This window comes from Aegilops tauschii, chromosome 6 (genome assembly GCF_002575655.3).
Source record: "Aegilops tauschii subsp. strangulata cultivar AL8/78 chromosome 6, Aet v6.0, whole genome shotgun sequence".
Taxonomy (NCBI): Eukaryota; Viridiplantae; Streptophyta; class Magnoliopsida; order Poales; family Poaceae; genus Aegilops; species Aegilops tauschii.
In genome coordinates this window covers 34,928,694-35,000,782 of record NC_053040.3, presented here as the reverse complement: position 1 = coordinate 35,000,782, position 72,089 = coordinate 34,928,694, and the positions used below count along the sequence as shown (strand labels likewise).

Below are 72,089 nucleotides of genomic sequence, written 5' to 3'. Positions count from 1 at the left end.
ATTGAAGAATATTATAGTTTTATTTTAGTTCATCATAACAGAATATTTTAATTGATTTTAGTTTTTTAGTTGATCATAACAAATATTATAGTTTAATGCATTTTATTATTTTTCATGCATTTACTGCTTTTTTGAGCTATAAGACCCGAAAATTGAAAAGCATTTCAAATGAACTCCGAAAAGGTTGAAAATTGGCATGGTATCATAATTTCACCCACATAGCATGTGCAAGAAAGTTGAGAGGGTTACGGCAAAAACTAGATGCACTTCGTATATAAAACGGACAATCTCTTTCGAAGTATCAGTGTTTCGGACGAAAGCTCATCTGTTACAAAGGGATTTCATTTTTTTGAACTTATTTGAACTCCAGACTTCTTGTGTGTTCAAAATGCACCATTCAAAGCAACATCATCAATTTTCAACCCTTTCTGACTTCATTTGTTATTTTTCATGCATTTACTGCTTTTTTGAGCTAGAAGACCCGGAAATTGAAAAGCATTTCAAATGAACTCCGAAAAGGTTGAAAATTGGCACGGTATCATCATTTCACCCACATAGCATGTGCAAGAAAGTTGAGAGGGTTACGGCGAAAACTAGATGCACTTCGTGTACAAAACGGACAATCTGTTTCGAAGTATCAGGATTTCATACGGAAACTCGTCTGTTACAATAGACATTTCAAATGAACTACGAAAAGGTTGAAAGTTGGCATGGATAATCTTCATCGTTTATCAGGATGCTTGGGTCAGCCTTGACTTTGAAGGGAGGAATTTCATGAAACTTTTCATAGTCTTCAGACATGTCTGTCTTGCCCTCCACTCCCACGATGTCCCTTTTCCCTGAAAGAACTATGTGGCGCTTTGGCTCATCGTATGATGTATTCTCTTCCTTATCTTTTCTTTTTCTCGGTTTGGTAGACATGTCCTTCAGATAGATAACATGTGCCACATCATTGGCTAGGACGAACGGTTCGTCAGTGTACCCAAGATTGTTCAGATCCACTGTTGTCATTCCGTACTGTGGGTCTACCTGTACCCTGCCTCCTGACAGATTGACCCATTTGCACTTAAACAAAGGGACCTTAAAATCATGTCCGTAGTCAAGTTCCCATATGTCCATTATGTAACCATAATATGTGTCCTTTCCCCTCTCGGTTGCTGCATCAAAGCGGACACCGCTGTTTTGGTTGGTGCTCTTTTGATCTTGGGCGATCGTGTAAAATGTATTCCCATTTATCTCGTATCCTTTGTAAGTCAATACAGTCGAAGATGGCCCCCTGGACAACGAGTACAACTCATCACAAACAGTGTTGTCACCTCTGAGACGTGTTTCGAACCAACTGCTGAAAGTCCTGATGTGTTCACATGTAATCCAGTCGTCACACTGCTCCGGGTGTTTGGAGCACAGACTGTTCTTGTGTTCATCGACATACGGGGTCACCAAGGTAGAGTTCTGTAGAACTCTGTAGTGTGCTTGAGACCAAGAATGCCCGTCCCTGCATATTATTGAGTCCGCTCCTAGCGTGCCTTTTCCAGTCAGTCTCCCATCATACGCGATTTAGGGAGACCTATCTTCTTAAGGCCAGGAATGAAGTCAACACAAAACCCAATGACATCCTCTGTTTGATGGCCCATGGAGATGCTTCCTTCTGGCCTAGCACGGTTACAGACATATTTCTTTAGGACTCCCATGAACCTCTCAAAGGGGAACATATTATGTAGAAATACGGGGCCCAGAATGACAATCTCGTGGACTAGATGAACTAGGACGTGCGTCATGATATTGAAGAAGGATGGTGGGAACACCAGCTCGAAACTAGCAAGACATTGCGCCACATCACTCCTTAGCCTTGGTATGATTTCTGGATCGATCACCTTCTGAGAGATTGCATTGAAGAATGCACATAGCTTCACAATGGCTAATCAGACGTTTTCCGGTAGAAGCCCCCTCAATGCAACCGGAAACAGTTGCGTCATAATCACGTGGCAGTCATGAGACTTTAGGTTCTAGAACTTTTTCTCTGGAATATTTTTTATTCCCTTTATATTCGACGAGAAGCCAGTCGGGACCTTCATACTGAGCAGGCATTCAGAAAAGATTTCCTTCTCTTCTTTGGTAAGAGCGTAGCTGGCAGGACCTTCATACTGCTTTGGAGGCATGCTGTCTTTTTCGTGCAAACGTTGCAGGTCCTCCCGTGCCTCAGGTGTATCTTTTGTCTTCCCATACACGCCCAAGAAGCCTAACAGGTTCACGCAAAGGTTCTTCGTCACGTGCATCACGTCGATTGAAGAGCATACCTCTAGCTCTTTCCAGTAGGGTAGGTCCCAAAATATAGATTTGTTCTTCCACATGGGTGCGCGTCCCTCAGCGTCATTCGGAACAGCTTGTCCGCCGGGACCCTTTCTAAATATTACGTGTAAATCAGAGACCATAGAAAGTACGTGATCACCGGTACGCATGGTGGGCTTCTTCCGGTGATCTGCCTCGCCTTTGAAATGCTTGCCTTTCTTTCGACATTGATGGTTGGTCGGGAGAAATCGACGATGGCCCAGGTACACATTCTTCCTGCATCTGTGCAGGTATATACATTCGGTGTCAGCTAAACAGTGCGTGCATGCGTGGTATCCCTTGTTTGTCTGTCCTGAAAGGTTACTGAGAGCGGGCCAATCATTGTGGTCACGAACAGCAACGCCTTTAGGTCAAATTCTTCCCCCATGTGCTCATCCCACGCACTTACACCTGTTCCATTCCACAGCTGTAAGAGTTCTTCAACTAATGGCCTTAGGTACACATCAATGTCGTTGCCGGGTTGCTTAGGGCCTTGGATGAGAATTGGCATCATAATGAACTTCCGCTTCATGCACATCCAAGGAGGAAGGTTATACATACATAGAGTCACGGGCCAGGTGTTGTGATTGCTGTTCTGCTCCCTGAAAGGTTAATGCCATCCGCGCTTAAAGCAAACCATACGTTCCTTGGGTCACTTGCAAACTGAGCCCAGTACTTTCTCTCGATTTTTCTCCATTGCGACCCGTCAGCGGGTGCTCTCAACTTCCCGTCTTTCCTACGGTCCTCACCGTGCCATCGCATCAACTTGGCATGCTCTTTGTTTCTGAACAGTCGTTTCAACCGTGGTATTATAGGAGCATACCACATCACCTTCGCAGGAACCCTCCTCTTCCTGCGGGGCTCGCCATCAACATCACCAGGGTCATCTCGTCTGATCTTATACCGTAATGCACCGCATACCGGGCATGTGTTCAAATCCTTGTATGCACCGCGGTAGAGGATGCAGTCATTAGGGCATGCATGTATCTTCTCCACCTCCAATCCTAGAGGGCATACGACCTTCTTTGCTGCGTACGTACTGTCGGACAATTCGTTATCCTTTGGAAGCTTCTTCTTCAATATTTTCAGTAGCTTCTCAAATCCTTTGTCAGGCACAACATTCTCTGCCTTCCACTGCAACAATTCCAGTACGGTACCGAGCTTTGTGTTGCCATCTTCGCAATTGGGGTACAACCCTTTTTTGTGATCCTCTAACATGCGATCGAACTTCAGCTTCTCCTTTTCACTTTCGCACTTTTCCCTTGCATCCACAATGACCCGACGTAGATCATCATCGGGCACATCGTCTGGTTCCTCTTGATCTTCAGCTTCCTCTTGATCTTCAGCTTCCCCCGTTGCAGCATCACCGTATTCAGGGGGCACATAGTTGTCATCGTCCTCTTCTTCTTCGCTGTCTTCCATCATAACCCCTATTTCTCCGTGCTTCGTCCAAACATTATAGTGTGGCATGAAACCCTTATAAAGCAGGTGGGTGTGAAGGATTTTCTTGTCAGAGTAAGACCTCGTATTCCCACAATTAGGGCATGGACAACACATAAAACCATTCTGCTTGTTTGCCTCAGCCACTTCGAGAAAATTATGCACGCCCTTAATGTACTCGGAGGTGTGTCTGTCACCGTACATCCATTGCCGGTTCATCTGCGTGCATTATATATAATTATGTGTGTCAAAAGTAAGAAAATTAGACAAGTATCTATCTAAAGTAAGATTATTTTTCTTTCAGAAAGAAGATAAGAACAAGAGGCTCACCACGGTGGTGCCGGCGACGAGATCGGCGCGGGCGATCGATGGCGGTGAAGACGAGGACGGGGCGTGACGGACCGCTAAACCTAGACAAATCTCGGAAAAAATGGAGCTCGGAGGTCGAGCTTCGAGAGGAGAAAGCTTAACTAGTGTGGCTCGGGCATTTCATCGAACACCTCACATGCATAAGAGGTGAGCTAGAGCACCCAAATGCCCTTCCTCACGGGCTAGCAAAAAACAGAGCACTGTGGAGTGCTCTGCTCGCCGGCGATGGGGTATATATTGGCAACTCATTTGTCCTGGTTCGTGGCTGGAACCGGGACTAAAGGCCATCCTTCTGTCTCGGTTCCTGCCACGAACCGGGACCAATGGTTGTGGGCCAGGAGCGAGGCCCATTGGTCCCGGTTCGTGCCAAGAGCCGGGACAAATGGGCCCAGACGAACCGGGACCAATGCCCACGAGGCCCCGGCCGGCCCCCTGGGCTCACGAACCGGGACAAATGCCTCCATTGGTCCCGGTTCGTGGCAGAACCGGGACTAATGGGCTGGCCAGGCCCGAACGAAAGCCCCCTTTTCTACTAGTGGTGGCGGATTTTATCGATGACAACGGTGCTTGGCGTGTGGATCGCCACCGGGAATTCTTTTGGCCTATGGACGTGGATTACATACTAATCAGAACATCTCCCCGCAATCGCGATGACTTCGTCTCTTGGTTCCCGGAGAAGTGTGGTGCCTTCACGGTAAGGAGCGCGTACAAGTTGGCCACATGCGATCATAACGTCGCTTTTGCTAATGGATCATCTAGTTCCAACCCGGAGGGTAACCGCTCAGTGTGGAACCGTATTTGGTCGGCCAATGTGCCTCGGAAGATGAAAATCAATGCCTGGAGAGTGGCAACCGGCACATTGGCAACTCAACAGTGCAAAAATCATAGGCACTTGGCTACACGTTCTCTCTGCCCTCTCTGTGGGGTAGAGGAGGAGACTACTTTTCATGCTCTGATTGCATGCACGCAGGCGTGGACCTTGTGGGTTAATATGCGTAGGAGATGGCCGCTACCTAATGATGATGTTCTCATTGATAATGGGAAGGAATGGCTCATGTTCCTTCTCAGCTCCTGTTCTGAGGCGGTTGCAGACATGGTGATTTTGCTGATTTGGAGGATATGGCAGATCCGTAATGACATATACCATGGCAAGGAAGCCCTCCTGTGCTGGCCTCGGTAGAGTTCTTGGATAGCTACTATAAATCTATTAACCTGGTGGGCAAGTTCACAGTGGAGGAGATTGTTAAAGGCAAAATGCCCTCGGTGGCCCTGGTGTCGCCGCGCCAAAAAGCTTCAGCGGCTGTCATGCCGTGGCCGGCACCACCGCAAGGTTCCGTGGCCCTGTCCGTCGATGGTTCTTTCCATCCGGAGGACGGCACTACGGCGGTTGGGATGATCCTAAGGAACTACGAAGGGGTGATTCTTTTTGCAGCATACAAATATGTCTTTCACTGCAATGATTCTCTGGAGGTGGAACTACATGCGATGATGCAAGGTATGGCGCTGGCTATTGAACATTCCGATGCTCAGGTGATACTACAATCGGACTCTTCTGAAGCGTTGTCATGCCTGTCTACGGATGCTCTCCAGCGTTCAACTTATGACCATTTAGTATTGGAGATCAAGTACTTAGCTGGTAGTAGGGAGTATGTTCCTCAGAAATTTAGTCGTTCTCAAAATAGAGTTGCCGGTCGTCTGGCAAACTATGGCCGTACGGAGCGAGCCACCGCTGTCTGGCTACGCTCAGTTCCTCCTTGTATTGAGGATGTGTGGCCTCTCGACTGTAACTCTATGAATTTACAATAAAACTCCCTTTACCCTCGAAAAAAAAGATACTGGGATGAAAAAAATGCTCGGGCACGATCGTGTCCGCAAGGATTTCACGGGACCTACCGCCACCACGAATCTTCGTCTAGATGTATATGTGTCACGAGAGGCAAGAGATCCGGAGGGGTGGGATGCAGGGAGGGGCTGACCTCAAGCGATAGTGGTCGTGATGGCGGTGGCGGTGCATGGTTTCGCTGGAGCAGTTCTGCTCAAATGAGCAGCCCTGGCATAGGTCAGAATTACCTGTGGCGGGACCCCCTTCCCGAGCGCATCGATCGACCGGTCTCGAGACGACTGACGAATCCCATCTCAACGCAACGACCGAAGGGAACCGAGCCTTCCGGCCTTTCTAGCTAGTTGGGCTGAGCGAAAAGGCCCAATCAACGAGAGAATTCAGATTTTTCCTCTGGAGCAGCAGCCCCTTAGACAGCGCATCTAACGTCCAGAAACGACCCTAATATGGGATCTAACGATCAAAACGGCCGACAGCGTGAGAGAACTCGGTTTAGCATTAGTTTTACTGTCCTAAAATGATCCTTTTTAAAAAGTATGTAAACATCATATAGCTCACTTTATAATATCAGATAAATCAAGAAGCAAGATAAAATTCATCATTCTTCATACGGCTTTTCAAAGAACAACCTTGTTGCTACACAATTTATAATCTCGTTACGTTATTCAGTTGAACATGACATCCGATCCTAGCTAAATAGTATCCATTTTAACACAATCCAGGCACTTGCACCCCTCCGCAACACACTCGCCATGTCCGCCGCTCCACATCAGGTGGTCGATGCATGCCTTATTGCAGCTTTTATTATCACATGGCTTTGGTGATGGGATAATGCCTTTGTTACCGCATCTGCAAAATCCCACCATGAGGAAAAGGAAAGATCAAAACTTGGCCATTATTTGTTGGGCAAGATTTTGAAGGAACATATTACATGAATAAATGGGTACCTGATGCTAGGACAAGGAAGGCCGCGATCAAGAGCAACATCTGGCTAGTCCTCATCTTAGATAGTTGTTGTATTGAAGGAAAGACTTGTCAAATGGTTGCCTTGCTTTGTGAGTTCTGAAGGAGAACATCACGACATGCCATTTTATACTGGATTTATGGTATCAAAGTACAAGATTTATGATATTATAATCAATTTTATTAATTATTAGTATCCAGATATTATTGTCCCGTAGTAATACTATCCAATATTATTCGCTTATGTATATCTTCTTTCTGGTTAAACTAGTAAATGCGCATGTGCAACGCACATATATTTAGGCAATATATTAATTGCACGTGGATATTTGGTATGCTATTATTTTTGTGTTCATTCTGTGTTAGTGTAATATTTGGTATGATATTAATTGCATATTAAACACGTTGAACGCTCGCCTTTGGAGCAGTCTAGGTCGTTGGATTGACTTAGTTTGATGGCCGAGATCAGTTGGATCTGCCCCTTTGGGACTTTTTATATTGGTGTAGATGTAGATATGTGTTTCCTTTTACTCCCTCGGTTCCTTTATATAAGGTGTATTTGTTTTTTGATAAATTTTCACAATGTAAGATGCATTTCTTCTAATTTCTCATAGCCCCTTTTATATCCCTATAGAAAAGAGGAAAGTATCTTTCTCCTGATTGTCTGTATCTCTCTTTATAGAAAAAGAAGGAAAATATATCTCCCCTGATTGAATGTAAGGCTTTCTGTCAAAGCCTAACTGATTTACTTGCCAGTAATCAACAAATTTGACAACGGTAATTTTGTACTAATGTATCTACAATTTGTTGCCTTGGTCATCGTGCCAAAAAATATACACCTTAGATAAAGGAACCGAGGGAGTATATGCTAAGAGGAATTATGAGGAATTAGAAGAAATGCACCTTACATTCTGGAATTTTATCAAAAAAGAAATACACCTTATATAAAGGAATGGTGGGAGTATATGATAAGAGTATTTACACTATAATTACAAAAACGAGTAAAAAAACATCTATCCATTTCCAGTCCGAGGCAACATTAAGAGTATGGGAGTGATTACACTGTGACTACAAAAATCAAGGGATTTTGTCAATCCAACTCTTGAGATCTGCCGCATCCTTTCTTTTAATTCTTTTTTTGAATTTTCTTTTCTTTTAATTCTGCGTTCAAGCAGTTGAAGGTCATTCTTGAACCTGTGCTTCCAGGATTGAAGGTCATTCTGAAAAAAAAATACATTCCTCTGCATCCAAATGTTCCAGCACCCTGAAATGATGATGTCCATGGCAACTGGAGAGGGAAGTTGATTTTATGCCAACATGATCTCATCATACACTGAGATACGTACCCCTTCTATTGTTTGGTATGATCATTTGCCAGCATCCCAGAGAAAAAAAATACAGTCCCAGAATAGGTGAAGTGGGGATTCCCCCACATGTTCAGTACAAAGAGCACAAGTGTAGTCAGGAATGATGAAACCTTTGTGTTTTAGGCTTTTAGCATCCTTCTTGAGTTGAGCCTGCTGTGCAAGATTAGCCAGAGAAAAACCTGGTGCTTTACTCTGCTAGCTCCCTTCCAAATCCAGTGAAAAAGAGAGTGTGCTTCAGGTCCATTTATCACATGCTTGTACATAAGCATAGATGAGTAACCATTGTCACCCCATTTCTAGGTCCAGAGATCATTATCAGAAGTTGGTGAGGAAGAAACAACTGGATCTCTGAAAAGAAGAAATTGTTGATGGGCTTGGATTGACAGAGCTGAGGGATATGTTGCTGTGATTTGCAAAGGAAAATAACTCAGGGAACTGGTTACCCAGGGGGGCGCCATTCCACTTGTCCTTCCAGAACAGAGTTGTGTTTCCTTGGCCCACTTAACTAAAATTTTGGAAGTGTTACTGCAATGTGAGTTGCCCACCTTTGTCCATGCTCTAGCTACAACCAACCAACAAAGATAGTGACCAAAAGAGGCGCGCCAATGTTCATATACACATGAGAAGAAGAAAAAAACAGCAATGTTATTAGTAAATAAACATCAGCAATTATTAATCTGTCACCACGCACGCAAGCGCAAAATACAGTGAGACTTTCAGCAGCACAAACGACACAGGCCAACTTGCGAAACCACAACGCAAAAAAAAGAAAAAAAAACTGGCACAGAAAAAGGTTCGGTCCAGACTCGAGAAGGCCCCAGGGCTGAGGATCGATCAATATCTTGGATCATCATCGCCAGGCACCATGCATCATCTGCACATCCCCCTTTGCCTCAAACAAAACAAAAATCTGCACGTCCCCAACTGCCCAGCATTTTCAAGAGCGCCAAAGCATCACATGCCAGATCAAAAACAGTTCTTCTAGGCTTTGATTTTGTTTATGAAATGTTTAAAAGACCTACGTGCAAATTACTAGGTCTTGCGTCTGAAGTCTGAACGCTATGCTAAGGGTCACTCTCTGGGGGTATCATAGACTGATTTGGCATCAGGCTACACAAGTACACATGCACACTTGGCCACTTGACCACGAGGACGAGATCCAGTGACACACACAAAAAAAGATTACACACTTGGCCACTTGGCCACGTTTGAGATTGGAAGTATCATATATGGACTGGACTGTGCGTCGGGAGACGCCAACAAATCACTAGGTAGTACTATATCTATCAGCAGTTAACCGATCGACCGCGGTTCCAGATCTGAGATCCCTGATGCAGCATCTCATAAGCCACACCGCTAAATGCATGCTTCCGTTGTCATTTATTTACGCTAATCAACTTGGTAGTACTAACACGGGAGCATCATGCATGTTAGTTCGGTCTGACGTAAGAGCATCCATTAAGGCCGACGTCAGAGTCGCTCTACAACCAAGTAGCTGGTAAGTAATACTCCCTATAGTTGTAATAACATTTTATATTATAGGATGAAGGGAGTAGCTGTCTCACTCCACTCCATGAGCTTCGCTAGGAGTCCTGGTCCAGGTCGATCAACTACTGTAGCTCCAACTGGCCACAAACGACAAAGCCAAACTTGCGAAACCACGACGCAAAATACTCCCTCCAAGTTGCCACAAAAAAGCCTTCAACGATTGGTCGATAAGGTAGCTTGCATCATCATCATCGTCACATTTCATGATGATGCATGGTTTCAGACTTTCAGTGACTCGCGCCAGCCACCCTTGCTTCTGACGAACAAAACCTGCCCAGTATTTTCAAGAGCGCGCAAGCATCACATGCCATCACAGATCAGAAGTGGTTCTACCTAGACTTTTGTCTTGTGAAATATTTAGAAGACCTACGCGCAAATTTCTACTCCCTCCGTCCGAAAATACTTGTCATCAAAATGGATAAAAGGGGATGTATCTAGAAGGTTGCGTCTGCAATCTGAGTCTGAACGCTAGGCCAAGGGTCACTTTGTGTGGTACCATAGACTAATTTGACACCCACGAGGACGAGATCTAGTCACACACAGAAAAAATTATACACTTGGCCACGTTTATTATGGACTATACGTCGGGAGATTCAAACAAATTACACAACTATCAGCAGCCGACCGACCGTGGTTCCAGATCCAATGTGGAGAAAACGCTATTGGATACTCCCCGTTGTCTTTTTACGCTAATCAAACGGGAGGATCAGGTCGGCCGACGTGAGGAGCATCCATTAGGCCAACTTCAGGATCGCTCTTCACAACGATAGCTAGCTGGTAGTAGTATATAATGAAGCTGGTGGTACTCCAAGCTGATCAAGAACTGAAGCTCCATTGATACATGGAGCTGCTGACCGATGCCCCAGCGCACCACTTCGTGCCGGACAAGTACGTCTTCCCGCCCGAGAAGCGCCCTGACCTGTTCCCCGATGACGACAGCCCCAGTGTTGCCTTCCCCGTCATCGACATCCACCCCGACACCCTATCTGATGAACGCCGCCGCTGCTCGGTTGCAGCGGAGATCATCCAGGCCGGCAAGGAGTTCGGCTTCTTACAGGTAAGGAGCTCAGTTTCTTATATGTACATGTAGATATAGTAAGGTGCCTGGTGCGCTTGTCATCAACTTCGGCCACCAGATGGAGATCATCACCAACGGGTTGCTGGCCAGTGTCGAGCACTGTGTGGTAACCAACACCACAGCAGCGAGGCTGTCGGTGGCAACCCTCATCACTCCCAAGATGGAGTGCCGCATCGGCCTGGCGCCGGAGATGGTGGACGAGGTGACGAATCCAGCCAAGTACAGGGAGTTCATGGAGGCATACGCTGCCGCTGACGCCAGCAGGGAGAGAGTCCTGGAGTCCTTCAAGATCCACCACTAGCTCTATTTCTATGGATTTGGATTGTCTATCGCCCTCTGGGCTGCGGTTTCCTCTCCTTCGGTTTTGATCGCTTAGGTTCTGCCTTTGCTAAGATCTGCAAATGCAATCTCTCACCAGATTTGTAAGCCCGACTAAGCTGCACCCCATATGTTTTATCCGTGTCATGGTGCGCGATAGTGCCAATTCTTTTAGTTCACGCCAAAGTGCCAGAGTACTTACTGTACCAAGAACTGAATGCCGCTACAATTTATCGGATAGTAAATTAATATCTTACAGCAAAAGAAAATGCTTATTTGTAAACCATATCTTTGGATTTTGATTATCACCCCAAAAAGCATCAGCAGTTGTAGTGACCTTGCCTAAGGCAAACAATGTGCGGGCTAAGTATATAATTTCAGTTTTCTGTTTATAAGAACGGCGCTCATTGTGATGTAAAGCTGAGAAAACACAACTCACCTCAAGTGTGCATAGTTGGCCTGACACGTCCACTGAAACACCCACTTCGTCACTCGAAAAAATGACAGAAAATTGCAGAATGTTATACAGAAAGAGAAGGCAGTCACAACTGGAATAATAGAAAATACAGTTCATAAGGCAGATGTCAATGTGATAGAGGCTATAAATATAAGATACCTGTAAAGTGTTCTTGTGAGTCTAGAGTGTGCCAAGCAGGGCTTTTACAGTCATGAGTTGATCCATGGCTAGTTTTGACACTGCTAGAGAAAATAAAGTAGGGTATGAACATATTAGGTACTACTTTGAGGTGCAGGGCATATGAAATGTGAGATGGCACACTGAGACTGTTTTATATACCTGGACAATTGTCCGGCAGGTGTGTGCAGATGGAAGTTACCATCCAACACAGGCATTAGAAAATAGGTGCGGGGATCTGAAACTCGGAACACAACAACCCAGTCTCAGGATGGAAGGATCATCTGTTTCCTGTCACTAGTAGAAAAAAGCCCATTTGTCCCGGTTCATAAGGCCCATCTGTCCCGGTTGGGAAACCGGAACTAAAGGGTCGTTACTAATGCCCTAGGCCTTTAGTCCTGGTTCTTATATAAACCGGAACAGATGGGCCTCCACGTGGCCGCTCCGGCGAGTCCAGGTAGGAGGGCCTTTGGTACCGGTTGGTAGCACCAACCGGGACCAATAAGCTTCCACGCGTCAGCATTTTAGCGGCTGGTTTTTTTTTGAAAGGAGGTGGTTTAGGGGTTTTGAGGGTTAATTTAGGTTGGTATAGGTAGCTAATAGAGAGAGTGTCCTCTCTTGTCTCCGTGCTACTGCTACTGCTATGCCTAAACATGACTTCGATTGAAGTGAGGCAGCATGTGGTGCATGTCGAAAGTAATACTAATCCTAACTTGATCAAGTTTGGATTGTACTACTTTCGACATGCACCACATGCATGTTGCCTTCACTTCAATCCAATCCATGTTCATTTCATCCACAGATATATAATAACTCTTCATGCTCGCATCATGCATCATCATAATAACAAGTCCTACTAATCATCATCATACAACTTCTACTCGTTATTAATAACAAGTCATACGATCATCATCCTGATAGTCATCGAACCAACCCTACTTTGTTCTTAGCACATGATCATCAGTATTAGGTAGGACCTAAATACCCTTTTTAAGGTAAAATAGCATAAAACAATATAGACCCTGACTCTCCATTATGGAGAATGGAGATCATCCTGTCTCCAATTCTTGCGCTTCGCTTCCTTTTGCTTACAAAAACCTCCTTACGACTGTCCATACATTTTTTCCATTTATTGATTAGCATGTCTCCACTTCTTTGAGAAATCCGGTATGGACAGTTGAGATTCGTAGGATGACCTGGATATATTGGGAAGGCTTCCATTCTGATACATCAAATGAGGCACACAATCCTCTGGGATTCTCTGTTGAAAAACATAGTAATAACTTCATAGTTAGCAATGATGTACTAGTTTTAGAAGTATGCAAAAGATGCACGGATGTCATAATAGTAAAATATCTTACCAGGGTATCTCCAGGGTAGTTACCGTAGTTCAACACGTGCACTAGTGGCACGTATTGACCATAATGTTGAGGAGTTTGATTGTAGATATTGTAATTCTCAATATTAGTACAAAATCCGACCAGATGATTTTTCTCCTGATAAGTTAATTTGGAGCCATCGGTGTAGTGGGTTTTGTCTACCATGTTCCGCACATTGTTTAAACAATCAAAATAAGCTGTCAATGGAAATAAGGTGTCAACTATTTTGAAATAAACAATATAAATTAGCTAATAACTATGTTTGAGAAACTCACATAGCGGTAGAACTGGAGGCGTATCAACAAGGACCCAAATGTCCATATTGTCTTGCTCGATTTTAGGATCACCAAGATCCATGGTGACAAGCATACCCTCATCAAAACCATACATCTTGCAAAATGCTTCCCAATTTTTGCAACCAAAATGGGTTACGCTCTCAGCATTATACAGATTTACTTCAAAATCCACATCATGATGGGTCCTTAGGTGAATTTTCTTCGTTTCAAAATTTTCATGGTCTTCAAAATCCATCCTCTCCAAGACATAGCGTCTTGCATGGCATGGGATAAGCTATACTCGAATTGTAAAAGATGAAAATTACACGTTGAAATAGTTGAAGTCATGCTTAATTACGAAAAAAACACTTGTCGCCGTTGCGTACCGTTTCAACATCGAAGGTCTCCTCGAGCTTAATGCTGAAGCGCCGATCATCATCCAGGTGAGGTCTGTCGCACAAACCTCGATCATCGTGGCACCACCCGCACTCCCCCGGGAGACTTTCGTCGTCCGATGATGACATTTCCTACGTTCATAATTCAAAGATTAAACTTGTACAATTAAATATATGTACTACAAAAACTAAATTAGATCATTATTATTCATCACGGGTTGACTATCGGTTTGTCGAATCTTTTCTTGAAAACTCTCAGCTCACGTGGTGTATACATTCGACCGTTGGTGATGGTCGCTCCTCCATTTGTCCCCGAGTGCATTACACCAAAATGTCTAGCACACGGAAACGAAGGAGAAGCGACCCCCACGACAACAGTCGGGATTCTTCGTCCTCTCATATATATATGGTGGAACTCTCCCTCACTGATTCCTCTCTGACATTTCCGACCGTCGGTGATGGTAGCTCCTCCTTTCGTTCCCGAGTGCATTACACCAAATTGTCTAGCACACGGGAACGAAGGAGAAGCTACCCCCACGACAACAGTCGGGATTCTTCGTCCTCTCATATATGGTGGAGACTCGACAGACTTAAAGCCAACCCGAAATATCGTTTAATTATCTTTCTAAAAGAGGATTTGGCTGGTCTCACCTCGATGTCGGAGGGGGTCGGTGACGGGGATGACGACGGGGATGATGGAGGGGCCGGGGGCTCCTAGATTTCTGTGAAAAAAACCCTATAAGCTATCAACTAATCATATGCATATGCCTTGCATAGTGCTCTCCAATTTTAGCATTCAAAGTAGGAGTAGTTTTCCAATTTGAGCATTCAATAAGCAAAATCAAATCGCAAAATAAAGTAGTATTCAAATTAGGATGCATTCAATTATAAGCAAAACTACATCATCTCCATGCGTCCGTACATCGTCGAATATTATCACTAATACACCTCGAATACTATCATACATATAGCATCGCCAGTACAGCTAGAACCGTAGCGCCCGACAGGTATCGGCGCGGGCGGTGGACACCCAAAGGGAAGGAACCATCACAAGATCATAGCTCCAGTGAGATCCTTGAAGAACCTGCCAGGTATTGTCGAACCTGCCCTCCAACGCAACCATGTAGCGACGGACGTGCTGGTCCTCCTCGCTGACACGGTGACGTACCACCTCCGCGGTGTCCGGAAGCCTCGGCACCGTCACTGGCCCACGCGGCCGCCACCAAACAAGGATCGGGTCAACGACGGGCTGGCTCCTCACCAACCTACGCCCCCGGAAGGTAGCACCTCCCAAAACCAGCCTGGCGGAGCCCAGTCCCGGACATGGCCCCTCTGATCAAGCCGGCCTCCTCCGCCGAGTCGACGACGAGGATGCGGGATAGGCATCGTCGACGTTGATGCGGGAATAATTGCTCTAACTAAAAAAATAAACTAGTTCTATTATTTTCCTTACTATAAATAGAATAAAGTAGTACTTACTAAAAATAAACTAGCTAGTTTAACTAGTTCTATTATTTTTCTAACTAATTCTATTAAACACTTTCTAAGTAGTACTTACTAAAAGTTATCGGGGAGGGGGGTACGTATATCGACAACGACATACCCGATAAAAAAAATAAGAAGAGGAAGAAGAAGAAAAAAAAAGAGGAGAAGAAGAAAGGAATAGAGGAGGAGATCGAAGAAAAAAAAGAAAAAAAGAGGAGAAGAAGAAGGAATAGAGGAGAAGAAGAAAAAATAGAATAATATATTATTCTATTTCTTCTTCTCCTCTATTCCTTCTTCTTCTACTCTTTTTTTCTTCTTTTTCATCTTCTTATTTATTTCTCCTCTTCTTCCTCTCCTCTTCTTATTCTTCTTCTCCTTCTTCCTCTTCTTATTTTCCTTTTTTCTCTCCTTCTTTTTCTTCTAAATATGAACATACATAAATGACTTTGATCATACACAATTTTCATATTCCTACACAATATGAACATATACATAAATTGACAAAGAAAATTCTATGAACAAAAAAAATCATAAAAATTCTACGAACAAAATTACAACAGAAAAAAATCATAAAAATTCTATGAAAAAATTGATATATTCTTTGCATATGAACATACAAACATTTGCATATTCAATAATAATATCACCAAAAAAAATCTAAACTACACATCTAAATTACAACAACTAAATTAACTACACATCTAACTACACATCGAAATTAATACAACTAAATTACAAATCTAAACTACACATATATAATAGCTAGGGGGCGCAGTGGCGGCCATTACAGGGAGGAGGAGGAGGGGATCGGGGCGGCGCTCACAGGGTGCGCGGCAACGGCGGCGAGGAGGCAGCGTCAGGGCAGGGGCGGCGATGGCGTCGGGGCGTGGTGCAGGGGCGTGGCCGGAGCTGGCGTGGGCTCGAGGGCGGCGGACGGCGTGGGCTCGGGGGCACGGGCGACGGCGACGGTGGCGGGGCAGCCTGGCGGCGTCGAGGAGGTCGGCGTCGTCGGGCGGCAACTGGCGATGAAATCTGAAAAAATGCTAAGTGCTGGCTTATATAGAAAAGGCTTTAGTCCCGGTTCGTGGCACGAACCGGTACCAAAGCCCACCTTCAGTCCCGGTTGGTGCCACCAACCGGGACCAAAGGCCTCTTTTCAGCAGCCCAAAGGGCGGGAAGCAGAGGCGAGGCCTTTGGTCCCGGTTGGTGGCACAAACCGGGACTAAAGGGGGGGCATTGGTACCGGTTGATGCCACGAACCGGTACCAATGTATGCCTTTAGTACCGGTTGGTGGCACCAACCGGCACTAAAGGCCTTGTGCTGCCCGCATCGCGGCACGAAAGTTTAGTCCCACCTCGCTAGCTGAGGGAGCTCGAGAGTGGTTTATAAGCCCCACTCCCGCTGCCCTCTCGAGCTCCTCTCAAATGCAGGCTTTCGGGCCTAAACACACTGTATCTGTCTGTGGGCCTATTGGGCCTTCTACGGGCCTGAATCCTGGCCCATGGGTGGGTTTCTAGTCGTATTCAGGCCGTGGTGGCCCAGTAGGTGGCTTTTCTTTCCGAGTTTATTTCTTTTCTTTTTTGCTTTATTTATTTTATTTTGTTTCTACTTACGACAAAATACTTATTTATTTTATTTTATTTTGCTTCTAATTACTTATTTATTTTATTTTATGATAATTCTTTTTGCTATTAAAGTTTCTAACAAAAAAGTTCTTTATGAAAATTCTTTTTGCTTTTAATGATTTTGAACAGAAAAAACTTTGATAATTTTAGTTGCATCAATTTTATATAATTTTAGTTTCAGTAATACTAGAGGTTGCTTATAATGTTTCGAACAGAAAATACGTTGATAATTTTAGTTTCATAAATTTTATTATTAAAGTTTATTTTATTCTGTTTCTAATTACTTATTTATTTTTTATGATATTTGTTATTTTCCATGCATTTACTGTTTATTTTGAGCTATAAGACCCTGAAATTGAAAAGCACTAGAAATGAACTCTGAAAAGGTTGAAAGTTGGCATGGTATCATCATTTCACCCACATAGCATGTGCAAGAAAGTAGAGAGGGTTACGACAAAAACTGGATGCACTTCGTGTACAAAACGGACAATCTGTTTCGAAGTATCAGGATTTCATACGGAAACTCGTCTGTTACAACAGGCATTTCAAATGAACTACGAAAAGTTTGAAAGTTGGCATGGTATCATCATAATAGTTGTGGAGAGAAAGTCTTCACTTTTTTTCCGCTTGTGTGCTTTGCTTATTGCGCCGTAACCATGGATAATCTTCATCGTTTATCAAGATGCTTGGGTCAGCCTTAACTTTGAAGGGAGGAATTTCATGAAACTTTTCATAATCTTCAGACATGTCTGTCTTGCCCTCCACTCCCACAATGTCCCTTTTTCCTGAAAGAACTATGTGGCGCTTTGGCTCATCGTATGATGTATTCGCTTCCTTATCTTTTCTTTTTCTCGGTCTGGTAGACATGTCCTTCACATAGATAACCTGTGGCACATCATTGGCTACGACGAATGGTTCGTCAGTGTACCCAAGATTGTTCAGATCCACTGTTGTCATTCCGTACTGTGGGTCTACCTGTACCCGCCTCCTGACAGATTGACCTATTTGCACTTAAACAAAGGGACCTTAAAATCATGTCCGTAGTCAAGTTTCCATATGTCCATTATGTAACCATAATATGTGTCCTTTCCCCTCTCGGTTGTTGCATCAAAGCGGACACCGCTGTTTTGGTTGGTGCTCTTTTGATCTTGGGCGATCGTCTAAAATGTATTCCCATTTATATCGTATCCTTTGTAAGTCAATACAGTCGAAGATGGTCCCCTGGACAACGAGTACAACTCATCACAAACAGTGGTGTCACCTCTGAGACGTGTTTCCAACCAATTGCTGAAAGTTGGCATGGATAATCTTCATCGTTTATCAGGATGCTTGGGTCAGCCTTGACTTTGAAGGGAGGAATTTCATGAAACTTTTCATAGTCTTCAGACATGTCTGTCTTGCCCTCCACTCCCACGATGTCCCTTTTCCCTGAAAGAACTATGTGGCGCTTTGGCTCATCGTATGATGTATTCTCTTCCTTATCTTTTCTTTTTCTCGGTTTGGTAGACATGTCCTTCAGATAGATAACATGTGCCACATCATTGGCTAGGACGAACGGTTCGTCAGTGTACCCAAGATTGTTCAGATCCACTGTTGTCATTCCGTACTGTGGGTCTACCTGTACCCTGCCTCCTGACAGATTGACCCATTTGCACTTAAACAAAGGGACCTTAAAATCATGTCCGTAGTCAAGTTCCCATATGTCCATTATGTAACCATAATATGTGTCCTTTCCCCTCTCGGTTGCTGCATCAAAGCGGACACCGCTGTTTTGGTTGGTGCTCTTTTGATCTTGGGCGATCGTGTAAAATGTATTCCCATTTATCTCGTATCCTTTGTAAGTCAATACAGTCGAAGATGGCCCCCTGGACAACGAGTACAACTCATCACAAACAGTGTTGTCACCTCTGAGACGTGTTTCGAACCAACTGCTGAAAGTCCTGATGTGTTCACATGTAATCCAGTCGTCACACTGCTCCGGGTGTTTGGAGCACAGACTGTTCTTGTGTTCATCGACATACGGGGTCACCAAGGTAGAGTTCTGTAGAACTGTGTAGTGTGCTTGAGACCAAGAATGTCCGTCCCTGCATATTATTGAGTCCGCTCCTAGCGTGCCTTTTCCAGTCAGTCTCCCATCATACCGCGATTTAGGGAGACCTATCTTCTTAAGGCCGGGAATGAAGTCAACACAAAACCCAATGACATCCTCTGTTTGATGGCCCATGGAGATGCTTCCTTCTGGACTAGCACATTTACGGACATATTTCTTTAGGACTCCCATGAACCTCTCAAAGGGGAACATATTGTGTAGAAATATGGGGCCCAGAATGACAATCTCGTCGACTAGATGAACTAGGACGTGCGTCATGATATTGAAGAAGGATGGTGGGAACACCAGCTCAAAACTGACAAGACATTGCGCCACATCACTCCTTAGCCTTGGTATGATTTCTGGATCGACCACCTTCTGAGAGATTGCATTGAGGAATGCACATAGCTTCACAATGGCTAATCGGACGTTTTCCGGTAGAAGGCCCCTCAATGCAACCGGAAGCAGTTGCGTCATAATCACGTGGCAGTCATGAGACTTTAGGTTCTGGAACTTTTTCTCTGGAATATTTATTATTCCCTTTATATTCGACGAGAAGCCAGTTGGGACCTTCATACTGAGCAGGCATTCAAAAAAGATTTCCTTCTCTTCTTTGGTAAGAGCGTAGCTGGCAGGACCTTCATACTGCTTTGGAGGCATGCCGTCTTTTTCGTGCAAATGTTGCAGGTCCTCCCATGCCTCAGGTGTATCTTTTGTCTTCCCATACACGCCCAAGAAGCCTAACAGGTTCACGCAAAGGTTCTTCGTCACGTGAATCACGTCGATCGAAGAGCGTACCTCTAGCTCTTTCCAGTAGGGTAGGTCCCAAAATATAGATGTCTTCTTCCACATGGGTGCGCGTCCCTCAGCGTCATTCGGAACAGCTAGTCCGTCGGGACCCTTTCCAAATATTACGTGTAAATGAGAGACCATAGCAAGTACGTGATCACCGGTACGCATGGCGGGCTTCTTCCGGTGATCTGCCTTGCCTTTGAAATGCTTGCCTTTCTTTCGACATTGATGGTTGGTCGGGAGAAATCGACAATGGCCCAGGTACACATTCTTCTTGCATCTGTCCAGGTATATACTTTCGGTGTCAGCTAAACAGTGCATGCATGCGTGGTATCCCTTGTTTGTCTGTCCTGAAAGGTTACTGAGAGCGGGCCAATCATTGATGGTCACGAACAGCAACGCCTTTAGGTCAAATTCTTCCCCCATGTGCTCATCCCACGCATGTACACCTGTTCCATTCCACAGCTGTAAGAGTTCTTCAACTAATGGCCTTAGGTACACATCAATGTCGTTGCCGGGTTGCTTAGGGCCTTGTATGAGAATTGGCATCATAATGAACTTCCGCTTCATGCACATCCAAGGAGGAAGGTTATACATACATAGAGTCACGGGCCAAGTGCTGTGATTTCTGCTCTGCTCCCCGAAAGGATTAATGTCATCCGCACTTAAAGCAAACCATACGTTCCTTGGGTCACTTGCAAACTCAGCCCAGAACTTTCTCTCGATTTTTCTCCACTGCGACCCGTCAGCAGGTGCTCTCAACTTCCCGTCTTTCTTACGGTCCTCACTGTGCCATCGCATCAACTTGGCATGCTCTTTGTTTCTGAACAGTCGTTTCAACCGTGGTATTATAGGAGCATACCACATCACCTTCGCAGGAACCCTCTTCCTGCGGGGCTCGCCCTCAACATCACCAGGGTCATCTCGTCTGATCTTATACCGCAATGCACCGCATACCGGGCATGCGTTCAAATCCTTGTACTCACCGCGGTAGAGGATGCAGTCATTAGGGCATGCATGTATCTTCTCCACCTCCAATCCTAGAGGGCATACGACCTTCTTTGCTGCGTACGTACTATCGGGCAATTCGTTATCCTTTGGAAGCTTCTTCTTCAATATCATTATGCACGCCCTTGATAACCCACAAGTATAGGGGATCAATTGTAGCCTCTTTTGATAAGTAAGAGTGTCGAACCCAACGAGGAGCTAAATGTAGAACAAATATTCCCTCAAGTTCTATCGACCACCGATACAACTCTACGCACGCTTAACGTTCGCTTTACCTAGAACAAGTATGAAACGAGAAGTACTTTGTAGGTGTTTTCAGATAGGTTTGCAAGAATATAAAGATAGCGTAAATAAAAACTAGGGGCTGTTTAGATAAGGAAGCAATAAAGTAAATATGGCGAGTGTGGAAAAGTGGTGGTAGGAGTTGCGAAATTGTCCCTAAGCAATTGACTACTTTACTAGACCGATAGCAAGTTTTATGTGGGAGAGGCCACTGCTAGCATGTCATCCCTTACTTGGAATTCTATGCACTTATGATTGGAACTATTAGCAAGCATCCGCAACTACTAACTGTTGGAAATATGCCCTAAAGGCAATAATAAAATGGTTATTATTGTATTTCCTTGTTCATGATAATTGTCTGTTGTTCATGATATAATTGTATTAACTGGAAACCGTAATAATGTGTGAATACATAGACCACAACATGTCCCTAGTAAGCCTCTAGTTGACTAGCTCGTTGATCAATAGATGGTTATGGTTTCCTGACCATGGACATTGGATGTCATTGATAACGGGATCACATCATTAGGAGAATGATGTGATGGACAAGACCCAATCCTAAGCATAGCACAAGATCGTGTAGTTCGTTTGCTAGAGCTTTTCTAATGTCAAGTATCATTTCCTTAGACCATGAGATTGTGCAACTCCCGGATACCGTAGGAATGCTTTGGGTGTACCAAACGTCACAACGTAACTGGGTGTCTATAAAGGTGCACTACAGGTATCTCCGAAAGTGTCTGTTGGGTTGGCACGAATCGAGACTGGGATTTGTCACTCCGTATGACGGAGAGGTATCTCTGGGCCCACTCGGTAATGCATCATCATAATGAGCTCAATGTGACCAAGTGTTTGGTCACGGGATCATGCATTACGGTATGAGTAAAGTGACTTGCCGGTAACGAGATTGAACAAGGTATTGGGATACCGACGATCGAATCTCGGGCAAGTAACGTACCGATTGACATCGTGGTTCATCCGATGAGATCATCGTGGAACATGTGGGAGCCAACATGGGTATCCAGATCCCGTTGTTGGTTATTGACCGGAGAGTCGTCTCGGTCATGTCTACATGTCTCCCAAACCCGTAGGGTCTACACACTTAAGGTTCGGTGACGCTAGGGTTGTAGAGATATTAGTATGCGGAAATCCGAAAGTCGTTCGGAGTCCCGGATGAGATCCCGGACGTCACGAGGAGTTCCGGAATGGTCCGGAGGTAAAGATTTATATATGGGAAGTCCTATTTTGGCCACCGGAAAATGTTCGGGATTTTTCGGTATTGTACCAGGAAGGTTCTAGAAGGTTCCGAAGTGGGGCCCACCTGCATGGGGGGACCCACATGAACGTGGGTAGTGGGGGCAAGGCCCCACACCCCTGGTCAAGGCGCACCAAGATCCCACCTTAGAAGGAATAAGATCATATCCCGAAGGGATAAGATCAAGATCCCTAAAAAAGGGGGATAACAATCGGTGGGGAAGGGAAATGATGGGATTTCTTTTCCCCACCTTTTCCAACGCCCCAATGGACTTGGAGGGCAAGAAACCAGCCCCCTCCACCCCTATATATAGTGGGGAGGCGCATGGGAGCAGCACCCCAAGCCCTGGCGCCTCCCTCCCTCCCGTGACACCTCTTCCTCCCCGCTTGCGCTTGGCGAAGCCCTGCCGGGATCCCGCTACTTCCACCACCACGCCGTCGTGCTGCTGGATCTCCATCAACTTCTCCTCCCCCCTTGCTGTTGGGAATCGTAGCATAATTTAAAATTTTCCTACGCTCACCAAGATGCATCTATGGAGTCTACTAGCAACGAGGGGAAGGGAGTGCATCTACATACCCTTGTAGATCGAGAGCGGAAGCGTTCCAATGAACGTGGATGACGGAGTCGTACTCGCCGTGATCCAAATCACCGATGACCGAGTGCCGAACGGACGGCACCTCCGCGTTCAACACACGTACGGTGCAGCGACGTCTCCTCCTTCTTGATCTAGCAAGGGGGAAGGAGAGGTTGATGGAGATCCAGCAGCACGACGGCGTGGTGGTGGATGTAGCAGGTCTCCGGCAGGGCTACGCCGAGCTTCTGCGGGACGGAGAGGTGTAACAGGGGAGGAGGGAGGCGCCCAAGGCTGTTGTGTGCTGCCCTCCCTCCCCCCTTTTATATAGGCCCCCTGGGGGGGGCGCCGGCCCCAAGAGATGAGATCTCAAGGGGGGGGGGCGCCGGCCACAAGGGGGGAAGGGGTTGCCTTGCCCCCCAAGGCAAGGGGGAACTCCCCACTAGGGTTCCCAACCCTAGGCGCATGGGGGGAGGCCCAAGGGGGGCGCCCCAGCCCACTAAGGGCTGGTTCCCTTCCACTTTCAGCCCACGGGGCCCTCCGGGATAGGCGGCCCCACCCGATGGACCCCCGGGATCCTTCCGGTGGTCCCGGTACAATACCGGTAACCCCCGAAACTTTCCCGGTGGCCGAAACTGGACTTCCTATATACAATTCTTCACCTCCGGACCATTCCGGAACCTCTCATGACGTCCGGGATCTCATCCGGGACTCCGAACAACTTTCGGGTTTCCGCATACATATATCTCTACAACCCTAGCGTCACCGGACCTTAAGTGTGTAGACCCTACGGGTTCGGGAGACATGCAGACATGACCGAGACGCCTCTCTGGTCAATAACCAACAGCGGGATCTAGATACCCATGTTGGCTCCCACATGTTCCACGATGATCTCATCGGATGAACCACGGTGTCGAGGATTCAATCAATCCGTATGCAATTCCCTTTGTCAATCGGTATGTTACTTGCCCGAGGTTCGATCGTCGGTATCCCAATACCTTGTTCAATCTCGTTACCGGCAAGTCTCTTTACTCATACCGCAATGCATGATCCCGTGACTAACGCCTTAGTCACATTGAGCTCATTATGATGATGCATTACCGAGTGGGCCCAGAGATACCTCTCCGTCACACGAAGTGACAAATCCCAGTCTCGATCCGTGCCAACCCAACAGACACTTTCGGAGATACCCGTAGTGCACCTTTATAGTCACCTAGTTACGTTGTGACGTTTGGCACACCCAAAGCACTCCTACGGTATCCGGGAGTTGCACGATCTCATGGTCTAAGGAAAAGATACTTGACATTGGAAAAGCTCTAGCAAACGAAACTACACGATCTTTTATGCTATGCTTAGGATTGGGTCTTGTCCATCACATCATTCTCCTAATGATGTGATCCCGTTATCAATGACATCCAATGTCCATAGTCAGGAAACCATGACTATCTGTTGATCAACAAGCTAGTCAACTAGAGGCTTACTAGGGACACGTTGTGGTCTATGTATTCACTCATGTATTACGATTTCCGGACAATACAATTATAGCACGAATAATAGACGATTATCATGAACAAAGAAATATAATAATAACCTTTTATTATTGCCTCTAGGGCATATTTCCAACAGTCTCCCACTTGCACTAGAGTCAATAATCTAGTTACATTGTGATGAATCGAACACCCATTGCGTCCTGGTGTTGATCATGTTTTGCCCTAGGGAGAGGTTTAGTCAACGGATCTGCTACATTCAGGTCCGTATGTACTTTACAAATATCTATGTCTCCATTTTGAACACTTTCACGAATGGAGTTGAAGCGACGCTTGATATGCCTGGTCTTCCTGTGAAACCTGGGCTCCTTCGCAAGGGCAATAGCTCCAGTGTTGTCACAGAATAGAGTCATTGGGCCCGACGCATTGGGAATCACCCCTAGGTCGGTAATGAACTCCTTCATCCAGACTGCTTCCTGTGCTGCCTCCGAGGCTGCCATGTACTCCGCTTCACATGTAGATCCCGCCACGACGCTTTGCTTGCAACTGCACCAGCTTACTGCTCCTCCATTCAAAATATACACGTATCCGGTCTGTGACTTCGAGCCATCCAGATCTGTGTCGAAGCTAGCGTCGACGTAACCCTTTACGACGAGCTCTTCGTCACCTCCATAAACGAGAAACATATCCTTAGTCCTCTTCAGGTACTTCAGGATATTCTTGACCGCTGTCCAGTGTTCCTTGCCGGGATTACTTTGGTACCTTCCTACCAAACTTACGGCAAGGTTTACATCAGGTCTGGTACACAGCATGGCATACATAATAGACCCTATGGCCGAGGCATAGGGGATGACACTCATCTCTTCTATATCTTCTGCCGTGGTCGGGCATTGAGCCGTGCTCAACTGCACACCTTGCAATACAGGCAAGAACCCCTTCTTGGACTGATCCATATTGAACTTCTTCAATATCTTGTCAAGGTATGTACTCTGTGAAAGACCAATGAGGCGTCTTGATCTATCCCTATAGATCTTGATGCCTAATATATAAGCAGCTTCTCCAAGGTCCTTCATTGAAAAACACTTATTCAAATAGGCCTTTATACTTTCCAAGAATTCTATATCATTTCCCATCAATAGTATGTCATCCACATATAATATGAGAAATGCTACAGAGCTCCCACTCACTTTATTGTAAACACAGGCTTCTCCATAAGTCTGTGTAAACCCGAACGCTTTGATCATCTCATCAAAGCGAATGTTCCAACTCCGAGATGCTTGCACCAGCCCATAGATTGAGCGTTGGAGCTTGCATACTTTGTTAGCATTCTTAGGATCGACAAAACCTTCCGGCTGCATCATATACAACTCTTCCTTAAGGAAGCCGTTAAGGAATGCCGTTTTGACGTCCATCTGCCATATCTCATAATCATAGTATGCGGCAATTGCTAACATGATTCGGACGGACTTTAGCTTCGCTACGGGTGAGAAAGTCTCATCGTAGTCAACCCCTTGAACTTGTCAATAACCCTTAGCGACAAGTCGAGCTTTGTAGATGGTCACATTACCATCTGCGTCCGTCTTCTTCTTAAAGATCCATTTGTTTTCTATGGCTCGCCGCTCATCGGGCAAGTCAGTCAAAGTCCATACTTTGTTTTCATACATGGATTCTATCTCGGATTTCATGGCTTCTAGCCATTTGTCGGAATCCGGGCCCGCCATCGCTTCTTCATAGTTCGAAGGTTCACTGTTGTCTAACAACATGATTTCCAGGACAGGGTTGCCGTACCACTCTGGTGCGGAACATGTCCTTGTGGGCCTACGAAGTTCAGTAACTTGATCCGAAGCTTCATGATCATCATCATTAACTTCCTCCCCAGTCGGTGTAGGCACCACAGGAACATTTTCCCACGCTGCGCTACTTTCCGGTTCGGAAGGGGTGACTATCACCTCATCAAGTTCCACTTTCCTCCCACTCAATTCTTTCAAGAGAAACTCCTTCTCCAGAAAGGACCCGTTCTTGGCAACGAAGATCTTGCCTTCGGATCTGAGGTAGAAGGTATACCCAATGGTTTCCTTAGGGTATCCTATGAAGACGCATTTTTCCGATTTGGGTTCGAGCTTTTCAGGTTGAAGTTTCTTGACATAAGCATCGCATCCCCAAACTTTTAGAAACGACAGCTTAGGTTTCTTCCCAAACCATAATTCATACGGTGTCGTCTCAACGGATTTCGACGGAGCCCTATTTAAAGTGAATGCGGCAGTCTCTAAAGCATAGCCCCAAAATGAGAGCGGTAAATCGGTAAGAGACATCATAGATCGCACCATATCCAATAGAGTGCGATTACGACGTTCGGACACACCATTTCTCTGAGATGTTCCAGGCGGCGTGAGTTGTGAAACTATTCCACATTTCCTTAAGTGTGTACCAAATTCGTGACTTAAATATTCTCCACCACGATCTGATCGTAAGAATTTTATTTTCCTGTCACGTTGATTCTCAACTTCACTCTGAAATTCCTTGAACTTTTCAAAGGTTTCAGACTTGTGTTTCATTAGGTAGACATAACCATATCTACTTAAATCATCAGTGAGAGTGAGAACATAACGATATCCTCCGCGAGCCTCAACACTCATTGGACCACACACATCGGTATGTATGATTTCCAATAAGTTGGTTGCTCGCTCCATTGTTCCGGAGAACGGAGTCTTGGTCATCTTACTCATGAGGCATGGTTCGCACGTGTCAAATGATTCGTAATCAAGAGACTCCAAAAGTCCATCTGCATGGAGCTTCTTCATGCGCTTGACACCAATGTGACCAAGGCGGCAGTGCCACAAGTATGTGGGACTATCGTTATCAACTTTACATCTTTTGGTATTCAGACTATGAACATGTGTAACATCACGTTCGAGATTCATCAAAAATAAAACATTGACCAGCGGGGCATGACCATAAAACATATCTCTCAAATAAATAGAACAACCATTATTCTCGGATTTAAATGAGTAGCCATCTCGAATTAAACGAGATCCAGATACAATGTTCATGCTCAAAGCTGGCACTAAATAACAATTATTGAGGTTTAAAACTAATCCCGTGGGTAGATGTAGAGGTAGCGTGCCGACGGCGATCACATCGACCTTGGAACCATTCCCAACGCGCATCGTCACCTCGTCCTTTGCCAGTCTCCGTTTATTCCGTAGTTCCTACTTTGAGTTACAAATATGAGCAACTGCACCGGTATCAAATACCCAGGAGCTACTACGAGTACTGGTAAAGTACACATCAATTACTTGTATATCACATATACCTTGGGTGTTGCCGGCCTTCTTCTTGTCCGCTAAATATTTGGGGCAGTTCCGCTTCCAGTGACCACTTCCCTTGCAATAAAAGCACTCAGTCCCGGGCTTGGGGTCCATTCTTTGACTTCTTCCCAGTAACTGGTTTACCGGGCGTGGCAACTCCCTTGCCGTCCTTCTTGAAGTTCTTCTTACCATTGCCCTTCTTGAACTTGGTGGTTTTATTCACCATCAACACTTGATGTTCTTTTCTGATCTCCCCTTCCGCTGATTTCAGCATTGAATATACCTCGGGAATGGTCTTTTCCATCCCCTGCATATTGTAGTTCATCACAAAGCTCTTGTAGCTTGGTGGAAGCGACTGGAGGATTCTGTCAATGACCGCGTCATCCGGGAGATTAACTCCCAGCTAAGACAAGCGGTTGTGCAACCCAGACATTCTGAGTATGTGCTCACTAACAGAACTGTTCTCCTCCATTTTACAGCTGAAGAACTTGTCGGAGACATCATATCTCTCGACCCGGGCATGAGCTTGAAAAACCAGTTTCAGCTCCTCGAACATCTCATATGCTCCATGTTTCTCAAAACGCTTTTGGAGACCCGGCTCTAAGCTGTAAAGCATGCCGCACTGAACAAGGGAGTAATCATCAGCACGTGATTGCCAAGCGTTCATAACGTCTTGGTTCTGTGGGATTGGTGCATCACCTAGCGGTGCTTCTAAGACATAATCTTTCTTGGCTACTATAAGGATGAGCCTCAGGTTCCGGACCCAGTCTGTATAGTTGTTGCCATCATCTTTCCGCTTGGTTTTCTCTAGGAACGCGTTGAAATTGAGGACAACGTTGGCCATTTGATCTACAAGACATAGTGTAAAGATTTTAGACTAAGTTCATGATAATTGAGTTCATCTAATCAAATTATTTAATGAACTCCCACTCAGATAGACATCCCTCTCGTCATCTAAGTGAAACATGATCCGAGTTTAACTAGGCCGTGTCCGATCATCACGTGAGACGGACTAGTCAAGATCGGTGAACATCTCCATGTTGATCGTATCTTCTATACGACTCATGCTCGACCTTTCGGTCCTCCGTGTTCCGAGGCCATGTCTGTACATGCTAGGCTCGTCAAGTCAACCTAAGTGTATTGCGTGTGTTCCGAGGCCATGTCTGTACATGCTAGGCTTGTCAACACCCGTTGTATTCGAACGTTAGAATCTATCACACCCGATCATCACGTGGTGCTTCGAAACAACGAACCTTCGCAACGGTGCACAGTTAGGGTGAACACTTTCTTGAAATTATTATAAGGGATCATCCTACTTGCTACCGTCGTTCTAAGCAAATAAGATGCAAAAACATGATAAACATCACATGCAATCAAATAGTGACATGATATGGCCAATATCATCATGCTCCTTTGATCTCCATCTTCGGGGCACCATGATCATCTTTGTTACCGGCATGACACCATGATCTCCATCATCATGATCTCCATCATTGTGTCTTCATGAAGTCGTCACGCCAACGATTACTTCTACTTCTATGGCTAACCCGTTTAGCAACAAAGTAAAGTAATTTACATGGCGTTATTCAATGACACGCAGGTCATACAAAATAATAAAGACAACTCCTATGGCTCCTGCCGGTTGTCATACTCATCGACATGTAGGTCGTGATTCCTATTACAAGAATATGATCAATCTCATACATGACATATATCATTCATCACATCTTCTGGCCATATCACATCACATAGCACTTGCTGCAAAAACAAGTTAGACGTCCTCTAATTGTTGTTGCAAGTTTTTACGTGGTTTGTAGGTTTCTAGCAAGAACGTTTCTTACCTACGTATGACCACAACGTGATTTGCCAATTTCTATTTACCCTTCATAAGGACCCTTTTCATCGAATCCGTTCCGACTAAAGTAGGAGCGACAGACACCCGCTAGCCACCTTATGCAACTTGTGCATGTCAGTCGGTGGAACCTGTCTCACGTAAGTGTACGTGTAAGGTCGGTCCGGGCCGCTTCATCCTACAATGCCGCCGAAACAAGAAAAGACTAGTAGCGGCAAGAAGAATTGGCAAACTCAACGCCCACAACTACTTTGTGTTCTACTCGTGCATAGTAACTACGCATAGACCAGGCTCTGATACCACTGTTGGGAATCGTAGCATAATTTAAAATTTTCCTACGCTCACCAAGATGCATCTATGGAGTCTACTAGCAACGAGGGGAAGGGAGTGAATCTACATACCCTTGTAGATCGCGAGCGGAAGCGTTCCAATGAACGTGGATGACGGAGTCGTACTCGCCGTGATCCAAATCACCGATGACCGAGTGCCGAACGGACGGCACCTCCGCGTTCAACACACGTACGGTGCAGTGACGTCTCCTCCTTCTTGATCTAGCAAGGGGGAAGGAGAGGTTGATGGAGATCCAGCAGCACGACGGCGTGGTGGTGGATGTAGCGGGTCTCCGGCAGGGCTACGTCGAGCTTCTGCGAGACGGAGAGGTGTAACAGGGGAGGAGGGAGGCGCCCAAGGCTGTTGTGTGATGCCCTCCCTCCCCCCCCTTTTATATAGGCCCCCTGGGGGGGCGCCGGCCCCAAGAGATGAGATCTCAAGGGGGGGCGGCGGCCACAAGGGGGAAGGGGTTGCCTTGCCCCCCAAGGCAAGGGGGAACTCCCCCCTAGGGTTCCCAACCCTAGGCGCATGGGGGGAGGCCCAAGGGGGGCGCCCCAGCCCACTAAGGGCTGGTTCCCTTACACTTTCAGCCCACGGGGCCCTCCGGGATAGGTGGCCCCACCCGGTGGACCCCCGGGATCCTTCCGGTGGCCCCGGTACAATACCGGTAACCCCCGAAACTTTCCCGGTGGCCGAAACTGGACTTCCTATATATAATTCTTCACCTCCGGACCATTCCGGAACCTCTCGTGACGTCCGGGATCTCATCCGGGACTCCGAACAACTTTCGGGTTTCCGCATACATATATCTCTACAACCCTAGCGTCACCGGACCTTAAGTGTGTAGACCCTACGGGTTCGGGAGACATGCAGACATGACCGAGACGCCTCTTCGGTCAATAACCAACAGCGGGATCTGGATACCCATGTTGGCTCCCACATGTTCCACGATGATCTCATCGGATGAACCACGGTGTCGAGGATTCAATCAATCCGTATGCAATTCCCTTTGTCAATCGGTATGTTACTTGCCCGAGATTCGATCGTCGGTATCCCAATACCTTGTTCAATCTCGTTACCGGCAAGTCTCTTTACTCGTACCGCAATGCATGATCCCGTGACTAACGCCTTAGTCACATTGAGCTCATTATGATGATGCATTACCGAGTGGGCCCAGAGATACCTCTCCGTCACATGGAGTGACAAATCCCAGTCTCGATCCGTGCCAACCCAACAGACACTTTCGGAGATACCCGTAGTGCACCTTTATAGTCACCCAGTTACGTTGTGACGTTTGGCACACCCAAAGCACTCCTACGGTATCCGGGAGTTGCACGATCTCATGGTCTAAGGAAAAGATACTTGACATTGGAAAAGCTCTAGCAAACGAAACTACATGATCTTTTATGCTATGCTTAGGATTGGGTCTTGTCCATCACATCATTCTCCTAATGATGTGATCCCGTTATCAATGACATCCAATGTCCATAGTCAGGAAACCATGACTATCTGTTGATCAACGAGCTAGTCAACTAGAGGCTTACTAGGGACACGTTGTGGTCTATGTATTCACTCATGTATTACGATTTCCGGACAATACAATTATAGCACGAATAATAGACGATTATCATGAACAAAGAAATATAATAATAACCTTTTATTATTGCCTCTAGGGCATATTTCCAACACTTGCTAGATCAAGAAGGAGGAGACGTCCCCGCTCCGTACGTGTGTTGAACGCGGAGGTGCCGTCCGTTCGGCGCTAGGATCATCGGTGATTTGGATCACGACGAGTACGACTCCATCAACCCCGTTCTCTTGAACGCTTCCGCTCGCGATCTACAAGGGTATGTAGATGCACTCCTCCCCTCTCGTTGCTAGCATCTCCTAGATTGATCTTGGTGACACGTAGGAAAATTTTGAATTTCTGCTACGTTCCCCAACAGTGGCATCATGAGCCAGGTCTATGCGTAGATTCTATGCACGAGTAGAACACAAAGTAGTTGTGGGCGATTATTTGTTCAATTTGCTTGCCGTTACTAGTCTTATCTTGATTCGGCGGCATTGTGGGATGAAGTGGCCCGGACCGACCTTACACGTACTCTTACATGAGACAGGTTCCACCGACTGACATGCACTTGATGCATAAGGTGGCTAGCGGGTGTCTATCTCTCCCACTTTAGTTGGATCAGATTCGATGAAAAGGGTCCTTATGAAGGGTAAATAGCAATTGGCATATCACCGTTGTGGCTTTTGCGTAGGTAAGAAACGTTCTTGCTAGAAACCCATAGCAGCCACGTAAAACATGCAACAACAATTAGAAGACGTCTAACTTGTTTTTGCAGGGTATGCTATGTGATGTGATATGGCCAAAAGGATGTGATGAATTATATATGTGATGTATGAGATTGATCATGTTCTTGTAATAGGAATCACGACTTGCATGTCGATGAGTATGACAACCGGCAGGAGCCATAGGAGTTGTCTTAATTTATTGTATGACCTGCGTGTTAATGAAAACGCCATGTAATTACTTTACTTTATTGCTAACCGTTAGCCATAGTAGTAGAAGTAATAGTTGGCGAGACAACTTCATGAAGACACGATGATGGAGATCATGGTATCATGCCGGTGACGAAGGTGATCATGCCGCGCCTCGAAGATGGAGATCAAAGGCGCAAGATGATATTGGCCATATCATGTCACTTTATGATTTGCATGTGATGTTTGTCATGTTTACATCTTATTTGCTTAGAACGACAGTAGCATAAATAAGATGATCCCTCACTAAAATTTCAAGAGATGTGTTCCCCCTAACTGTGCACCGTTGCGAAGGTTCGTTGTTTCGAAGCACCATGTGATGATCGGGTGTGATATATTCTAACGTTCGCATACAACGGGTGTTGACAAGCCTAGCATGTACAGACATGGCCTCGGAACACAAGCAAAACACTTAGGTTGACTTGACGAGCCTAGCATGTACAGACATGGCTTCGGAACACAAGAGACCGAAAGGTCGAACATGAGTCGTATAGTAGATACGATCAACATGGAGATGTTCACCGATGATGACTAGTCCGTCTCACGTGATGATCGGACACGGCCTAGTCGATTCAGATCATGTATCACTTAGATGACTAGAGGGATGTCTATCTAAGTGAGAGTTCATTAAATAATCAGATGAACTTAATTATCATGAACATAGTCAAAAGGTCTTTGCAAATAATGTCGTAGCTTACGCTTTAGTTCTACTAAGATATGTTCCTAGAGAAAATTTAGTTGAAAGTTGATAGTAGCAATTATGCGGACTGGGTCTGTAAACTAAGGATTGTCCTCATTGCTGCACAGAAGGCTTATGTCCTTAATGCACCGCTCGGTGTGCTGAACCTCGAGCGTCGTTTGTGGATGTTGCGAACATCTGACATACACGTTTTGATGACTACGTGATAGTTCAGTGCGTAATGTTGAACGGCTTAAAATTGTGGCACCAAAGATAGTTTTGAAACGTCGCAGAACATATGAGATGTTCCAAAGACTGAAATTGGGATTTCAGACTAGTGCCCACGTCAAGAGGTATGAGACCTCTGACAAGTTTCTTAAGCCTGCAAACTAAGGGAGAAAAGCTCAATCGTTGAGCATGTGCTCAGATTGTCTGAGTACTACAATCACTTGAATCGAGTGGGAGTTAATCTTCTAGATGAGATAGTGATGGTTCTCCATAGTCACTGCCACCAAGCTATTAGAGCTTCGTGATGAACTATAACATATCAGGGATAGACATGATGATCCTTGAGCAACTCGTGATGTTTGACACCGCGAAAGTAGAAATCAAGTAGGGAGCATCAATTGTTGATGGTTAGTAAAACCACTAGTTTCCAGAAGGGCAAGGGCAAGAAGGGATACTTCATGAAACGGCAAATCAGTTGCTGCTCTAGTGAAGAAACCCAAGGTTGAACCCAAACCCGAGACTAAGTGCTTCTGAAATGAGGGGAACGGTCACTGAAGCAGAACTACCCTAGATACTTCGTAGATGAGAAGGCTGGCAAGGTCGACAGAAGTATATTGGATATACATTATATTAATGTGTACTTTACTAGTACTCCTAGTAGCACCAGGGTATTAGATACCGGTTCGGTTGCTAAGTGTTAGTAACTCGAAATAAAAGCTGTGGAATAAACGAAGACTAGCTAAAGGTGAGATGACGATATGTGTTTCCAAGGTTGATGTGATCAAGCATCGCATGCTCCCTCTACCATCGAGATTGGGGTTAAACCTGAATAATTGTTATTTGGTGTTTGCGTTAAGCATAGACATGATTGGATTATGTTTATCACAATACGGTTATTCATTAAAGGAGAATAATGGTTACTCTGTCTATTCGAATAATACCTTCAATGGTCTTGCACCTAAAATGAATGGTTTATTGAATCTCGATCGTAGTGATACACATGTTCATGCCAAAAGATATAAGATAGTAATGATAGTACCACATACTTGTGGCACTGCCACGTGAGTCATATTGGTATAAAACGCATGAAGAAGCTCCATGTTGATGGATCTTTGGACTCACTCGTTTTTGAAAAGATCGAGACATGCGAACCATGTCTATTAGTATATATGCATGAAGAAAGTCCATACAGATGGATCATTTGGACTCACTTGATTTTGAATCACTTGAGACATGCAAATCATACCACATGGGCAAGATGACTGAAAGGCCTCGTTTTTAGTAAGATGGAACAAGAGAGCAACTTGTTGGAAGTAATACATTTGATGTGTGCAGTCCAATGAGTGCTGAGGCACGCAGTGGATATCGTTATGTTCTTACTTCACAGATGATTTGAGTAGATGCTGAGAATATTTACTTGATGAAACACAAGTCTGAATTATTGAAAGGTTCAAGTAATTTCAGAGTGATGTTGAAGATCGTCGTGACAAGAGGATAAAATGTCTGTGATATGATCATAGAGATGAATATCTGAGTTACGAGTTTGGCACACAATTAAGAAATTGTGGAAATTGTTTCACGACTAATACCGCCTGGAACACCATATTGTGATGGTGTGTCCGAACATCATAACTGCACCCTATTGGATATGGTGCATACCATGATGTCTCTTATCGAATTACAACTATCGTTTATGGGTTAGGCATTAGAGACAACCGCATTCACTTTAAATAGGGCACCACGCAATTCCGTTGAGACGACACCGTATGAACTATGGTTTAGAGAAACCTAAGCTGTCGTCTCTTAAAAGTTTGGGGCTGCGACGCTTATGTGAAAAAGTTTCAGGCTGATAAGCTCGAACCCAAAGCGGATAAATGCATCTTCATAGAATACCCAAAACAGTTGGGTATACCTCCTATTTCAGATCTGGAAGCAAAAGTGATTGTTTCTAGAAACGGGTCCTTTCTCGAGGAAAAGTTTCTCTCAAAAGAATTGAGTGGGAGGATGGTGGAGACTTGATGAGGTCATTGAACCGTCACTTCAACTAATGTGTAGCAGGGCACAGGAAGTTGTTCCTGTGGCACCTACACCAATTGAAGTGGAAGCTTATGATAGTGATCATGAAACTTCAGATCAAGTCACTACCAAACCTCATAGGACGACAAGGATGCGTACTACTTCAGAGTGGTACGTAATCCTGTCTTGGAAGTCATGTTGCTAGACAACAATGAACCTACGAGCTATGGAGAAGCGATGGTGGGCCCGGATTCCGACGAATGGCTTGAGGCCATAAAATCCGAGAGGATCCATGTATGAAAACAAAGTATAGACTTTGAAAGAACTACTTGATGGTCGTAAGGTTGTTGGGTACAGATGGATTTTAAAGGGAAGACAGACAATGATGGTAAGTGTCACCATTAAGAAAGCTCGACTTGTCGTTAAGATGTTTTCCGGCAAGTTCAAGGAGTTGACTGCGATGAGACTTTCTCACTCGTAGCGATGCTAAGAGTCTGTTAGAATTATATTAGCAGTTACTGCATTATTTATGAAATCTTGCAGATAGGATGTCAAAACATTGTTTCCTCGACGATTTTCTTGAGGAAAGGTTGTATGTGATACAACCAGAAGGTTTTGTCAATCCTGAAAGATGCTAACAAGTATGCAAAGCTCCAGCAATCCTTCTAAGGATTGGAGTAAGCATCTCGGAGTTGGAATGAACGCTTTGATGAGATGATCAAAGATTTTGGGTTTATACAAGGTTCATGAGAAACTTGTATTTCCAAAGAAGTGAGTGGGAGCACTATAGAATTTTTGATGAGTATATGTTGTTAACATATTGTTGATCAGAAATGATGTAGAATTTCTGGAAAGCATCCAGGGTTATTTGAAAAGTGTTTTTAATGGAAAACCTGGATTAAGCTACTTGAACATTGAGCATCAAGATCTATAAGGATAGATCAAAAACGCTTAATAGTACTTTCAAATGAATACATACCGTGACAAGATTTTGAAGGAGTTCAAAATAGATCAGCAAAGAAGGAGTTCTTGGCTGTGTTACAAGGTGTGAGTATTGAGTAAGACTCAAGACCTGACCACGGCAGAAGAGAGAGAAAGGACGAAGGTCGTCCCCTATGCTTTAGACGTAGGCTCTACAGTATGCTATGCTGTGTACCGCACCTGAAGTGTGCCTTGCCATGAGTTAGTCGGGGGGTACAATAGTGATCCGGGAATGGATCACATGACAGCGGTCAAACTTATCCTTAGTATCTAGTGGACTAAGGAATTTTCTCGATTATGGAGGTGGTAAAACAGTTCGTCGTAAAGGGTTACGTCGATGCAAACTTTGACACTAATCCGGATGACTCTGAGTAGTAAACCGGATTCGTATAGTAGAGCAGTTATTTGGAATAGCTCCAAGTAGCGCGTGGTAGCTACATCTACAAGATGACATAGAGATTTGTAAAGCACACACGGATCTGAATGTTGCAGACCCGTTGACTAAAACCTCTCTCGTAAGCATAACATGATCAAACCCTAGAACTCATTGAGTGTTAATCACATGGTGATGTGGACTAGATTATTGACTCTAGTGAACTTTGAGTGTTAATCACATGGTGATGTGAACTAGATTATTGACTCTAGTGCAAGTGGGAGACTGTTGGAAATATGCCCTAGAGACAATAATAAAATGGTTATTATTGTATTTCCTTGTTCATGATAATTGTCTGTTGTTCATGCTATAATTGTATTAACTGGAAACTGTAATACATGTGTGAATACATAGACCACAACATGTCCCTAGTAAGCCTCTAGTTGACTAGCTCGTTGATCAATAGATGGTTATGGTTTCCTGACCATGGACATTGGGTGTCATTGATAACGGGATCACATCATTAGGAGAATGATGTGATGGACAAGACCCAATCCTAAGCATAGCACAAGATCGTGTAGTTCGTTTGCTAGAGCTTTTCTAATGTCAAGTATCATTTCCTTAGACCATGAGATTGTGCAACTCCCGGATACCGTAGGAATGCTTTGGGTGTACCAAACGTCACAACGTAACTGGGTGGCTATAAAGGTGCACTACAGGTATCTCCGAAAGTGTCTGTTGGGTTGGCACGAATCGAGACTGGGATTTGTCACTCCGTATGACGGAGAGGTATCTCTGGGCCCACTCGGTAATGCATCAACATAATGAGCTCAATGTGACCAAGTGTTTGGTCACGGGATCATGCATTACGGTACGAGTAAAGTGACTTGCCGGTAACAAGATTGAACAAGGTATTGGGATACCGACGATCGAATCTCGGGCAAGTAACATACCGATTGACAAAGCGAATTGTATACGGGATTGATTGAATCCTCGACATCGTGGTTCATCCGATGAGATCATCGTGGAACATGTGGGAGCCAACATGGGTATCCAGATCCCGCTGTTGGTTATTGACCGGAGAGTCGTCTCGGTCATGTCTGCATGTCTCCCGAACCCGTAGGGTCTACACACTTAAGGTTCGGTGACGCTAGGGTTGTAGAGATATTAGTATGCGGAAATCCGAAAGTCGTTCGGAGTCCCGGATGAGATCCCGGACGTCACGAGGAGTTCCGGAATGGTCCGGAGGTAAAGATTTATATATGGGAAGTCCTATTTTGGCCACCGGAAAATGTTCGGGATTTTTCGGTATTGTACCAGGAAGGTTCTAGAAGGTTCCGAAGTGGGGCCCACCTGCATGGGGGGGACCCACATGAACGTGGGTAGTGGGGGCAAGGCCCCACACCCCTGGTCAAGGCGCACCAAGATCCCACCTTAGAAGGAATAAGATCAGATCCCGAAGGGATAAGATCAAGATCCCTAAAAAAGGGGGATAGCAATCGGTGGGGAAGGGAAATGATGGGATTTCTTTTCCCCACCTTTGCCAACGCCCCAATGGACTTGGAGGGCAAGAAACCAGCCCCCTCCACCCCTATATATAGTGGGGAGGCGCATGGGAGCAGCACCCCAAGCCCTGGCGCCTCCCTCCCTCCCGTGACACCTCTTCCTCCCCGCTTGCGCTTGGCGAAGCCCTGCCGGGATCCCGCTACTTCCACCACCACGCCGTCGTGCTGCTGGATCTCCATCAACTTCTCCTCCCCCCTTGCTAGATCAAGAAGGAGGAGACGTCCCCGCTCCGTACGTGTGTTGAACGCGGAGGTGCCGTCCGTTCGGCGCTAGGACCATCGGTGATTTGGATCACGACGAGTACGACTCCATCAACCCCGTTCTCTTGAACGCTTCCGCTCGCGATCTACAAGGGTATGTAGATGCACTCCTCCCCTCTCGTTGCTAGCATCTCCTAGATTGATCTTGGTGACATGTAGGAAAATTTTGAATTTCTGCTACGTTCCCCAACACTAACTTTCATTAAGGTAAAACCCAACCATAGCATTAAGATATATTGGTCCCCCTTCAATCCCGTATGCATCAATTTCTATAGGTTGAAGCTTCTGTCACTCTTGCCCTCCAATACATAGTCCTATCAACATACAACTTACCCTATGGTGTGATCCACGCGCGCGCTCATATGATGGGCACCAAAGGACAGCAACATAACCACAAGCAAATTAAATCAATCATAGCAATTCATCAACCACCGATAGGACAACGAAAATCTACTCAGACATCATAGGATGGCAACACATCATTTGATAATAATATGAAGCATAAAGCACCATGTTCAAGTAGAGGGTACAGCGGGTTGCGGGAGAGTGGACCGCTGTAGATAGAGGGGGAAAGGTGATGGAGATGTTGGTGAAGATGACGGAGGTGTTGGTGTAAATCGCGGTGATGATGATGGCCCAGGCGGCGTTCCGGCGCCACCGGAAGCGAGGGGGAGAGAGCCCCCCTTCTTCTTCTTCTTCCTTGACCTTCTCCCTAGATGGGAGAAGGGTTTCCCCTCTGGTCCATGGTCTCCATGGCATGGGAGGGGCGAGAGCCCCTCCGAGATTGAATCTGTCTCTTTGTCTCTCTCTGTATCTGCGTTCTCCTATGCTGCCCTTTCACCGTTTCGTATATATATGGAGATCCGTAACTCCGATTGGACTGAAACCTTCGTCGTGATTTTTTACCAAAAATTAGCTTTCTTGCGGCCGAAGAAGTGCATCAACCGCCTTACGGGTGGACCACGAGGGTCAGGGGCACGCCCAGGGGGCAGGCGCGCCCCCCTGCCTCGTGGCCACCTCAGGCACCGTCTCGCGTGGATTTTTCTTCCGAAATTTTCCAAATATTCCAAAAATAAGCTCCGGCCGTTTTTATCCCGTTTGGATTCCGTTTGATATGGATATTTTGCGAAACATAAAACATGCAACAGACAGGAACTGGCACTGGGCACTGGATCAATATGTTAGTCCCAAAAATAGTATAAAAAGTTGTCAAAAGTATATGAAAGTTGTAGAATATTGGCATGGAACAATAAAAAATTATAGATACGACGGAGACGTATCAGCATCCCCAAGCTTAATTCCTGCTCGTCCTCGAGTAGGTAAATGATAAAAAAGATAATTTCTGATGTGGAATGCTACCTAGCATAATCTTGATCATATGTCTAATCATGGCATGAATATTAAGACAAGAGTGATTCAAAGCAATAGTCTATCATTTGACATAAAAGAAATAAAACTTCAAGTCTACTAATAAAGCAATCATGTCTTTTCAAAATAACACGGCGAAATAAAGTTATCCCTACAAAATCATATAGTCTGGCTATGCTCCATCTTCACCACACAAAATATTCACATCATGTACAACCCCAATGACAAGCCGAGCAATTGGTTCATACTTTTTAACGCGCTTCAGCATTTTCAACCCTCACGCAATACATGAGCGCAAGCCATGGACATAGCACTATAGGTGGAATAGAATATGATGATGGGGGTTATGTGAAGAAGACAAAAAAGGAGCAAGTCTCACATCGACGCGGCTAATCAACGGGCTATGGAGATGCCCATCAATTGATGTCAATGTGAGTAGGGATTGCCATGCAACGGATGCACTAGAGCTATAAGTGTATGAAAGCTCAAACTGAAACTAAGTGGGTGTGCATCCAACTTGCTTGCTCATGAAGACCTAGGGCATTTGAGGAAGCCCATCGTTGGAATATACAAGCCAAGTTCTATAATGAAAATTCCCACTAGTATATGAAAGTGATAACTCAAGAGACTCTCTATATGAAGAACATGATGCTACTTTGAAGCACCAGTGTGGTAAAAGGATAGTAACATTGCCCCTTTTTCTTTTTTTCTTCTTTTTTCTCTTTTTTTTGCGGGCTTCTTTGCCCCCCCTTTTTTTATTTAGGCTTCTTTGGCCTCTCTTTTTTTTGAATGGGGCAATTCTTTAATAATGATGATCATCACACTTTTATTTACTTACAACTCAATATTACAACTCGATACTAGAACAAAGATATGACTCTATATGAATGCCTCCGGCGGTGTACCGGGATGTGCAATGATCTAGCATAGCAATGACATCAAAAAACGGACAAGCCATGAAAACATCATGCTAGCTATCTTACGACCATGCAAAGCAATATGACAATAAATGCTCAAGTCATGTATATGATGATGATGGAAGTTGCATGGCAATATATCTCGGAATGACTATGGAAATGCCATGATAGGTAGGTATGGTGGCTATTTTGAGGAAGATATAATGAGGTTTATGTGTGACAGAGCGTATCGTATCACGGGGTTTGGATGCAGCGGCGAAGTTTGCACCAACTCTCGAGGTGAGAAAGGGCAATGCACGGTACCGAAGAGGCTAGCAATGATGGAAGGGTGAGAGTGTGTATAATCCATGGACTCAACATTAGTCATAAAGAACTCATATACTTATTGCAAAAGTTTATTAGCCCTCGAAGCAAAGTACTACTACGCATGCCCCTAGGGGGATAGATTGGTAGGAAAAGACCATCGCTCGTCCCCGACCGCCACTCATAAGGAAGACAATCAATAAATACCTCATGCTCCGACTTCGTTACATAACGGTTCACCATACGTGCATGCTACGGGAATCACAAACCTCAACACAAGTATTTCTACAATCCACAACTACCCACTAGCATGACTCTAATATCACCATCTTTATATCGCAAAACTATTGCAAGGAATCAAATATATCATATTCAGTGATCTACAAGTTTTATGTAGGATTTTATGACTAACCTTGTGAATGACCAGTTCCTGTCATCTCTCTAAATAGATATAAGTGAAGCAAGAGAGTTTAATTCTTTCTACAAAAGATATGCCCACACTCTAACAAATATAAGTGAAGCAAAAGAGCATTCTACAAATGGCGGTTTTCTATATAAAGAGAAACAGACAATCCAAACTTGAAATGATATAAGTGAAGCACATGAAGCATTCTATAAAGCCATACTCAAAAGATATAAGTGAAGTGCAATGAGCATTCTATAAATCAACCAAGGACTATCTCATACCAGCATGGTGCATAAAAGAAAAGTGAAAACTAAATGCAAAAGACGCTCTAAGATTGCACATATCGCATGAACGAAACGAATCCGAAAACATACCGATACTTGTTGAAGAAAGAGGGGATGCCTTCCGGGGCATCCCCAAGCTTAGACGCTTGAGTCTCCTTGAATATTTACTTGGGGTGCCTTGGGCATCCCCAAGCTTGAGCTCTTTCCTCTCTTCCTTCTTCTCACATCGAGACCTTCTCGATCATCGAACACTTCATCCACACAAAACTTCAACAGAAAACTCGGTAAGATCCGTTAGTATAATAAAACAAATCACTACTCTAAGTACTGTTGAAAACCAATTCATATTTTGTTTTTGCATTGTGTCTACTGTAATATAACTTTTTCATGGCTTAATCCACTGATATGAATCAATAGTTTCATCAAATCAAGCAAACTATGCATCAAAAACAGAATCTGTCTAAAACAGAATAGTCTGTAATAATCTGAACATTCACTATACTTATGGTACTTGAAAAATTCTGCAAAAATTAGGAAAAATAAAAAATTTGTACAGCAAGATAGTGCAAAAAGAATCAGAACCATTTGACGTTCCAGTAAAAAAACTAAAATTCGCGCACTACAGCCAAAGTTTCTGTCCTGCACCGCACAAACCAACAAGCATTGTAAACATCCTAAAGGCAAACCTTGGCACATTATTTTTATAATACAATGGAATTGTACAAGGGGATAATTATTTTTGTTGAAAAGTTTCTGTAATCAAGATTCACAAAGTTGTTGTGAGCATGAACAAAGTTCAAGGAGCTCTCCCACTTCAACAATGCTTGTCTTTCTCACTTTCACTTTCCTTTTTGAAAAAGTTTTGGGTTCCCCTCTTTATTTTTGTTGTTTTTAAACTATATGAAAGCACTCAACAGAAATAAATGACTCTCTAAAACTTCCGGGTTGTCTCCCTAGCAGCGCTTTCTTTAAAGCCATTAAGCTAGGCATATAGTGCTCAAGTAGTGAATCCACCCGGATCCCAAGGTATATCAAAGCCAATTTTAATTAACAATGATTTGTAATTTAGTAGTGATCACAAAGTAACATATATCATGTAATGACGAAGTCTAACTCTCTTCCTATGCATCGGCATGTCATAAAAGAACAATTCATGCACACATAGTAAAGGCCAATGCATAGTATAAGCAGTTTCTTGCAATTTTATCGTGTTGGGAACATAGAGAGGTGGAGATATAGTTCCTCTCTCATAATAATTGCAAGTAGGAGCAGCAAGCACATGCATATTATATCTATTAAAATCATCATGTGTAGTAGTAAGAGGCAACCCATCAATATAATCCTTAATAAGGGCGAACTTCTCCGATATAGTATAGTTTGGAGAATTCAAAAAGATAATAGGACTATCATCCGCGGGTGCAATAGCAACAATTTCATGTTTAACATATGGAACTATAGCAAGTTCATCTCCATAAGCATAATTCATATTGGCATCTTGGCCACAAGCATAGCAAGCATAATCAAAAAGGGATATTTCAAGAGAATCAATGGGATCATAATAGTCATCATAACAATCATCCTTCGGTAAGCACGAAGGGGAATTAAACAATGTATGAGTTGAAGAGTTACTCTCATTAGAAGGTGGGCACGGGTGATCAATCCGCTCTTCCTCCTTTTGTTCTTCGCTCTCCTCCTCATCTTTTTCATCCAATGAGCTCACAGTTTCATCAACTTCTTCTTCCATAGATTCCTGCAACATATTAGTCTCTTCTTGGACAGCGGGGTAGTCCTCAATATATGGTTCAACATAGGCATTAGAAGCATAATTATCATAGCAATATTTAAGTATGGCAAAATTTTCAAACTTGTAAAGAGTAGCACCATACGTTTCAATCAAAGAAGCAATTTCATAAGCACCCTTAAAAGCAACAAATTCTTCAATTTGTTGAGCATCATAGTAATTATAAACACCCTTAGCATATGAAGATAAGATTCCATTATCAATAAGCTCACATTGGTAGGGAAGGTGTTTCTTAGGGTTTTCAGAACAAAAAGTAACATCATAAATATAGCATAAATTCCAAGCATAGCATTGCAAACGATGAATTTGACCCAGTAAAAATTTCCCTTTTTCAGATATTCGGTGTCGCACATAATAAGCATGCTCAACTAAAGATTTGCTCTCAACTAAGCTAGTTGGGGTTTCAGCACGAGCACATAGGGATCGAAGATGATCCAAGTAATAAGCTTCAGGAGTGTGATAGATTTTGAGTGGTTCTTCAACCATTAGTTCAGTAGGTACAACTAATTTTTTTGGTATTTTGCGTTTCCTACCCATAACTAAAGATAGGAAACAACTAAGAACAGCAAATAAAAATTACTTAGTGATAAAGCAAACAAGCACACACGATAATATTCACCCCACGCTATTGCTCCCTGGCAACGGCGCCAGAAAAAGGTCTTGATAACCCACAAGTATAGAGGATCAATTGTAGCCTCTTTCGATAAGTAAGAGTGTCGAACCCAACAAGGAGCTAAAGGTAGAACAAATATTCCCTCAAGTTCTATCAACCACCGATACAACTCTACGCACGCTTAACGTTCGCTTTACCTAGAACAAGTATGAAACGAGAAGTACTTTGTAGGTGTTTTCGGATAGGTTTGCAAGAATATAAAGAGAGCGTAAATAAAAACTAGGGGCTGTTTAGATAAGGAAGCAATAAAGTAAATATGGCGAGTGTGGAAAAGTGGTGGTAGGAGTTGCGAAATTGTCCCTAAGCAATTGACTACTTTACTAGACCGATAGCAAGTTTTATGTGGGAGAGGCCACTGCTAGCATGTCATCCCTTACTTGGAATTCTATGCACTTATGATTGGAACTATTAGCAAGCATCCGCAACTACTAACGTTCATTAAGTGTCGCGGAATTGTCACGGCAGATGTCCTGAAGCTAGGACTTAGTCGTGGAGCCATCGCCGCTAGGAAGCTTGAAGGGGTTAAACGGGACAAGGAACGCGAGGGTTTATACTGGTTCGGCCCCTTACGGTGAAGGTAAAAGCCTACGTCCAGTTGAGGTGGTATTGATTAGGGTTTCGATGACCAGGGAGCTTAATGGCTATGCCTGGCTCTCGACAAGATCTTTTCTTTTTCTAAACCGCTGCTGGGTCGTCCCTTTATATAGGGAGGTTGACGCCCAGCAGCTCTCAGAGTCCCGGCCGGCTCATAAGAGTGTCCGGCTCGGACTCTCAACCATTCTTGCCTTACGCTACAAGTTCTACCATAATGGCGGTTGTAACTACGGGCCTTAAGCCATCTCCGGGTCTTAAGCCCATCTCCCGCCCGCCGTCTTCAAGCTTGGCGCCGGGCTTCAGGTGATGACCCTTATGTGTAACCCGGCCCCGCCGGGCGGGTGACTAAGGGTTATATCCTCAACATTAGGCCCCAGATTGATTTGAGCCGGCTCATGTCAATCTTCAATTCTTTTGACAGAAAATCTCCGGCTTACAATTGTGTGAAGGCCATAACCCGGCGTGACGTCATCCTCTGGATCCCGGGTAATCCGCCGTGACGTCATCTTCCATTAAATCATTTTTTCTTTACTCCACTATATCCGCAACGGATCTTTATCTTTACTGCCATCCCGAAAATCGAGGCGCCTCTCGGGCGAGATAATCACGCCGTGACCTCCTCGTTTCTCGCGCCCACTTATGAGTCTGGCCTTATAAATAACCCGCCCCTCGGGTCCTTTCCATTCTCCCCCTTCTGTCGTCTCCTTCCTCTCGCTGTCCTGTGCTGCTCGAGTTCCGCCGCCGCTGCAACAGAGCTCTGCGTCCTCGTCGACCTTGGCCGCTGCATCACCCTGAACCGTCCAGAGAACCGCGGCGAACCCCCGCAGCACACCTGCATCCGTAAGTTCCTTCCTCTTCGTAGAATAGATCTGCATTAAGATTTTCGAGTTCGCCGATGTTCTTCGCTGTTCGTCATGAACTCTTCATAGATTTCACCACCGCCGCCCTTTCTTGATCTTAAGATAGCATAAAACCAACGCGGTAGCTGTTTGGCACCCATTTCAAATGCAAATAGATCTCTTTTCACTGCATAGAGGCCCCGTTCGTCTTCAAGAACTTCTTTTGCGTCTGTTTTAGGTCTAGAAATTTTCCTTTTCAGCCGACCGTTTTGATCCAAATTAGTTACCGCAATGTGTGAAACCTGTTTTCACCACACTTAGTAAAAAACTGCACCTGCTGAGTCATGGCGGTTTACATTTCCGGCTTAAAGAAGCCACGCGCCGTAAAATTTTCCGGCTCATCTGTGACAAGGTCGTAGATAGTCGAATTACTCTCAATGCCTCCAGCGGCTTAGATAACCCGATGCACCTAGATATATGTCATTAGGCCCCTCCATAAGCCGCCACTTTAAACATTGAGCTGCAAATTTCCTCCGGCTTATAATTAAACCGGACATTTTTTCCTTTTATCATAGGCTTCCGACTTTCACCATGCCTCCCAAAGCTCCCAAAGCGCCCATCACGTGCAATTGGATGAGGTCCAACGTCACCGACGAGACCTTAGCAGATTTCATGAAATCGGGTTACCTGCCCAAGAAGGACGTCATGTCCTACCGTGCCCCTGACCCGTCAGAGGAGAGACCATAGCCAAAGGACGGGGAGGTAGTGATTTTTGCGGATCACATGAGCCGGGGCTTCGCACCGCCCGGCTCAAAGTTCTTCAGAGATCTACTGAATTTCTTTGACCTGCGGCCACAAGATATAGGACCCAATTCGGTGTCAAACATATGCAACTTCCAAGTGTTCTGCGAGGTCTACCTTGGAGAGGAGCCCAGCCTTTTGCTCTTTAGAGAGCTGTTCTATTTGAACCGCCAGAACGAGTGCGCCAACGGGCCGAGCTTAGAACTTGGTGGAATCTCCATTCAGCGACGGAGAGACTGCCTTTTTCCTTACGCCGAGCCGCCAAGACACCCCAAGGACTGGAACCAGACGTGGTTCTACTGCCAAGACACGTCGCCGGCTGATGAGAGCCCGCTGCCCGGCTTTCGCCCTTCGCGTCTGGAACCAACTCACCCTCTGTCAGACAAGTTAACTCAGGCGGAGCGCCAACCTCTGATCCCTACCATCAACAAGATCAAGGCTCTCCTGGGAAATGGCCTTAACGGCATTGATCTGGTCCGAGTCTGGATCTCCTGGCGGGTGATCCCATTGAGCCGCCGCCCCGGCTTAATGTGTGAGTATACGGGCCGAAAGGATGATCCCCTGAGACACAGCCGCAACGATCTTCCTGAAGACGTTGCTGAGGATATGACCAAGGCTCTCTTGAACGAGAGCTTGGCAGACTGCGGGAGGACCGGCTTAAGCCCCTTCTGCAAGACCAACCCGGCCCCAGCGGTAAGCCGCTGATCTGAACATCTTATTTTCTTCTGTAGATAGCTTTCATCTGAACCTTTAAGACATCGTCATTATATGTTTCAGGCTGATGACAAATTCTGGAAGGTCAAATACGACCATGAGGCGGCCAAGAAGGCCAGGAAGGCGAAGAAAGCCGCCAAGAGAGCCGCTCCCCGCAAGAAGGGAAGTAGGCCTACTGCTTCAGAGCTGCTGCAACTAAGCGACAGCTCCGAGTCAGAGGTAACCCCTGAACCTGTAAGCTCTTGTTGTATTTGTTATTTATTTCTGTCCACCTTACCAATACTATTCATCAACAGGATGACACTGGAGCAAGTAACCCGGTGGTTGAAGAGGTAATGTCACTTTCCTCCGACTCGGAGCCCTTGCCAAGGCTGAAAGTCCGAAGGGTAACCCGGAAAGTAAGATTTTCACATCCTTTAGCTTATCAAGATCCTCAATTTCTTTTGAAGCGACAGACTCATGAGAGCCGGCGGCACACCCGGACCAACAAGGACGCTGACCTCTCCTCCGGTTTACCTGACGCGTCGAGGAAACGCCGGACCGAGGTTATCTCCCTCTTGTACCCTTTTCATCCTTTGGCGGGTGTTATTCGTCAACCGCTCAATTCTTCTGATTCAAACTATCAGGAAACCTCACCCTCCTCTGGTGACTCGATGCAATCAAACCTGCCGGCCTTCAAGACCGTACCCGGGTAATGATGATCATCTCTTGTTGTGCTTATCTTTACTCATACCTTTGTACTAACCTTTTTGTCCTTATAGTGCCCAGGCAAAGCTCAGCAAGAGGGCGAAAAAGAACAAGCCGATCGAAGAGCCGGACTTGCCTGAACCAGAGGCTGCAGCTCAAGAACCGCCAGTTGCCTCTGCTCCTGCAGCCGCCGCTCCAACCGACAAGCCAATCGCAGAAACTTCTGCTAACCCGGAGACCTCCAGCCTGGCTCACCCGGCCGATGACCCGGACGTGGTAATCACCCGAACAGAGTTTGTTGAGCCGGGGAGACCCACTGCACTGGCCAAGTGCTCTGCCAAAGAAGAGCTGCTAGGGCACCGCCGGGCCAATCTGGACCTCACCGACTATGCCAATCTGAGCATCGGAGAGATCGTCTCCGGCTATGTCAGTCAGGTGCACAAGAGCCGGGACTTAGAGATCGACATGGTGAATCAGATTCAGCAGAAGTCTGAGGTACCCCTCTCCTTGCTTACTGCATAGTTATCTTTACCATACTAGCCCCCAAGTCGACGACTTATGATTGAATATGTTGTAGACTTAAGTTCCGGCTTACTTCCATGAACCGGTAATTTGTAGATAGAGACGTTCGATATGCATTAGCCCCCAAGTGCCAAGTGTCTTTGCTTGGAAAACGCTTGGGACTTTAAATTTTCATAGTAACTGTTCATACTATAACCCGGAAATTATGCAGGCTGCTTGCAAGAAGTTCGAGGCTGACATCTCCGATCTAAAGACCCGCCTGAGGACGCAAGAAACTGAGACCTGGAAGGCCAACGCCAAATTGTGTCCAGTATTGCTGCTCAAGAGAAGCTGAAAAAGGACTTTGAGGTTGAACGGAAGGCTTGGGCCGAAGAGAAGGCTACTCTGGTGAGCCGGGCCGAACAGGCGGAGAAGGCTCTGACAGAGAAAACCACCGAGCTCTCCGGCTTAAAGCGCCACGTGTCCCAGATGGTTGCCGCGATCTTCGGTAAGTCATGCCACCGGCTCTCGTCCAGTTTATAACCTTTATGTCTCATAATCCATCATTGCCAGCGGCTTACCTTACTCTGTTAAACAGGTCCCAGAAGCGCCAACCTCAACCAAAGTGTGGTGACCAAGCTGAAGGCCGTGTACACCCTGGTGGAGCAACTCTACACCGGGTCACAGCGTGCCTTGGCCGTGGTGGCCCTATCCAATGAGGTGCCGACTCACCTGGCGGAAGTTCTTCGCCGGCTTGCCGTTCTTCCTCAGCGTGTCCAAGAGCTGCGACGGGCCTCCGCAAGAGCCGGAGCCATAGCTGCTCTGAGCCGGGCCAAGGCGTTCCTTCCAGAATTAGACCCGGCGGACATTGCCCTTGGCTATCCCAGCTTGAAGGAAGACGGCACCCCCTTCGACCAAAAGGACTTTGCAGCCTGCGTGAAGATCGTACGCCCGGTGGCCACTCTGATTGGAAATGACACGGATCTGACCAAGTACCAGCCGGGTTACGATGCCGAAAATCAGAGGATCCCCACTCCGCGTTACGAAGCCATCAGCTTAGTCCCGCCGACTCGTAAGCACACCTTTGCCCCGGAAATTGACCCGGCCGGGTTAATTGACGAGGAAGCTCAATTTGAAGCTCTGAGCGGCATTGACTGGAAATCGTCAACTTTCCAGGTCTTGGGAACAGCCGGCGGAGCGGAGAGGGATGAGCCGGAAACTTCAACCCAGCAAGCTTCTTAACTCTGTAGGCGGTTTATTTGAAACAATGCTTCACCCTTTTGGACTCGATGAGTCTTGTAATAGAATAGGATCAACACTTTAACTGTGCCGTGCCATCGTGCACGTGTTGAATGCTGAATTCTATGAAAGTTGCTTCCTTATATTTCTCCGGGTCGTAGTTAATCATTCATGTTCCTTAATCTTAAATAGTTGTCTGTAACTATCCTGCATAGAAAGACAAATCACAAGTCTCTAGGCGGCTTACCGCACGGAGAATCATAGTCTTATGCATATAACCCGGAATATGAATCACAAAAGACTGGTCCTCAATTATGTCCTTGATATAACCGTAACAACACACTTACCAGCCTGCAAGCACACTTCCGGCTTAGATAACCCGGGTAATAAGGTTGGTACCTCAATTCCGGTTTACCAGTCTTAATAACGCCGATTGTGTTCGACTAGCACTGTAAATCAAAGTTAAGCCGGCAAAGTGAGACCCGCCGAACACACTTGAAATAATCAGAAGAACTCGCTATAAATCAGAAAAACTTAGGGGCTTCCGGTTCGAATACGACCAGAGACCCATCCCAAAGGGGTTATGCTAGGATTCGAATGCAATCATATAGCCCCCAGTGGGTGTGGCGATGCCAATCAAGAGGGTACCGACAGCTATGTTCTCTTTGGTTCGAATACGACCCATGTTTGAACAGGAAGCCCCCAAATGACTTTAAGAGTTGTTTAACGACGCTGATTCGAATACGATCCACGTCGGTTCCCAAAGGGGGTTGAACTATGATTCAAATATGACCAAAGAAAACTCCCCAATGAGCTCGGCACTTTGCCAATCAAATGGGTATCGACAGCTATGTTCTCTTTGGTTCGAATACGACCTATGTTTGAACAGGAAGCCCCCAAGTGACCTTATTGCCTATGGCTAGATTCGAATACGATCATAAGCCGGATCCTCCCGCAAGTTATCATGTGATCTTGCAATGGAAACAACACGTTCACATTTGGAGGAGAAAAAAGGACAGAGGTCCTGCTTTATTGCTTATCATAATATATACATGGCTTAGAGAAATATGTACATTATGAGAGCCGGTGGCTCAAGTGTAGTAAGGCCGAAGCTGAGCTATGTTCCACGGCCGACGAGTCTCTTCCTCCGACTTACGTGAATCTTTGTGCTCCCGAATGTCAATGAGGTAATATGACCCGTTGTGCAAATTCTTGCTGACCACAAAGGGCCCTTCCCAAGGCGGGGATAGCTTGTGCGCATCTGTTTGATCTTGGATGAGCCGGAGCACCAGATCGCCTTCCTGGAAGACCCGGGATTTAACCCAGCGACTATGATAACGGCGCAGGTCTTGTTGGTAAATCGCTAAGCGAGCTGCTGCCACATCACGTTGTTCGTCCAACAAGTCAAGAGCATCTTGGCGCGCCTGTTCATTATCCACCTCCACATAAGCCGCCACTCGAGGTGAGTCATGACGGATGTCACTGGGGAGAACTGCTTCCGCTCCATAAACCATGAAGAAAGGCGTGAAACCTGTAGACCTGTTAGGAGTAGTGTTGATGCTCCATAACACGGAGGGCAACTCCTCCACCCAACAACCCGGCGTCCGTTGCAAAGGGACCAAAAGCCGGGGCTTGATGCCCTTCAGAATCTCCTGATTAGCTCTCTCAGCTTGACCATTGGATTGAGGGTGAGCCACTGATGAAACATCAAGTCGGATATGTTCTCGTTGACAAAACTCCTCCATGGCGCCTAAATTGGTACCATTGTCAGTTATAATGCTGTGCGGAAAGCCAAAGCAAAAAATCACCTTTTTCATAAATTGAACCGCCGTGGCTGCATCACACTTGCTAACTGGCTCTGCTTCAACCCACTTTGTAAATTTGTCAACTGCCACCAAGAGGTGGGTCTTCTTATCTTTGGACCTTTTAAAAGGCCCAACCATATCAAGCCCCCAGACCGCAAAGGGCCAAGTAATTGGGATCATCCTCAGCTCCTGAGCCGGCACATGAGCCCGTCGCGAGAACCTTTGGCAACCATCACATTTACTGACCAAGTCCTCCGCATCAGCATGAGCCGTCAGCCAATAAAAACCATGACGAAAAGCCTTGTCCACAAGAGACTTTGAGCCGGTGTGGTGGCCACAATCCCCTTCATGAATCTCACGCAAGATGTCTTGACCTTCCTCAGGGGAGACACATCGCTGGAACGCTCCCGTAACACTGCGGCGATGCAACTCACCATTGATAACAACCATGGACTTAGACCGCCGGGTTATTTGTCTGGCCAAAGTTTCGTCCTCAGGCAAATCTCCCCGGGTCATGTAAGCCAGATAGGGCACTGTCCAGTCCGGGATGATGTGGAGAGCCGCCACCAGCCGTGCCACCGGGTCAGGGACAGCCAAGTCTTCCTCTGTGGGCAACTTAACAGAAGGGTTATGCAGGACGTCCAGGAAAGTATTAGGCGGCACCGGTTTTTGCTGAGAGCCCAGCCGGCTTAAAGCATCAGCCGCCTCGTTCTTCCTGCGATCGATGTGCTCTACTTGGTAACCCTGAAAGTGCCCACCAATGGCATCAACTTCACGGCGATAAGCCGCCGTGAGAGGGTCCTTGGAGTCCCACTTTCCTGATACTTGTTGAGCCACCAAGTCTGAGTCGCCGAAGCACCTTACCCGGCTCAAGCTCATCTCTTTAGCCATCCGAAGACCGTGGAGCAAGGCCTCGTACTCAGCCGCATTGTTAGTGCAAGGAAACATCAACTGTAGCACATAATGGAACTTGTCACCCTTAGGGGAAGCCAACACGACTCCAGCCCCCGAGCCCTCCAATTGCCTGGACCCATCGAAGTGAATAGTCCAGTATGTGTTATTCGGCTTTTGTTCGGGCACTTGTAACTCCGTCCAATCATTGATGAAATCCACCAAGGCCTGAGATTTAACAGCAGTGCGTGGCACGTATTTCAGACCATGAGGTCCGAGCTCTATAGCCCACTTAGCCACTCTCCCTGTGGCCTCTCTGTTTTGAATGATATCTCCAAGAGGGGCAGAACTGACCACAGTGATGGGATGACCCTGGAAATAATGCTTAAGCTTCCGGCTCGCCATGAACACACCATAAACAAGCTTCTGCCAATGTGGATACCGCTGTTTGGACTCGATGAGCACTTCGCTGACATAATAAACCGGCCGCTGAACCGGATGCTCCTTACCCTCTTCCTTGCGCTCCACCACCACAGCCACACTGACGGCTCATGTGTTAGCAGCCACATACAGCAATAAAGGCTCCTTGTCAACCGGAGCAGCAAGGACTGGGGGCTCGGCCAGCTGTCTCTTCAAATCCTCAAAAGCAGTATTAGCTGCATCATTCCAGACAAAGTCATCAGTTTTCTTCATCAACTGATATAACGGCATGGCCTTCTCACCCAAACGGCTTATAAACCGGCTTAAAGCAGCGATGCGACCGGCCAAGCGCTGGACGTCATTTATACACGCCGGCTTAGCCAGGGAGGTGATGGCCTTGATCTTCTCCGGGTTAGCTTCAATGCCTCTGTTAGAAACCAAGAAACCCAAGAGCTTGCCTGCAGGAACACCAAAAACACACTTGGCCGGGTTAAGCATCATCTTGTAGACCCGGAGATTATCAAAGGTCTCCCTCAGATCATCTATCAAGGTTTCCTCCTTCCTGGATTTAACCACAATATCATCCACATAAGCGTGAACATTGCGCCCAATCTGGTTATGAAGACAGTTCTGCACGCAACGCTGATAAGTCGCTTGTGCACTCTTGAGTCCAAAGGGCATAGACACATAGCAGAAGGCTCCAAAGGGAGTGATGAACGCCGTCTTCTCCTGGTCCTTAACTGCCATTTTAGTCTGATGATATCCAGAGTAAGCATCCAAGAAGCTTAGGCGCTCACAACCCGCCGTAGCATCAATGATTGGATCAATACGGGGAAGGGCGAAAGGATCAGCCGGACACGCCTTGTTCAAGTCCATGTAGTCCACACACATCCGCCAGGTGCCGTTCTTCTTGAGTACGAGCACCGGGTTAGCTAACCACTCTGGGTGAAAGACTTCAACAATAAACCCGGCCGTCAAGAGCCGGGCCACCTCTTCACCAATAGCTTTCCGCCTCTCTTCATTAAACCGCCGAAGGAATTGCCTGACCGGCTTAAATTTCGGATCAACATTGAGAGTGTGCTCAGCGAGTTCTCTAGGTACACCTGGCATGTCAGAAGGTTTCCATGCAAAAATGTCCCTATTCTCACGGATGAACTCGATGAGCGCGCCTTCCTATTTTGGATCCATATTGGCACTGATGCTAAACTGCTGAGATGAATCACCTGGAACGAAATCAACAAGTTTAGTTTCATCAGCCGACTTAAATTTCATTGCCGGCTCATGCTCTGTAGTCGGCTTTTTCAGAGAGGTCATATCTGTTGGGTCAACATTGTCCTTGTAAAATTTTAACTCCTCTGTTGCACAAACAGATTCTGCATAAGCCGCATCGCCTTCCTCACACTCCAAGGCCACCTTCCGGCTGCCATGAACCGTAATGGTCCCATTGAGACCCGGCATCTTGAGCTGTAAATACACATAACACGGCCGTGCCATGAACTTGGCGTAAGCCGGCCGCCCAAATATGGCATGATACGGGCTTCTTATCTTGACCACCTCAAAGGTCAATTTTTCCACCCTGTAGTTGTGCTTGTCTCCAAAGGCCACTTCCAACTCGATCTTGCCGACTGGATAAGCCGACTTACCAGGTACTACACCATGGAAAATAGTGTTTGACTGGCTGAGGTTCTTATCAATCAACCCCATACGACGGAAAGTCTCATAATAGAGGATGTTGATGCTGCTGCCTCCATCCATGAGCACCTTAGTGAACTCATATCCTCCCACCTGAGGAGCCACCACCAAGGCCAAGTGACCCGGATTATCCACCCGGGGAGGGTGATCCTCCCTACTCCACACTATAGGCTGCTCAGACCACCGTAAGTAGCGCGGAACCGCTGGCTCAACAGCATTCACAGCCCTCTTATGAAGCTTCTGATCTCGCTTACACAGACTAGTGGTAAACACATGATACTGTCCACCGCTAAGCTGCTTTGGATTGGTCTGATAACCCCCTTGCTGCTGTTGATGACCCTGGCCAGACTGTTGATTAAAGCCCCCTTGACCGTTCTGAGGATTAGAATTTGAGCCGCCGCCCGGGCCATGAAAGCCGCCGGCGCCTGAGCCACCGCCCGGGCCATTGTTGCCGTTAAAGGCGTTGGAATTCTTAAAGGCCTTCATGATTGCACAATCCTTCCACAGATGAGTAGCTGGCTTCTCTCTAGAGCCATGCCTTGGACAGGGCTCATTCAACAGCCGCTCCAGTGTCGGGCCTGACCCGCCGGCTCGGGGAGGGGGCCTCCCCTTGCGTCTCTGGTTATTACCCTGTGAGCTGGCGTTGGCCACGAACTCTAGGCTGTCGTCGGCCTTACGCTTGCCACCTCCTTGGTTCCCCGGGTTATGCTGAGGACCCTTGCCGTTGCCGTTCTTCTTTCCCTTCCCTGTCCTTTCATCATCTGAAGCGGGGTCCTTAGTACTATCAGAATCGGCGTACTTGACGAGAGCCGCCATCAGCGTACCCATATCATTGCAGTCGCGCTTAAGCCGCCCGAGTTTCATCTTCAGGGGCAGAAAACGACAATTTTGCTCCAACATTAAGACTGCAGAGCCGGCATCCATCTTATCCGATGAGTGTATGATCTCTTTGACCCGGCGAACCCAATGTGTCGTAGACTCACCCTCCTGCTGTTTACAGTTAGTCAAATCCACTATTGACATAGACTGCCTACAGGTGTCTTTGAAGTTTTGTATGAACCAGGCCTTCAGCTCAGCCCAAGATCCAATGGAATTCGGCGGTAGCCCTTTCAACCAAGTGCGGGCGGTCCCATCTAGCATCATGGTGAAGTACTTGGCCATTGCCACTTCACTGACCTCCAGTAGTTCCATGGCCATCTCGTAGCTTTCGATCCAGGCTGCGGGTTGTAAGTCAGCCGTGTAATTAGGCACCTTCCTAGGGCCTTTGAAGTCTTTGGGTAGACGTTCGTTGCGGAGAGCTGGCACTAAGCAAGGGACACCTCCAGTCCTCGTAGGGATACCCACGTCGACGGAAGTCGTCGGATAAGCCGGGGGGGTCTGGTAAGCCGTCAACTAAGGCACCTGCTCCGCCTCTTGCCGCGCTCTGTCTTGGTCTGCTGCGTGAAAAGCTCCGTTATGAGCCGGGCCATGGCCAGGGGGCGGGTCATGGCGTCGGACATTACTTGAGCCAGTCGCTGAGACCATGTGTCTGCTATAACTTGGGCTCCGGCCTGGACGAGGGGTCGAGTGGATCCTGTCCCGGCTGTAAGAGTACGCCTCTTGCTGTGCCAGCGCTGTCTGAAGGAGTTCCCTGACCCGGCGGGTTTCAATAGCCGTTGGAGAGTCGCCGTCAATTGGGAGGGCCGCCAGCCGTGCTGCTGCGGTGACCATGTTCTCCAGCGGGTTAGCATAATGACCCGGCGGTATCGGTACATACTGAGGCGGAGCAGGGCTCACCCGGGGAGGCCCCATCACTTGTGGCTGAACAGGGGTCCCAGACCCGGGCACTATGATCCCTGGCGGGTTACTGGACCCTGCACCTGGCGTGTTGAAGAGATTTCGAGGATCGTAGACCGGAGGGAGCCGAGACTGGGCCTTCTGATGCCTCCTTCTCATGACCTCATTGGACGCGTTCTGATCCATCGTGAGTCGGAAGGACTGCGCCTGAATCAACTGAGTCTGGGCGTCGAGAGCCGCCCTCTCCGCAGCCATCCTGATCCCTTCCGCTGCCAGATCCTCCTTGGTTTTCACTAGATCTAACTTTAACTGCGCCACCTCCGCGTCATGTTGGGCTTGATCCGCGGGGTCAACCGCGGCGGTCAACAAAGCCGTCATCTTGTCCGTGAGATCCATCAGCACCTGAGCCGGCGAGGGCACCGGGTTTCCCGCTCCAGCAGCGGGGTTCTAAACGGGCTGCGCACCGGCCATGAAGATTCCAACCCGGCTCGACGGCTCAAACGTGTCCAGAATACTGTCACCATCGGAACAACCCATGAGCCTGCCATCTTGAAGTTGATACAACGAGTTTGACTCATCTGTGGACGACTCGCCGTCAGAGCCGGCGGCCGTCTCATCACCAGATCCAGATCCATCATGGAGCCCTCCATGGATACATCCCACAAAAGCATGCTTCAAGGCAGGCAGGGCCCGGGCGGGTCGTGCGCGCTGAGCCGTCTCGATGAGATCGGCGCAGAGATCCGGCTCAGGGCCAATGAAAACATGAATTCCGCCGAAGGAGACCCGGTACCCGTACTCAATTGAGCCGGCGTCGGGGCCCCAGTTTGCATCGTCGATGTAGATCTTGCCGCGACGACTCTTGGTCATCCGGCTCACGGCGTATCCCTTGAGCCCTTCGAAGCTGCCCTTCAAGAACTCAAATCCACCGTGCGCTGGCCCCACGGTGGGCGCCAACTGTCGTGGAATTGTCACGGCAGATGTCCTCAAGCTAGGACTTAGTCGTGGAGCCATCGCCGCTAGGAAGCTTGAAGGGGTTAAACGGGACAAGGAACACGAGGGTTTATACTGGTTCGGCCCCTTACGGTGAAGGTAAAAGCCTACGTCCAGTTGAGGTGGTATTGATTAGGGTTTCGATGACCAGGGAGCTTAATGGCTATGCCTGGCTCTCGACAAGATCTTTTCTTTTTCTAAACCGCTGCCGGGTCGTCCCTTTATATAGGGAGGTTGATGCCCAGCAGCTCTCAGAGTCCCGGCCGGCTCATAAGAGTGTCCGGCTCGGACTCTCAACCATTCTTGCCTTACGCTACAAGTTCTACCATAATGGCGGTTGTAACTACGGGCCTTAAGCCATCTCCGGGTCTTAAGCCCATCTCCCGCCCGCCGTCTTCAAGCTTGGCGCCGGGCTTCAGGTGATGACCCTTATGTGTAACCCGGCCCCGCCGGGCGGGTGACTCTAAGGGTTATATCCTCAACATTAAGGTAAAACCCAACCATAGCATTAAGATATATTGGTCCCCCTTCAATCCCGTATGCATCAATTTCTATGCTAGGTTGAAGCTTCTGTCACTCTTGCCCTCCAATACATAGTCCTATCAACATACAACTAACCCTATGGTGTGATCCACGCGCGCGCTCATATGATGGGCACCAAAGGACAGCAACATAACCACAAGCAAATTAAATCAATCATAGCAATTCATCAACCACCGATAGGACAACGGAAATCTACTCAGACATCATAGGATGGCAACACATCATTTGATAATAATATGAAGCATAAAGCACCATGTTCAAGTAGAGGGTACAACGGGTTGCGGGAGAGTGGACCGCTGTAGATAGAGGGGGGAAGGTGATGGAGATGTTGGTGAAGATGACGGAGGTGTTGGTGTAAATCACGGTGATGATGATGGCCCAGGCGGCGTTCCGGCGCCACCGGAAGTGAGGGGGAGAGAGCCCCCCTTCTTCTTCTTCTTCCTTGACCTTCTCCCTAGATGGGAGAAGGGTTTCCCCTCTAGTCCATGGTCTCCATGGCGTGGGAGGGGCGAGAGCCCCTCCGAGATTGGATCTGTCTCTCTGTCTCTCTCTGTTTCTGCGTTCTCCTCTGCTGCCCTTTCACCGTTTCGTATATATATGGAGATCCCTAACTCCGATTGGACTGAAACCTTCGCCGTGATTTTTTTAACCAAAAAATAGCTTTCTTGCGGCCGAAGAAGGGCATCAACCGCCTTACGGGTGGACCACGAGGGCCAGGGGCGCGCCCCCTGCCTCGTGGCCACCTCGGGCACCGTCTCGCGTGGATTTTTCTTCCGGAATTTTCCAAATATTCCAAAAATAAGTTCCGTCCGTTTTTATCCCGTTTGGATTACGTTTGATATGGGTATTCTGCGAAACATAAAACATGCAACAGACAGGAACTGGCACTGGGCACTGGATCAATATGTTAGTCCCAAAAATAATATAAAAAGTTGCCAAAAAGTATATGAAAGTTGTAGAATATTGGCATGGAACGATGAAAAATTATAGATACGACGGAGACGTATCAGCCCTTAATGTACTCAAAGGTGTGTCTGTCACCGTACATTCATTGCCGATTCATCTGCGTGCATTATATATAATTATGTGTGTCAAAAGTAAGAAAATTAGACAAGTATCTATCTAAAGTAAGATTTTTTTTATTTCAGAAAGAAGATAAGAACAAGAGGCTCACCACGGTGGTGCCGGGGACGAGATCGGCGCGGGCGATCGACGGCGGTGAAGACGAGGACAGGGCGTGACGGACCGCTAAACCTAGACAAATCTCGGAAAAAATGGAGTTCGGAGGTCGAGCTTCGAGAGGAGAAAGCTTAACTAATGTGTCTCGGGCATTTCATCGAACACCTCATGTGCATAGGAGGTGAGCTAGAGCAGCCAATGCCCTCCCCCTCGCCGGCCAGCAAAAAACAGAGCACTGTGGAGTGCTCTGCTCGCCAGCGATGGGGTATATATAGGCAACTCATTGGTCCCGGTTCGTGGCTGGAACCGGGACTAAAGGCCATCCTTCTGTCCCGGTTCCTGCCACGAACCGGGACCAATGGTTGTGGGCCAGGAGCGAGGCCCATTGGTCGCGGTTCGTGCCAAGAACCGAGACAAATGGGCCCAGACGAACCGGGACCAATGCGCACGAGGCCCAGGCCGGCCCCCTGGGCTCACGAACCGGGACAAATGCCTCCATTGGTCCCGGTTCATGGCAGAACCGAGACTAATGGGCTGGCCAGGCCCGAACGAAAGCCCCTTTTTCTACTAGTGTATAGCACACAACTAAAGTATTTGTCATGGTGCTGAAGTACATCAGTTGTATTAACAAAAAAAAAGGATTCATATATCAGAGGAGGTGACATTACCTTGTGTGGAGAATGAGAAATCACAAATCTGCGTTTCTCACACTTCACAAGAAAGCGTATATGGTCCTGAGTGAAGAGAAAGAACACAAGTACATATTACTTCAGTGGCAGCACCAGGAGGACCAAGGATAAATTAATGGAGCAATCGAACACACATAGATAAACTTCAGTATACAGATAAGAGTACTATATATAACTACCTTGCTGTTGACAGTGTCCATATTGATAAGCTTAGTGTCCTTTTTTGTTTCAGATTAACTTAATCTCAGAGAGCACTCTTTCCCATACATTAGTATGCCCGGTTAGACTGAGCCCTTTTAAGAAATGATAATAATTTATTTCCAATTTTCGTTAAGTAAAACCCTTTTAAGGAAAGTTTACGAATCTGACAGCAGAGCATTTTTGACCTAGTGCCACTGGGCATAAGATCTCCATCGTCTTTCTAAGGGCATGTACAATGGTTCTATCTTAGCAATGCCACATAGGATAAATGATGAGGTGGAGGAGAGAGAAATCATAAGAAAAGGTTTGTCTTCTCTTATTTAAAAGAAGACAAGAGATGATCTCTTAGCACAATATGTCTCACCAGGTTTTTAGGAATAGCTAGTTATTGGAGATAAGACTAAGAGATGACCCATTGTGGACATGTTTTTTTGTCATCTCTAAATTACATGCAAGACTTAAGATAAGACTGTTTTATCAACCATTGTACATGCCCTAATCTCCAATGCATTCATATCCATATAAATATTCCCAAATCAAACAAAGCATGTACATCTTGCCTGAGTGTTTCATTTTCGCACTCTTGCATTCCTTACGTTCTTCTCGATGTCGATCACGAAGTTCAGCAAAAGCAAGTTTTCATGTAAAACAAATAACTGCTGCAGTCTTTCTATTCTCTTGCCAATCAAAATTGTCGTGATCTTTCATGCATTTTAACGGGATAAATGTTTGGTTTCAATCTCCAGAGAATGGTATATAATGGCACAGACGCACAGTAACAGTAGAGGGGATTGTTACCCTGTCGCATCATTAAACAGAGACAAAACACATAATTACATCATTAAACACATCAATGCCACTTCTTATGTTATAGGATGGACAACTGTTCTAAGGTGTCAGTGTCATGTAACTACTTATAGCTTTGGATTTTGTGGCTTTGCAGAATTAATTCTTAAACCTAAATTTCACAATGTCTAGGTTTGCTCCGAATATTATATATGTGGTTTTCTGAGCAAGTTTCAGATATGCAATCACTGAATAATAGGCAGATACGAACAAATAACTTTTGCCTCAGCTCAAGCTTCCAGTGGAGAATTACTGTATCCATTTCTTCTTCATATGTTCCCACAACAAATGTAAGTTCATGTTCAGTGGATTTCCTTGTTATTCAGGGCACACCCAATGATTTTATTCCGACAATTATTTACAGAAGTATATGAGAAGACTAATTCATCAGTAGATCATCCTTTAGTCCCACATAGGTTACCTCAATTTGAAACTTTGCCAACTAAAGTAAAGTCAACTATGGTATTTAGGATAAAGGTAATAAATCCTTAGCATAATAAGGAGAAAGAAATCAAAAGGCAAACAACAAATGAACACCCATTAGAAATATTTTTCTATGCATAATCTATATCTTGAACATTGGACTGCAAACTTACTACTAATTGACATATCATTTGTAAGCATAATCTAAATATTGACCATTGAACTGCAAACTTAGTGCTAACTGATATATGATGGAACCAAAAAGATAATGAAATGAAAATGGAACAACCTAGATAAATTTTGCCCTACAAGCAGGTTATACTGATATTTTTAGTGGAAAACGACACAAGATAGTTCTGTTGCTTTCTGGTTTTCTGGGTGCTAAAACTTGGAACACCCACACATCCAATTTCTATGATCTTCAAAGTAAGTCGGGAACACAAATATATCAATGTACCTTCATTTTCAAAGATCTTCTCTAGGGAATGACAACATCAACATATCGGGTTCAGGAATCAGTTTCATCAAGAGTTGGAAATGACCAAACTGGCATGTAAGGGCCATATTACAAAAGATAAGTAACATCCAATCATGCAAAGAACACTGAGTTACCAGAGTGAAAACTTTGTCAGCCCATACATAGTTCGCAATTTTCATAGCGCATTCCTGGTTCAAGTAAATCTGAAATTAGTTGGCACTTACCCTCTGCAAGCTGCCACAGAGTCTTCAGCAAGGTGCAAGCTGCCACATTGTCTTCAGCAAGGTGCAGCGCAGCTTCCTTGTGAGGGCATATGTACTTCTCTACGTAAACGTTCTCCATCCTGGTGACCACAATACAGAAATCCCAGTCACCATCTAACAATCCATTTTCCTTAGGATCTTTACAACATAGCACCAGGGTTTTAGCCGGCCCTCCAGGCTATAATAGAACATCACTGACCGTCTGACCGAGGAGCAATGTATGCCGGTTCATCTCAGCAACCAGGAAACCTGCGTTGCAGCATGTCCCTAGACTTCTTCAGCAGCATTGGAGCCTTAGATCAATGACCACCTCACCATCCGACCACCTGAATGACTTCTTCAGGTAGTCCACTTTGTCTGAGATTTTCTCCTCGCCGAGGAATGCGACAGCCTCTAGCGCAATCCTGAACATCCCAGAGCCTTGGGGCACGCCTACATGTTACTTGTCTGCCATCATCTCCCGCGACGTGCTCCGGATTTGGTGGTGAGCACTCTCTCTGGAACATGACATTGGGATCTCCCGAAGGGCCCCTGGAGGAAATTCTCGGAGGAGCCGAAGAGGGCCAGGTAGTACTGCTGCTTGAAGACCACGGATCTGTATCGGAAGGTTTCGCCGGCGAGCGAAACCAGGCGCGCGATCTCGGGGCGGGACAGACCGAGGCCGGCGAGCTCGACGACGTTAGGGCCGAGGAAGGCGAGCACGGCGTCGGGATTGGTGGGCGGCTTGAGGTGGGGGAGCTTCTTTGAGTCCCTGGTGGCCTGGGCTCGGGCGATGCCGCAGGTGTCGCCGAGAAAGTCCTCCGCGGAGAAGCCTTGGTTTGCGGAAACGGGCGGCGGCGCGGCGGTGGAGACGAGGCGACAGAGAGAGGAGATGGGAGAAGTGGAGGGAAGGCGGAGCATGGCGCCGGCGGCGGCGGCGGCAGACGGATTTCCGGTGGGCTGCAACTGCGTGTTGTGTCGTCTGTTTGTGCGGTGTAGCAGGCCGTAGGAATTTCTTCGCGCTGGGCCGACTCACGCTGGCAATGGGCCGAACCCGTCCCTTTGACGATTCCATCTCGGCCTCCATTCACATCTCTCCGGGCACTCACACTCCCCGCATTCCATGACCGCCCGGAGAGAGATGACGGCCAGCAGCCCCTGCCGCCGCGCCCGCTCGCCGGCGGAGGCCCCGCTGGACGACGAGGACCTGCTCGCCGAGATCCTCCTCCGCCTCTCCCCGCGGCCGTCCTCCCTCCCGCGCGCCTCCCTCGTCTGCACCCGCTGGCGCGGCCTCGTCTCCGACCCGCGCTTCCTCCGCCGATTCCGCCTCCGCCACGGCCGCCGCAGCCCTCCCCTCCTCGGCTTCATCGTCAGAGAGCGCAACACGGTCCGCCTCAGGCCCGTCGGGGACCCCCCTGACCGCGTCCCCGCGGAGCGCTTCTCGTCGCTGCTGCTCGGCGGCGCCGAGTGGGCCTTCAGGCTCCTCGACTGCCGCCACGGCCTCGTGCTCATCTCCGACACCTCGCGGAACATGGTCCTGGTCTGGGACCCCGCCACCGGCGGCCAGCACTGGGTGGCCGTTCAGGGAGAAAACCCCCATCAGCTGGGCGGTGCTTCGCGCCGCCGGAGAAATCCACCACTTCCAGCTGGTCCTTGTAGGCAACAACGAGAGGAAAATTACGCGGGCGCTCGCCTGCGTTTACTCGTCGGAGACCGGCGAATGGGGTGATTTTGTCTCGGCAGCGCTGCCAAAACCGAGGTTTCCACCAATGGTTACCCCGCCATGCTTGTTAGGGAAAACCTGCTGTGATGGTTGGGGGTTCACTTTATTGGTTGCTCACTGAGAACTTAAGCATCCTTGAATTTGATCTGGAGAAGCAGCGCCTCGCTGTGATATCGGTGCCGGTGAAAAAGTACAGCCACTGCCGCTTCTCGATTATGCGGGCGGCGGGTGGTGGCCTTGGTTTCCTGTTTTTGCCAGACTACGACGCCCAATTATGGAAGAGGCACACTGATTGTGATGGTGTCGCTTCATGGGTGCTTGAAAGAACTATTGAACTGCACAAGCTACTTTCCATGAATTCAGAGGAGGGGAGAGGGCCCCTGATGATCGCAGGGTTTGCTGAGTACAATAATGTGGTCTTTTTGTGGACAGTCGTCGACCTCTTCATGGTGGAGCTTCAGTCACTGAAGTTCAAGAAACTTTTCGAAGCCGACGTCTTGTCTTGCCGTCATCCATTCGAAAGTGTCTATGTTGCAGGTACCAGCATGCCTTTACACCACGATAGTTACAAATCCAGGTTATTTTTTGATAATTGGTTCATAGATGACATTCATATCCTTTCATATTAAGCTAAAAATTTAACTAGTGTCACATTTTCTGTTGATTGTGTGGTGGTGTTTTTTGTGATGGTTATGATTCAGATTCACATGTGTTACTGATAGCTAAGTGTCCTTTATGTTTTCTTTATGCCATCAGTCATTTCAGTCATTGTGATAGCTTGTCATCGTTGTAGCTTTGTCAACATATATGCATTTTTTTATCATCCTATAGTAGTATTACCAACTACTCCTGGTTAAGTCACCCGCAAAAAAAAAAACTACTCCTGGTTAAGTCAGATATGGCAAACTTTATTTATCAGTTTATTATATGAATATCCATAAAGTAAAACAAGGAACAACGAGATTGGCATATTCGTTCTGTAATAGTTCAACTAAATTTCACTATTGCTATGTTAATGCTAGCGTTAGTGCATAGCCGTGGTGCAGAGTTTTCTCAAGTTGAAGACTACTACATGAAAAGCTAGCTTGAATCAATTGAAATATTTAATAGGTAGCTCCATAGGTACATTTGGAAGATTAAATCTTGGTATGTTTATTTCATTTAATACTGTTATCTTTGGTGGTCTTGCTAATATATTAAATCCATAATGATGGCCTGGTTTACAATATAAGGTTAACTTTTCATTTTATCACTTGTAAAAGTCCTGTTGCGAGTGGCAAGTCCATTTATACCAGTGAAAAACTAATAAATGGGATTTATATAATCTTTGAGGCTAAATTTACTTAAAGATAATGTAAATCCAAATAGGTATTCTCACTTTTGTTGCTAGGTTACTATTGTGAGTATTTTTGTTCCTGATATGTTGTGAATGAGAGCTTAATTAATAATTCTTGATAACTCATGTCTTCTCTTCTGACCAGATAATAGTTTGAGTATGCATGCTCTTCATTTTTATGATATTAATTATTATATTCTTTTTTGTGACTATTGTTTCAATCTGAGAGTAATTGTGTTTTGTTTATCTATCCTCAGCTTTGTATCAAAACAGAGTTGTTTAAGTTGCAACCGTTAGTTTTTTTCTAAATATCTAGTTGTTGCTTCCTGGTATTTATTTAGCTTTTGGTTTGAATGTCATGAGTTGTTTAATTTCTAATTCTTACAGAAAGAGGCACTGTTGGTGGACACAATGGAGCTGAACTTTTGCGTAATGAATAAAGATGGTTCTTCTGTTAGATATTGGTTGAGCAGGTAAGCTTGTCTTCTGCATGTAAGTTGAGGTATCTGGACTACTATTTAAAACAATATTGCTTTCCTTTATAGCTACCATTTATCAAGCACTGTATTAAATTGCAAGAGAGTGCTTCATGATTCTCTCTACAACCCTTTGCTCAACGTTTGCCCTCGTGGATCTTTTTTCCAGGCCCTGCTTTCTGATCCTTTCCTCGACAACTCTTCATTCTCCCCCACTCACTCACCTACCTTCTCTTCTATTTAATGATTGTTCTAAACCTTCTCTACTGGAAGTGCTCCTTTGCTTGCCCTCCCCTCCATCCAGCCGCCTTGTGTTCAGTTCCTGTTCTCATTACTCCACAGTTCCTTCTGTTGGTGTGGGCTTTTCTCACCCTCAAGCTACGGTGATCAGTGATTTTGCATCCTTCCCCATTCCTTATTTGTGATAATGTTCGTACCTGCTCATCGATGAGAATGCTGGGTTAAGTAGTAGCATGATGAAATACTTTCCTTTTCCCATTCCTCATTGATATTTCCTTGTTTGACTTTTACCGGTTTCTAATATTGCTTTCGTTGATATTTCTGTGTCAAGTCCTATTGTGATTTGCATGCTGTTCCTTCTTCATGAGTAATTAATAACCACAGTAACAGCACCTGAGCAGATCTCACACATTTTTTATTTATATTTGCTTATAGTTATGCCGTTCCACATTGATGCTCAATTTTTGTTGTTATGGTACCTAGTGAACAGTGAACTGATGATTTTCACAGTACTCGAAGGTCATTCATTAAATCTTCTACTGCTACTTATCATTTTGTTTGCATTTACTGCGTTTATGGACGATTTTTCTTGTGTTAAACTGTTTGCTTAAACATTTTCTCAGCATATCCCTTGTTGTCAGTGTAACTTGGATATGTAATTGAAGACTACCCACTGCACGCTAGTATAGTTTGTCTGGTCAAAATTACCTGCAAATTATGCTTTGTGTGCAGTCTACTTTCTTCAATCTGGCCACCAGAGATGTTTGATACTTTATTATACTGAACAAATGATCAAAGTGACAATACTAGATTCATCATAGAAAACTGCATTCATGACGAATTGCAAATTTTACCTTACATACTATTATTAGTAGGTGTTGTTTCTTACACTGTGCAGTGTGAAAAACGATGTCTATTTTGGCCCGAAGTTAGTGTTAATTCATAAGATGAGTATGACCCTTGCTTGAGTCTTCTACGTCATGAGTTTACATAATTCATTTTGTTAGATTGTACATTTCTAAAAGGTATGACTTTGAGCTACAAACCACATGTTCTGCTTTTCTACTCCATGAGCCCCTCATAGGGCCATAATAACAAATAATATTTGAAATGATTTGGGAAGCTAGAAGGTTCTGCATTTGCCTATAATGGAGGTATTTGAACCACTGGTCGTCTGGCCTCTGCTGATCAAATGCAGATAAAATACTCGGGAATATGCTAACAGTAGAAGTTGAAAGTGTACCACTACATCACAAAATGACATACTGCTCTTATCTGTTTCTGTTGCTGTTTTCTGCCACCAATGTTGACATGATTCAGTTTAGTGTTTGGTACATTTTCCTCAGTGGTGAAGCTATTGTTTACTGGTTGAATTACAGAAATTGTGGGATTATACAACTTTTAATGACCTTCATGAATGAATGGTATAAATTTGTTTGACTAATGCCATTGATTGCTCCACAGGTATCCAGAAGGTTGTTGTCTTTGTGAGAAGAAAGCATGGGCTTGTTTATCATGGGTCCTCTAAGTAGCATGCAATGGTATCGGAGCTAATCATTTCTTTTGCTGATATCCCTTTATTATCTAATATCTGGAGGCAATTAGCCAACTGGCATGAAAACAAGAGGATTAAATAGTACTTATGTCGTGGTTGATTATCCCTTTACTTTATGCTCTCCAATCTAGCATGTCCAAATGACTGTTGCTTTCATCTCGTGTGTATTCATCTTCTCGTTTTTTTGTTCTTTTGATTATGTTTCATGCTGTATCAGGCCCCGAGATTATGGCGTCCATGGGTAAGGTGTTAAGGTGCATGGTTGCTTTACTGTTTTCCTCAGTGTTGGGAGTAATTTTTAATATACTTAAGTGAGTATAGGAAAGAGCAGTGTACATTACACGTCCGGAAGCTCCAAAGCTCAAAATGAGTATCACAGCAAGAGCTTATATAATTCTGTTCAGTTATGCTTAACACAGTAGTACAGATTAACTATGGCGTAGTGGAAATTGGAAAGTTATACTACTACACTGCAGTCAAAGATTCAGGTACCGAGAAGTCACCTGCTAACCTTAAGTTTAGGAAGCTACTAAAAATGAGCTTTCAACATTGTGAGCTAGTTTTGCTCTAGGAAAACTTAGTTGTAGTTTAGTTCTTGTATTTAGTTTACCTCCTAAACCCTGATGTCTACTCCTAGGCTGCGCAGTGATGTTGAGCGTGCGCATTGCACTGCATTCGTGGCGCCAGGAGCTGACCTGATGTTGGGCTATGCATAATTGACAGCGACGTCCCAGTAGGGATCATAATCAGCGCAAAGAGTCAAGTTGACAAATTACACGTTTTCCCTATTTTTATTACAAAATATTCTATTATTTTTGCTTGGCGCGAGAACTAGATATTTTTCAGATAACCATGTTAGTGCTATCTCAAATTAGCATATCCTGTGCTTGTGCCAAATATTGCAAGTTAGCCCTAGTCTCGCAAGTTTAAACATACACAACATGGTACTCTATATGATTAGAAAATTAAAATCTGGCATGCATATATCATGTTCACCTTCACTGAGTTACATGTTGGCAAAAAACTTGCACTACATGTAGGCCCAATGGACCATTGGGTCGCACCTCCAAATAGATAAACCTACACTTTTGTTTTAGGCAACCATGCAAGGCAACAAAGTAAACACGATCATATAAAGCTATACCGCTTAGTTGGAGACTCTAGTTTGCAAACAACTTTTATCCGGAATACTAGTTGAGGGGGAACAAAACATGGAGTGTTACAGATAGCATCTGACCCATTACTGAAATAAAATGAATCGGCATGCATAAATAAAAAACCTAACGAACAAAAAAAACAAACAAGAACAAGCCAAGGCTCAAACCTGAACACACAATTGTAACTTTCTCTGTTGTTGCTGGCATTGTACCCAGCCAATGCTAATCTGCAAGGTGAGCTTTGGCCAATATTTCTTCATTAAGCTCACCTACCATACATGGAGTATACACAAACCCCTCATATATCCCATTTGAATGGTTATGGTAGTAACTTTTTGGGCGCGAGTCACCAAGATATTGAATCTTTGAGTTAGTTATTCTAATGATAAGCCACCATTTCGAAGGCCTTAGTCAAATAGAGAACTTCCTTGTAAGGATGGAATACAATAATATCAAAGTATCCGGAGGATGCAATTTCCGAACATTAAAGACTAATGTGTGGATCCATGATAGCAAATAGAAGATATTTTGTTTTCTTATTTTGTAATTTTTGCGCATACTGAAAATACATTCTGAGATTCCATAAGTAGATAGTTCACATCCATCTGTACATATATAATTTCTTTGGAGCTTCCGATATTTGAAAGACCCTTTTTGTTTTTAAAGACCGGATTCCATGGAGGCTGGGACCCAATAGGCATCTTCAATACATACATACATCATGGCCGTGCCCAGTAGTCGGGGACCCCATGACGAAATAAAAAATGAGGCTTTCAAAATTTAAAAATTCATATAACCAAAGCATACTTTCACTTAATTATATTACTTGAGAATGTGTTATTGTACAATCGGCTACAATACATTGAATCACAAGAATGTGTTATTCGTACAATCAGCTACAATACATATTCTGTGCAAAAAAAAAGCTGCAATACATTTGAATAATTTTTTTTCTTAATAATCAGATAATCAACCAAACTTGGATTAATAATAATATATGGAAACATAAATTAGTCAACTTATTCATATATTCATTGATACTCACTTCGTCCCAAAATAACTGTCTTTGATTTAATATAAGTTTAGTACAGGGGCGGAGGGAGTACTAATGAAAAGAAGAACATCACAAGTGAGTCCTAATTTATCGGACATTGTGAAGGATTGATATAATTTTCGTTTCCTTGATGGCCCTGTTTCAAGCCGATCAGCATCATGGCAGTCGATAGACATAGTAGAGTACAGAAAAGAAAGAGATTGCCAGTTCCTTTTATCTTCAGTCTGCACGGAACTAGCTGACGCCCTGCGCCTCGAACGACTGGCGGAGGACAGACCTGCTGAACTGTCTGCCCCCGTGCATAGTGGCGGAAGACCAACTAGCAGAGATGACAGGAGAGACAAGATGATTGGATTCTTTTCACAGACAGACGATCAATAATACTCCCTCCATTCCACAATGTAGTGCTTCCTCTATCTCCGTGTTTCAACTTTGACCGTAAATTTACTACCAAGACCGATTGCGGCGGGAGCAAAAATTATATCAGTGAATTCGTATTCGAAAGAAGTATTTAATTATGTAATTTTTTCACCCGCCGCAGTCGGTCTCGTTCGTTAAATTTATGGTCAAAGTTCGACCTCGGGAAGCGCGGGCGCACTATATTTTGGAATTTCAACAAAAAGGAAAAAAGGAAGTCTGATCTCTGTCCGAAGACAGATCGTGGACTGGAGGTTGTACTTGAGCTGTTAAGCTGATCAAAAAAATCAAATCGGGACTCCACTTATTGAACTTTGGTGTTTCTTGACTATGAAGTACAATGTACATTAAAATATTATAATGCAAAATTGGAATCTGGGGAACCCAAATTTTTGGGGGCCCTATGCCATCGCCCAGTTGGCACACCCCATCGATGTACGTAGAACCCAAATTCAGGAAGGTCATGTGGCGACATGCAGCCCTAGCTATGCACAAACGACAGCGGGGACGTGTGGCTCTAGCTATGCACAATCGACAGCGATAACCTGGTTGTGCTCATATTCAGTTCAAGGAGACACGTCCACAATGGACCTTTCTGTTTCCTACTTTGTATTGCAAAAAGAAAAGAAAAAAAATCTAGTTTCTTGGCGTGAGAACTATTGTTAGGATAATCACGCTTATTCTACCTCAAATTAGCATACCCCCGTGCCTGTCCCAAATATTACAAGTTAGTCTCGTCATAATATAAAACTTACACAACATGGTAAACGATATGATTAGAAAATCCAAATTTGGCCTGTATATATCATGTCCTGTTCACCTTCAATCAGCTACATGTTGGCACAAACTTGCACTGCATTTAGGCACAATAAACCATTTAGTCCTTTTTTCTTTGGGCAACCATACAATCGCAACAAAGTAAACAAGATCGTAACAAGGAATACCACTTAGTCGGAGACTCTAATTTGGAAGCATCTTTTATTCGAAATAAGAGCTGAGGGGGAACAAAATGATGGGTGTTATTGATAGCATATGACCCAATACTTAAAAAAAATGAACCGACATACATAAACCAATGAACGAGGTGCTTGACGAAAAATAAGAACAAACCAGGGCTCAATCATGAACACACCATTGTCATTTGATCTATTGCTGCCGACATTGTGACTCAACCAATGCTAATCTTGAAGACGAGGTCTGGTCAATATGTCCTTCATTAAGCTCACCTACCGTACATGGAGTATACACAAATGCATCATATATGCCATTTGAATGACTATAGTAGTAACTTTCTGGGCGTGAGTTGCCAAGATATTGAACTTTTGAGTTATTCAAATGATAGACCACCACTCCAAAGGTTTTATTCAAATAGACAACTTCCTTGTAAGGATGGAATCCAAGAATATCAAAGTGTTTGGGGTATTCATCAGCATCAAATTTAACTGTAAATAAATCATCATTGTCAGAGTCCCAGTCAAATCTCTCTTCTGACAAAGTTATAGCAGCAAAAAGAGCATCCTCATGATCCATGTTATCATGTACCATCCAAGGTGCATCCATTTGGCTTTCATATTTTTTTTACATGTTGGGCATCGTGTGCAAGGTCAAGTTGATGCTTTAAGATCCACTCCATCCGCTGTTCACTTAATTCACTAAGAATCCAAACCCTTAGTTGAGACTCTTCAATTATTCCAAAGTATACCCCTTTCTCGGACCTCCCTAGATACGGTTTTCCAGATATCTCATTCTCACCGTATGATGGTGTTTTAATCACTTGGTATGTACTGTCCGACAATGAAAGCCTGAGAAAACACAGATATTAGATGAACATGACATATAAACATTTAAATAATTAAAACTCTATCTTATATAGCTGGTTGATGCTAATTTATGGAAATACAACCGGCTGTTGTCTAATTTATGTAAGTGCCACAAGCAAGAAATTATTGCATTGTTTTCTCGCAATGAATATCACCAATACCTAACTAATTTGTTGACATGCCGCTGATAAATTTAGGACCGTATTGTACACTCATCCATCTTTCTAAACTTTTCTATATTTGACCAAGTTTACAGGAAATGAGGCTAATATCCCTGGCATCAAATATATATGTGAATTGAGTGAGTACTTAAATGTGTGAAGAGGCTAGACTAATAGAGGTGAGGTCA

The 72,089-nt window shown here is 45.5% G+C and overlaps 3 protein-coding genes and 2 long non-coding RNA genes across 5 annotated transcripts; 3 read left to right on the top strand and 2 right to left on the bottom strand.

The window, feature by feature from the left end:
- Positions 1–6,566: 6,566 nt before the first annotated feature.
- LOC120967329 (uncharacterized) lies at positions 6,567–7,027 on the bottom strand. The gene is made up of 2 exons (XR_005761132.2): positions 6,925–7,027; positions 6,567–6,826 (listed from the first exon to the last, which is right to left on the bottom strand). It is a non-coding gene; the product is annotated as an uncharacterized lncRNA (long non-coding RNA).
- A 3,669-nt stretch (positions 7,028–10,696) lies between these two features.
- Positions 10,697–11,234, top strand: LOC109781639 (uncharacterized). Its single transcript, XM_073501684.1, has 2 exons — positions 10,697–10,912; positions 10,992–11,234. The coding sequence occupies exons 1-2, from the start codon at positions 10,697–10,699 to the stop codon at positions 11,232–11,234; spliced, it is 459 nt and encodes a 152-aa protein (XP_073357785.1).
- A 50,454-nt stretch (positions 11,235–61,688) lies between these two features.
- On the bottom strand, positions 61,689–62,927 carry LOC141025301 (uncharacterized). The gene is made up of 2 exons (XR_012186782.1): positions 62,183–62,927; positions 61,689–62,063 (listed from the first exon to the last, which is right to left on the bottom strand). It is a non-coding gene; the product is annotated as an uncharacterized lncRNA (long non-coding RNA).
- A 146-nt stretch (positions 62,928–63,073) lies between these two features.
- Positions 63,074–67,617, top strand: LOC109781638 (uncharacterized). Its single transcript, XM_045229637.1, has 3 exons — positions 63,074–64,222; positions 65,409–65,494; positions 67,202–67,617. The coding sequence occupies exon 1, from the start codon at positions 63,086–63,088 to the stop codon at positions 63,689–63,691; it is 606 nt and encodes a 201-aa protein (XP_045085572.1). The 5' UTR covers positions 63,074–63,085; the 3' UTR covers positions 63,692–64,222; positions 65,409–65,494; positions 67,202–67,617.
- LOC141020526 (uncharacterized) lies at positions 63,772–65,461 on the top strand. The gene is made up of 2 exons (XM_073501683.1): positions 63,772–64,222; positions 65,409–65,461. The coding sequence occupies exons 1-2, from the start codon at positions 63,772–63,774 to the stop codon at positions 65,459–65,461; spliced, it is 504 nt and encodes a 167-aa protein (XP_073357784.1).
- Positions 67,618–72,089: the final 4,472 nt, after the last annotated feature.

What these genes read in the sequence shown, in the direction of transcription:
- LOC109781638 (XM_045229637.1), top strand. Translation starts at nt 63,086, where the DNA reads ATGACCGCCCGGAGAGAGATGACGGCCAGCAGCCCCTGCCGCCGCGCC.
- LOC141020526 (XM_073501683.1), top strand. Translation starts at nt 63,772, where the DNA reads ATGGTTGGGGGTTCACTTTATTGGTTGCTCACTGAGAACTTAAGCATC. An exon ending in CGAAAGTGTCTATGTTGCAG is followed by an intron (nt 64,223 to 65,408) that starts GTACCAGCATGC and finishes TAATTCTTACAG; the next exon opens with AAAGAGGCACTGTTGGTGGA.
- LOC109781639 (XM_073501684.1), top strand. Translation starts at nt 10,697, where the DNA reads ATGGAGCTGCTGACCGATGCCCCAGCGCACCACTTCGTGCCGGACAAG. An exon ending in AGGAGTTCGGCTTCTTACAG is followed by an intron (nt 10,913 to 10,991) that starts GTAAGGAGCTCA and finishes TTCGGCCACCAG; the next exon opens with ATGGAGATCATCACCAACGG.